Raw genomic sequence first — 72,089 nt, forward strand, 5'->3', positions numbered from 1 at the left:
GTGGTGAGTAGTACTACTGAACTGTATGTCAGTTGAATTATGTAACTTGTACTATAGTGGTGAGTAGTACTACTGAACTGTATGTCAGTTGAATTATGTAACTTGTACTATAGTGGTGAGTAGTACTACTGAACTGTGTGTCGTGCCCTGGTAAACCCACGTCGTATTCTAGTGATTCCCATAGACAGTAAGAGTAAGATTATATGTTTGTATGATTCTTTTCATTACATGATTTCGCAATTATCGCAACATTGGTACTTTATGGTAATACCATAGGAAATGCTAGTTGAACATATTTCAGTTGTAAAACAGGATCGAGATTTCGTTCATGTTGCAGATTGTGCCATTCCTAAAGAGAAATGTTTGTTTGTTTGTTTGTTGTTTACCGTCGCACTCACCAATATTCCAGCCATGACGTCAGCCTGTTAATAATACGTTGCTTGGGACCAGTTTAAGAGCGGAATCTCCGACGCGACTATGTTTTTTCCATCTACACGTTTAAACGGGTACTAATTTGTTTGAGGTTCCCAATTTCAACAGGTGCCTTCTAATATTTTCTTGTAAAGAATAAAGAAAGTTTTCTAGTTTTTATTTGGTTTTAACGTTGTTGTAAGATACAAAGCCTTCCAATGTAGACTCAATTAGTAATTTCAGGTGTTATGTATTGCTGACCTGTTCATTTACCAGCGCTCAAGTGTGTGACAAGATTGTGGTTAAACCAAACCTTTGCTGTAATGAATGTTATGGTATTGCATATCTATTGGGGACTTAGGAGATCACAGAGATCCACGAACTTCAGCGTTGTCAGTGCAAACCTGTTCTGTACATCATCTCTGTTGTGTATATGTTGTATATGTCTTCAGCAACCCATGCTTGCCGTAAAAGGCGACTATGCTTGCCGTAAAAGGCGACTATGCTTGTCGTAAGAGGCGACTATCGGGATTGGGTGGTCAGGATCGCTGACTTGTCGTGTGATGTTCTTTGAAATCTTCGTAGAAAGAACATGATCGATTGTATATTGTATCTTGAAGTTGTGAAATGTAGACACCAAGTGAAAGTTGACTATTGGAAAGTTGTAGTCATCCGTCTTGTCACACAGTCATCCCTCTTGTCATACAGCCATCACTCTTGCCACACAGTCATCCCTCTTGCCACACAGTCATCCCTCGTGTCATACAGTCATCCGTCTTGTCATACAGTCATCCCTCTTGTCATACAGTCATCCCTCTTGCCACACAGTCATCCCTCTTGTCATACAGTCATCCGTCTTGTCACACAGTCATCCCTCTTGTCATACAGTCATCCCTCTTGTCATACAGTCATCCCTCTTGTCATACAGCCATCCCTCTTGTCACCGAGTCATCCCTCATGTCACACAGTCATCCGTCTTGCCATACAGTCATCCCTCATGTCATACAGTCATCCATCTTGTCATACAGCCATCCCTCTTGCCATACAGTCATGCCTCTTGGCGTACAGCCATCCCTCTTGTCATACAGTCATCCCTCGTGACATACAGGCATGCCTCTTGTCATACAGTCATCCCTCGTGTCATACAGTCATCCCTCTTGTCATACAGTCATCCCTCTTGTCATACAGCCATCCCTCTTGTCACCGAGTCATCCCTCATGTCACACAGTCATCCGTCTTGCCATACAGTCATCCCTCATGTCATACAGTCATCCATCTTGTCATACAGCCATCCCTCTTGCCATACAGTCATGCCTCTTGGCGTACAGCCATCCCTCTTGTCATACAGTCATCCCTCGTGTCATACAGTCATCCATCTTGTCATACAGTCATCCCTCTTGTCATACAGTCATCCCTCTTGTCATACAGTCATCCCTCTTGTCACACAGTCATCCCTCCTGTCATACAGTCATCCCTCTTGTCACACAGCCATCCCTCTTGTCATACAGTCATCCCTCGTGACATAAAGGCATGCCTCTTGTCATACAGTCATCCGTATTGGCATACAGTCATCCCTCTTGTCATACAGCCATCACTCTTGCCACACAGTCATCCCTCTTGCCACACAGTCATCCCTCGTGTCATACAGTCATCCGTCTTGTCATACAGTCATCCCTCTTGTCATACAGTCATCCCTCTTGTCACACAGTCATCCCTCGTGTCATACAGTCATCCGTCTTGTCACACAGTCATCCCTCTTGTCATACAGTCATCCCTCTTGTCATACAGTCATCCCTCTTGTCATACAGCCATCCCTCTTGTCACCGAGTCATCCCTCATGTCACACAGTCATCCGTCTTGCCATACAGTCATCCCTCATGTCATACAGTCATCCATCTTGTCATACAGCCATCCCTCTTGCCATACAGTCATGCCTCTTGGCGTACAGCCATCCCTCTTATCATACAGTCATCCCTCGTGACATACAGGCATGCCTCTTGTCATACAGTCATCCGTATTGGCATACAGTCATCCCTCTTGTCATACAGTCATCCCTCTTGTCACACAGACATCGCTCCTGTCATACAGTCATCCCTCTTGTCACACAGCCATCCCTCTTGTCATACAGTCATCCCTCGTGACATACAGGCATGCCTCTTGTCATACAGTCATCCGTATTGGCATACAGTCATCCCTCTTGTCATACAGTCATCCCTCTTGTCACACAGTCATCCCTCCTGTCATACAGTCATCCCTCCTGTCATACAGTCATCCCTCTTGTCATACAGTCATCCCTCTTGTCATACAGTCATCCCTCCTGTCATACAGCCATCCCTCTTGTCATACAGTCATCCCTCTTGTCACACAGTCATCCGTCTTGCCATACAGTCATCCCTCTTGTCATACAGTCATCCCTCTTGTCATACAGTCATCCCTCTTGTCATACAGGCATCCCTCCTGTCATACAGTCATCCCTCTTGCCATACAGTCATCCCTCTTGTCATACAGCCATCCCTCTTGCCATACAGTCATCCCTCTTGTCATACAGCCATCCCTCTTGCCATACAGTCATCCCTCTTGTCATACAGCCATCCCTCTTGCCATACAGGCATCCCTCCTGTCATACAACCATCCCTCTTGTCATACAGTCATCCCTCTTGTCATACAGGCATCCCTCCTGTCATACAGGCATCCCTCCTGCCATACAGCCATCCCTCCTGTCATACAGCCATCCCTCTTGTCATACAGACATCCCTCCTGTCATACAGCCATCCCTCTTGCCATACAGTCATCCCTCTTGTCATACAGCCATCCCTCTTGTCATACAGCCATCCCTCTTGTCATACAGCCATCCCTCGTGTCATACAGCCATCCCTCTTGTCATACAGCCATCCCTCTTGTCATACAGGCATCCCTCCTGTCATACAGCCATCCCTCTTGCCATACAGTCATCCCTCTTGTCATACAGCCATCCCTCTTGTCATACAGCCATCCCTCTTGTCATACAGCCATCCCTCTTGCCATACAGCCATCCCTCTTGTCATACAGCCATCCCTCTTGTCATACAGCCATCCCTCTTGTCATACAGCCATCCCTCTTGTCATACAGTCATCCCTCTTGTCATACAGGCATCCCTCTTGTCATACAGGCATCCCTCCTGTCATACAGGCATCCCTCTTGTCATACAGCCATCCCTCTTGTCATACAGGCATCCCTCCTGTCATACAGCTATCCCTCTTGTCATACAGTCATCCCTCTTGTCATACAGCCATCCCTCTTGTCATACAGCCATCCCTCTTGTCGTACAGCCATCCCTCTTGTCATACAGCCATCCCTCTTGTCATACAGCCATCCCTCTTGTCATACAGCCATCCCTCTTGCCATACAGCCATCCCTCTTGCCATACAGCCATCCCTCTTGTCATACAGCCATCCCTCTTGTCATACAACCATCCCTCTTGCAATACAGTCATCCCTCTTGTCATACAGCCATCCCTCTTGCCATACAGCCATCCCTCTTGCCATACAGCCATCCCTCTTGTCATACAACCATCCCTCTTGCCATACAGCCATCCCTCTTGTCATACAGCCATCCCTCTTGTCATACAGCCATCCCTCTTGTCATACAGCCATCCCTCCTGTCATACAGCCATCCCTCCTGTCATACAGCCATCCCTCTTGTCATACAGCATCCCTCCTGTCATACAGCCATCCCTCTTGTCATACAGTCATCCCTCTTGTCATACAGTCATCCCTCTTGTCATACAGGCATCCCTCTTGTCATACAGTCATCCCTCTTGTCATACAGCCATCCCTCTTGCCATACAGGCATCCCTCCTGTCATACAGCCATCCCTCTTGTCATACAGTCATCCCTCTTGTCATACAGGCATCCCTCCTGTCATACAGCCATCCCTCTTGTCATACAGCCATCCCTCTTGTCATACAACCATCCCTCCTGTCATACAGCCATCCCTCTTGCCATACAGTCATCCCTCTTGTCATACAGTCATCCCTCTTGTCACACAGTCATCCCTCTTGCCATACAGTCATCCCTCTTGTCATACAGCCATCCCTCTTGCCATACAGGCATCCCTCTTGTAATACAGTCATCCCTCTTGTCATACAGTCATCCCTCTTGCCATACAGTCATCCCTCTTGTCATACAGTCATCCCTCCTGTCATACAGCCATCACTCTTGCCATACAGGCATCCCTCCTGTCATACAGCCATCCCTCTTGCCATACAGTCATCCCTCTTGTCATACAGTCATCCCTCTTGTCACACAGTCATTCCTCTTGTCATACAGTCATCCCTCTTGCCATACAGTCATCCCTCTTGCCATACAGTCATCCCTCTTGTCATACAGTCATCCCTCTTGCCATACAGTCATCCCTCTTGCCATACAGTCATCCCTCTTGCCATACAGTCATCCCTCTTGTCATACAGCCATCCCTCTTGTCATACAGTCATCCCTCTTGCCATACAGTCATGCCTCTTGCCATACAGTCATCCCTCTTGTCATACAGCCAACCCTCTTGTCATACAGCCATCCCTCTTGCCATACAGCCATCCCTCTTGTCATACAGGCATCCCTCCTGTCATACAGGCATCCCTCCTGTCATACAGCCATCCCTCTTGTCATACAGCCGTCCCTCTTGTCATACAGGCATCCCTCCTGTCATACAGCCATCCCTCTTGCCATACAGTCATCCCTCTTGTCATACAGTCATCCCTCTTGTCACAAAGTCATCCCTCTTGCCATACAGTCATCCCTCTGTCATACAACCATCCCTCTTGTCATACAGGCATCCCTCCTGTCATACAGCCATCCCTCTTGCCATACAGTCATCCCTCTTGTCATACAGTCATCCCTCCTGTTATAGAGCCATCCCTCTTGCCATACAGCCATCCCTCTTGTCATACAGTCATCCCTCTTGTCATACAGTCATCCCTCTTGCCATACAGCCATCCCTCTTGCCATACAGTCATCCCTCTTGTCATACAGTCATCCCTCTTGCCATACAGTCATCCCTCTTGCCATACAGTCATCCCTCTTGCCATACAGTCATCCCTCTTGTGATACAGCCATCCCTCTTGTCATACAGTCATCCCTCTTGCCATACAGTCATCCCTCTTGCCATACAGTCATCCCTCTTGTCATACAGCCATCCCTCCTGTCATACAGCCATCCCTCTTGCCATACAGCCATCCCTCTTGTCATACAGGCATCCCCCCTGTCATACAGCCATCCCTCTTGCCATTCGGTCATCCCTCTTGTCATACAGTCATCCCTCTTGTCATACAGTCATCCGTCTTGCCATACAGTCATCCCTCTTGCCATACAGTCATCCCTCTTGTCATACAGCCATCCCTCTTGTCATACAGCCATCCCTCTTGCCATACAGCCATCCCTCTTGTCATACAGTCATCCCTCTTGTCACAAAATCTTGATGGGAGTTTCTTTTTGTCTAGTGATGAATGGATCTAAATGTGCAACACATGAGACGATTCACTGGTCGCCTTTATTTCCAGTTCAGGTGGGTAAACCAGTGGAAGGGAATTGTCTATTATATGTATCTATATATATTGTATGTATAGACGATATCAGATCAGCGATACGTTTGAAGCTTACATTAAACGTCTTGGCCTAATTCCCTTGTTTCGATTTTGCCAAACCGAACAGTAATTGTGATTCATATACAATGTACATAAAGAAACAGACCAGTAAGGAGGGGAGGACAATGAGAGCCCATTCTGTGCCTACTTCTGAATGTCTTACCAGATGTCGCAGATTGTTAAACTTCGGATGAGGTTTGCTTTCATTTTTGACGAAATCTCTGAACCTCTGAAGATGGATATGTAACTATATACACTCTTCAGAAAAAGAAACGCACAGGTAGATTTTAGTAAATTTATTGTACCTCATAAAGTCGATATATTTAACTCAGTATCATATATACAAATATGAAATTTTGGAGCTCGATAGTCACATGTTGTCGTTGTACAAAGGCATTGAAACCTGTTTATTGTCATGTAACAAAAGGCCACAAGATTGCGCTGAACTCAGTTTCTTGTATGACCCGTCCGGGAAGCTCCTCGGCTGACTGGATAAGTGTACGAATTCTGTCCTGCGGAACTCTGCGCCATTCTGCTTGTAATGCGTTGGCCAGTTGTTGGAGTGTCTGCGGCGTGTTCTGACGTTGACGTACACGTCGATAGAGTTCACCCCAGACGTGTACGATTGGGCTGAGATCTGGAGATCTCGATGGCCAGGGCAAGGCGTTGATGTTGGTCTTATGAAGGTTGTCTATTGTCACGTTGAACTATTGAAACAGCTCCCTCTGGCGGTCAGTGATTGGAAGAAGGTGAGGTTGAAGAATTTTATTCATGTAGCGATTTGCTGTTAACTTTCCCTGAACCAAAACCAAGGCAGATCTCGTGGTGTAGCACATGCCCCTCCACCCCCCGTTTGTCGAATATCAGGCCACCAACATTTTCTAATAACTCATATCGAATTTATATACCGGATTTATTGTGTAGTCAGGTTCAATTAACTACATACTACCAGTGCGTTTCTTTTTTGGAAGAGTGTATAGTGTCAACACGTTTGTGCGGATTTATAGGGAGCTTTGGATTCCAGGACGAAAGGGGAATGGGATGGTTTGAGCAGATTCCTTCCTCAATTAACATATGATATGTGGCATTATTTGATATGTCACTCAATCCAAGTTCATTTTCACAACAATATTGTTTTTTGTTTTACCTGACATTTAATATTTTCAGTCCTTGTAATGTGAGACACATGTATTTTATAAAATAGATTCAACAAAGTCAACATGCTTCTGCATGCGTTAATGAACTGTTCCACCCCATGCACGATCAGCCTGTGCTCCCAGTTGAAGCATTGCGTCCCAAAGTTGCGCATCGATCGTGCGTCGGCCGACGAATCCACTCAACACGATACGATAAATCTCCAGCCAATTTGACGCAAGAGAGAGACACTTAAGTTCCTCGAAGCTCTATCTGATTTTCACGATAACGTGTAAGACATAGAGGCAGGTGCCCCATTTAGAACGGGCGGCACGGTTTATGAGCATTCTCGAACGAAACCTCCAGTTCGTGAAAAAACCCACTTGTGATGATAGATGTCATTTGCGAGATGTGCTATCAAAGCCATGGGAGTGCTTGAACTAGTTTACTCGAATGTTTAGGATAGAAAAGTTGATTGATGGAATAAACCTCTTGCTATAAAAGCAATAAAACATAACTATGTATTTCCACTGGAAATACATTGTTGTTTGACATATTACAAATGCAAATGCCATTCAAACTATTATTTTTGTTTTTTTATGTCCTGTGTAACGGTTCCGAGTTAGGAACGGGAACCACTACTGGCCCTGTCACCTAAGGTGCCGCAATTCGGTATGCAGAGTTGCGTCCCTTGCGTGTCAGAAACTTAAGATCGTGGGTTCGAAATCCCTATAATTCAGCCCGATCATATCTAGGTCTTCTTGTGGTAAATGTCTAACACATGCGTCACTTCAGTTACCCTACACATCAAGCTGACAAGCCGTGATACAAATAAAATACTATTCAAGGAGGCCCAATCGTTGAAAGTGCACAGCGCGACGAACACCGGGAGCCGTTTTATGCCCTGTGAAATATTTTTCGTTTTGGTGATGATTTAGCCAGTCAAGTTATATCGTGTGTTTTGCCCTATTTACATCGTAATCAATTCAAATTCGATTTTGGTCATCAAATTGTAATGTAGCACGCCTTAAATTATTAAAATTTGCAGAGTTGCCAGGCTATGTTCACAAGATTTTAAACCAAACTACAACAACAAGGACAACCTTATGGCTCTTGCCTTACCTCTTTACGATCTGGGTTTGATTCCCAGAGTAAAATTGTGAAGCCCATTCTAACTTGCCCCGCCGATATACGAATGGAATTGTGCTAAACCTGGCGTATCACTCACTCACTCACTCACTAGACCGCACCATTACGATGCTTTGAGTGAATGACACAGTAACATAATGACACATAAACACTTGACAAAGGATTATACTTTGAAATGACAATACATGTACATGGGTAACCCGGTTAGTCTGTGCATATTTTCATAAAGCGATCGAAGCGATAAGATGGTCCCAACATAGACTTAGATAGTCGCACCGCTAAGTCAGCTTCGTGAAACGGGGCCCATGGGATATGAAAATTGTCGTATTCTCCGTCCATGACAGCACAGCGCCACAAAAACTAGACAGATCGGATCGACAGACACATCGATCTGATAGAAACCTGATCGCCAATCATCTGTGTTTGCCCGACCTCTACACTTGAGCATGCTCGGCATCGCGAAGATGCGAATGAACCCATGGATATGGTTTGGAGGAACCGTTATTGGGTTACGCTACGGAGTTGAACTTAAAGTATGGCAGGATATGCAGACTCTTTAATGTCTTGTTTGTTGTACAACGCCGAAAGCAGCACTATTCCAGCTATATGACTGCAGTCTGTAAATAATCGAGTCTGGACCAGACAATTCAGTAACTGACATCGTGAGCATTGATCAACGCAATTGGGATACGATGACATACATCAACAGTCAGCGAGCCTGACCAGTCGCCTCTTACGACAAGCATGGGTTGCTGAAGAACATTTCTATTATGTAAGGAATCAGTCTGATTGATCTCATCTTCTCACACTTTTCCTCCATTTTGAAATATGTTTATGTTCATTTTTTTCTCATTATGAAGGTGGTTCTAAAATTTATGTAAATTTGCAACCTTTGCTGAAAAGAGAGGGTTTGTTTGTTTGTTTGTTTGTTGTTTGACGCCGCACTCAGCAATATTCAAGCTATATGACGGCGGTCTGTAAGTAATCAAGTCTGGACCAGACAATCCAGTGATTGACATCATGAGCATCGATCCACGCAATTGGGAAAGATGACATGCATCAACCAAGTCAGCGATCCTGACCACCCTATCCCGTTAGTCGCCTCTTGCGAAAGCATAGTCACCTTTTACGGCAAGCATGGGTTGCTGAAGACCTGTTCTACACCGGATCTTCACGGGCTGAAAAGGGAAGGTTGAAATTCCGCGTGGTCTCGTGCTGTGACGCGTCTATTATGCATGCCTGAATCAAATTATCGTGATTACGAACCTTGGTGTGCCAGCCTGGGTTTCATCCACGCGGTAAATGTCTAAAACCTGCATCACTGTGGACGGACGTCACGCATTCAGCAGGCACGCCGTGATACAGCTTAAATACTACTCAGAGACTCATAGTTCACGTCTTTCATTTGATTTGATAAATTCAGATTTCACGAAAAGGATCTCAGTTACCACCTTGCCGACATTAAAGACATGCTACATATTCAAAGGATTTCACCTAGTTTTATGCTACCGATAAATACAGTTATTTCCCCTATGATTGGCATCGTGTGGACATTTGTTTGTTTTATCTGTTCTACCAGCGAAATATCACATTCATTGAACCAAATGCTAATTTTACCAGACACGTCAATGTAAAACTAAAATAAGTCCCCATTTACGTTATTGTTCGTTTCACGAATGATAGACTGTATCTTGCTCCCCGTCAGAAGGCTCACATCAAGCAGGGCGAGCTGTCCTTCTTCCTCCGGGGCCTAAATTGAGTGAGAACTGATTCTGGCAAAGAAATCACCTGCTTACCAAAATTGAGAAGATAACCCGTGATGGAATGTGACAAGCTGATTATAATCATATGGTGTATTTGGAGAAGGCTACGATGGCCATCGATCATTACCACAAAGAGCCTTTTGACAATCAGGAATTTTACCGACTGACCCAGATAGGTTGGCATGAAGTGAAGATCTTGCAATTATCGGAAGCTTTAGGAGGAATTCCTGTATCTCCATGTTTGACAGAGCTGTACCAATTTATACTTTATCTCTTTCAGATGCTGATTGTGTAATGCATTCCTTTGTTTTCCTCTGCTAATCGTTGACATATCGTTATTTGGGTAATTTGAAACCACAGTGTTGAGCTTTATATAAAGATTGGATGTTTTTAAATATATCGGCATTTCTTCCTTCATCACGACATACTTTTTACTTAATTGAAATAACTTTACCTTACGAATTTCCTTTAATTGATTTAAACATACTAGGGGCGAATTATGCATATTACGATTGTAAATATACTGAGAAAAATAAGTTACGGACCATAAATATTTTGGGGGATATTATTTTATCGTCAACACTGATTTTCTATAAAGTTGTACGGTATATAAATATATTTCGTGATTCTTAACATTATTTTTAGTATATATAAGTTGTATTTCAAGAATACTTTTATCAAATCAGATGCGTTCACGTATCATTGAGACCTTCTTCATTGATCACTGTGATCAAGCGTCAGCTTACATTCAAAATCAAACATCTAAGCAATGTTATTATTGAGTAAGTAACTAAAGATACAACACGCTAACACATTTCAGCCGAAATTCATGTAGGTATAAAATCATTCCTAATGACAGACTCGTGTATTAAATTTCTATTTTCATGAATAGGCAACTATCATGTTTATACATTCGCCGGGAGGAAACGAGTGGACACGAGGTCACGCAATCTCGTTACATGTTAACGAGATCTCATTAGGCGCCATTGTAGCGAGAGGAAAGCTAATCAGTCGAAGACGGCTCGAGTTTGGCCCACAGCTTATTTGGAAATAGTAGAGTCCCTTGTCAGCTGGAAGGGAATATGTCTCATGGCGTAAAAAGTCCTTGGATGAATGAGCGAGTGAATGTTGTTTAACGCTGCAGCGATATCACAACGGCAAGTAAGTAATCTAGTATTAAAGTACAGACCTTGAGTCCTTCATGTCCAATAGTGTTACACAATTTCCCCTTCTGTTGGCCCAATTCACGCTGTTTTTGGCATGTGTCTGTGAGTTATTTTGTTTGACTGTCGGGATGGTTTGGGAAACAAACTTACAGATGCCGAAGTGGAGTAACGCAGGTATCAGACGTTTGATGAAACCCACGAGCGCGGGTATGGTACTGAAAAACCTAGAAACACACACGTGGCGAACCGGGATTCGAACTTCATATGGAAGCAACTCTGCACAACTAATTGCGGCGCCTTAGACGACTGGGTGAGCCGTGTCCCCGATATACCAGAAGTAATGGCCTGATTCAACCAAGTCTCCACTTGGACGAGAGTGGTAAACTTGTCCCTATAGTTACCATTCTCTACATACCGTTCCAATTTTTAACTTTTCTATTTGAAAACGTAGAAGTGTGTCATTGTTTCAACCTTTGAACTCGATAGTTCAACCTTTTTATGTGACAGGAAATATAAAATATCCCCAATAATATATATGCGCGGCTGTAAGTTTATGCATGCGGAACTTCCCGATAATATTCATTTTCGAGATGCAGAAGTCAGATGTTTCTCTGAACGCTTCGCTCACTCCGTACGGAGAATTTAGAACCTTCCACGCTGATTAGCCGATAAGAAAGTTCACGTGACGCGACCTCCTATGACGGTGCCCTCAGATCTTCACGTAGAGACGTATCGCATTGGCGTAAAATATCAGATTGTAATGACATCGATTAATTATAAACCACGTAAGAGCTGGTGTAGAGTATCTGTGTGGTAAAAAGACATTTACGGACCTAGAAAGAAAAACACTGGACGACTACATTACAATTGATGTCGTTGTGAGGTTCCAAATGATACCCACATGCAATAATAGAAACCCCATATACACTCGCAAAACTCAAGGAACATGTGTTTACGAGTTATAAACCATCGATTGCACAGACTTAGGGCATGACGTATGTTCAACCGCGGCCTTGGGAATAGAGTCGTTAAGTGGAGCACGGAAGTAGACGTGTCATTACCCAGCATGCATCATGAAGATAAAAGACCAAAGAGCCATGCCTGTTTGTTAGACTAATCACTGTTGACAGTATTAAATGCACCAGGGGTGTCAGATTTCTTCGCTGATCAAGGTCGGGATATGACAAAAGGTTCCGTACTGAACATGACTGTCAACTCGTCTGTTCAATACTCGGTGCTATTAGCAATTGCAATTAGACTAAATGGATCACGACAAGCTTTTGAATAGGCAGCTTGTTGTTAGGTTTCTTTTCGGTAGTGTGAAAACACTCATTCGTGTGATGTTCGGTACAAAACAACATCTAATGACAGTGATCTGATTTTTAAGATTTTATTAGGATTTCAACTAATATTTGTTATTGAAGTAAAGTAAAACTGGAAAACACTAATTTGCACATAATAATATTAGTTTTATGAAGATTTTAGCAATATACAAACCTTTTCCGTATGGCACATAGGCTGAAAAGACCACATGAATGAAACATGTTCTATTATAAATGTTCTAAAATAACTGACCGACTCCGTGGTCTAGTGGATAGAGAGTCTGACCGGGGAGCTGAGGGTCGGTGGATCGAGTCCAGAAGATGTTAAACAATGGTACTTGTTGTTGCCCGGGCCGCATTAATGGGATAAGACAAGGACTGGTCAGTATTGTGTGTCCAAGTGGGGTATCCATGTTGAAATTCGACATGGTATGGCCTTTACGGAACTATAAAACTGGAAAACAAGCACGGAGTAGTACACACGCACGCACGCACGCACGCACGCACGCACGCACGCACGCGCGGTTATCACCCCAAAGTCTTCTAATATCTATTTTAAACGTGATACGGCACGCATTTGATCAATATGCTAAGCATGTTTACCGAAGGCACTACGAGTGATGAACGGCTGAACATGACAGGTTATCAATATCGCAGATACCAAGTTAATCACGTGTTTGACTGAACAAAGGCGACACGTACAGGTGCAAAAAACACACATTCGTCCTCTGCAACGGTGGTCGTTTTTCAACAATACGAACACAGTTGGCGTGTTTTTCATAAGAATGAGTTTGTACATGGGTTGGGGTGGTGGCATGCTGCAGATGCGGGTGGTTGTGAATGTCCATCTAATTAAAGGAATGACCGGTTCCATCATACTGGCATTCCCAGCATGTTTCAATTGGTCATTCCAAACTCAGTGTGTATGTCTCAGTGTTTATTACGTATACCAAACCTTGTAACTCTTTTGTACCCTAAATTATACACTTCAAACATGTTGTTTCACTTTCAGACAGACACTAATTAGAATAGCTCTACCTTTCCACTAGTCTGTCTACCAGACCCAAGGGAATAAATTAAAAAAAGTCCCGCTGAAGTCCATTTGGATTTTATGTGTTTATTTTGTAGATTGTGGATACATTTTCAAATAAGATTTATTTATTTCCGGGACTATACTTTGGTTGAGACCTTTACCTGGCGCGGGCAGCTGACAGCGGAACATGGTCAAATCCTGGGGCCTGCTACTTGGGATCAATTGATCTCAGTGCGGTTTTTGAACTGTTTATGAACCGGTCAGCTATGATGGTGACATGTCCAACACCGAAGCTGATTATGCAGAGGGGGTCATCTACAGGCCGCACTGAACAAGTGACAATGAAATACAGCAAACGTTGCCGTGTAAACAGACGTCTGGTTGGTTTAATACTCCCCGGTCAGGTCCCAAGTCCCAAGTCCCAAGTCCCAAGCTAATTAGCACTGTAATGTTGTTTTATAGTGTTATTACCATAACGTGTCTTTCGGCTAAAAAGAAGAGATTTCAAGGTTCTCGACGACGTCTGTAGATTCTGCGATAGACGATTTTTCGCTTTATCTTGAATTCACAGAAATTATTAATCCCGCAAGATTCTCTCAGAATCACTTGTCAGTCTCAATCCTCCTCGGAAGTCATTCCCGAACTTCATCACAACCTCCACTTCCCCATTCACCTCTGCCTCCACCTCCACCTCCACATCCACATCCACATTCACCTCCACCTCCATCTCCACATTCATCTCCACCTCAGCATTCATCTCCACCTCCAAATCCACCTCCACATTCATCTCCACCTCCAAATCCATCTCCACATTCATCTCCACCTCCACATTCATCTCCACATTCATCTCTACCTCCACCTCCACCTCCACATTCACCTCTACCTCAACCCCAAACTCCACCTCCACCTCCACCTCCACATCCACATTCATCTCCTACTCCACATTCTTCTCCACATTCATCTCTACCTCCACCTCCACATTCACCTCCACCTCAAACCTCCACCTCCACTTCCACCTACTCATTCATCTCCACCTCCACATTCATCTCCACCACCACCTCCACATTCACCTCCACCTCCACATTCATCTCCAACTCCAAATTCATCTCTACCACCACCTCCACATTCATCTCCACCACAACCTCCACCTCCACATTCACCTTTACCTCCACCTCCACCTTCACCTCCACCTCCACATTCACACCCACCTCGACATCCAAATTCACTCACCTCGACATTAATTTCCACCTCCACATTCATCTCCACTTCGGCCTCCACCTCCACATTCACGTCCACCTCCACATTCACCTCAACCTCCACCTCCACATTCATCTCCACCTCAGCATTAATCTCCACCTCCACATTCACCTCCACCTCCACCTCCACATTCACCTCCGCCTCCACCTCCACATTCACGTCCACCTCCACCTCCACATTCATCTCCACCTCCACATTCACATTCAGCTTCACCTCTACCTCAACCTCAACCTCCACCTCCAGCTTAACCTCCACCTCCACCTCCACCTCCACATTCATCTCCTCTTTCACCTCCACATTTATCTCCACCTCCACCTCCAAATTCATCTCCACCTCCACCTCCACATTCATCTCCACCTCAGCATTAATCTCCACCTCCACATTCACCTCCACCTCCACCTCCACATTCACCTCCGCCTCCACCTCCACATTCACGTCCACCTCCACCTCCACATTCATCTCCACATCCACATTCACATTCAGCTTCACCTCTACCTCAACCTCAACCTCCACCTCCACCTTAACCTCCACCTCCACCTCCACATCCACATTCATCTCCACCTCCACATTCATCTCCACCTCCACATTCATCTCCACCTCCACATTCATCTCCACATTCATCTCTACCTCCACCTCCACCTCCACATTCACCTCCACCTCCACCTCCACCTCCACCTACACATTCATCTCCACCTCAAACCTCCACCTCCACCTCCACCTCAACATTCACCTCCACCTACACATTCATCTCCACCTCCACATTCATCTCTACCACCACCTCCACATTCATCTCCACCACAACCTCCACCTCCACATCCACATTCACCTCTACCTCCACCTCCACCTCCACCTTCACCTCCACATCCACCTCCACATTAATCTCCACCTCCTCATTCACCTCCACCTCAGCCTCCACATTCATCTCCACCTCCACATTAATCTCCACCTCCACATTCACCTCCACCCCCACCTCCACATTCACCTCCACCTCCACAATCACCTCCGCCTCCACCTCCGCATTCACGTCCACCTCCACCTCCACATTCATCTCCACCTCCACATTCACATTCAGCTTCACCTCCACCTCCACCTCCACATCCACATTCATCTCCACCACCACCTCCACATTCACCTCCACCTCCACATTCATCTCCACCTCCACATTCATCTCCAACTTCACATTCATCTCCACATTCATCTCTACCTCCACCTCCACATTCACCTCCACCTCAAACCTCCACCTCCACCTACACATTCATCTCCACCTCCACATTCATCTCCACCACTACCTCCATATTCACCTCCACTTCCACATTCAATTCTACCTCCACATTCATCTCCAACTCCACATTCATCTCTACCACCATCTCCACATTCATCTCCACCACAACCTCCACCTCCACATTCATCTCTACCTCCACCTCCACATTCACAGCCACCTCCACCTCCACCTACACATTCATCACCACCTCCACATTCATCTCCACCACCACCTCAACATTCACCTCCACCTACACATTCATCTCCACCTCCACATTCATCTCGACCTCCACATTCATCTCTACCACCACCTCCACATTCATCTCCACCACAACCTCCACCTCCACCTCCACATTCACCTCTACCTCCACCTCCACCTCCACCTTCACCTCCACATCCACCTCCACATTCACGTCCACCTCCTCATTCACCTCAAGCTCCACCTCCACATTCATCTCCACCTCCACATTAATCTCCACCTCCACATTCACCTCCACCTCCACCTCCACATTCACCTCCACCTCCACAATCACCTCCGCCTCCACCTCCACATTCACGTCCACCTCCACCTCCACATTCATCTCCACCTCCACATTCACATTCAGCTTCACCTCCACCTCCACCTCCACATCCACATTCATCTCCACCACCACCTCCACATTCACCTCCACCTCCACATTCATCTCCACCTTCACATTCATCTCCACCTCCATATTCATCTCCACATTCATCTCTACCTCCACCTCCACATTCACCTCCACCTCAAACCTCCACCTCCACCTACACATTCATCTCCACCTCCACATTCATCTCCACCACTACCTCCACATTCACCTCCACCTCCACATTCATCTCCACCTCCACATTCCATCTCCAACTCCACATTCATCTCTACCACCATCTCCACATTCATCTCCACCACAACCTCCACCTCCACATTCACCTCTATCTCCACCTCCACCTTCACCTCCACCTCCACATTCACACCCACCTCGACATCCAAATTCACCTCCACCTCCACATTAATCTCCACTTCGGCCTCAACGTTCATCTCTACCTCGACCTTAACATTCATCTCCACCTCCACCTCCACATTCACGTCCACCTCCACATTCACCTCCACCTCCACCTCCATATTCATCTCCACCTCAACATTAATCTCCACCTCCACATTCGTCTCCACCTCCACCTCCACCTCCACATTCACCTCCACCCCCACATTAATCTCCACCTCCACATTCATCTCCACTTCGGCCTCAACATTCATCTCCGACTCGACCTTAACATTCATCTCCACCTCCACCTCCACCCCCACCTCCATCTTCATCTCCACCTCCACATTCATCTCCACCTCCACCTCCACATTTACGTTCACCTCGACATTCACATTCATCTCCACCTCAACATTAATCTCCACCTGCACATTCACCTCCACATCCACATTCATCTCCACCTCCACATTTAAAAATTCAGCTTCACCTCCACCTCCACATTCACACCGACCTCGACATCCAAATTCACCCCCACCTCCACATTAATCTCCACCTCCACATTCATCTCCACTTCGGTCTCAACATTCATCTCTACCTCGACCTTAACATTCATCTCCACCTGCGCCTCCACATTCACGTCCACCGCCACATTCACCTCCGCATCCACCTCCACATTCATCTCCACCTCAACATTAATCTCCACCTCCACATTCACCTCCACCTCCACCTCCACATTCACCTCCACCCCCACATTAATCTCCAACTCCACATTTATCTCCACTTCGGCCTCAACATTCATCTCCGACTCGACCTTAACATTCATCTCCACCTCCACCTCCACCTCCACCTCCACCTCCACCTTCATCTCCACCTCCACATTCACCTTCACTTCCACCTCCACCTTCATTTCCACCTACACATTCATCTCCACCTCCACCTCCACTTTCACATTCACCTCCACTTTCACATTCATCTCCACCTCAACATTAATCTCCACCTCCACCTCCACATTCACCTCCACCTCCACCTCAACATTCAACTCCACCTCCACATTCATCTCCAACTCCACCTCCGGATTCATCTCCACCTCCACCTCCACCTCCACATTCATCTCCACCTTCACCTCCACATTCACGTTCACCTCCACATTCACATTCATGTCCAACTCAACATTAATCTCCACCTGCACATTCACCTCCACCTCCACATTCAACTCCACCTCCACATTCATCTCCGCATCCACATCCACATTCATCTCCACCTCCACATTTAAATTCAGCTTCACCTCCACCTCCACATTCACACCGACCTCGACATCCAAATTCACCTCCACCTCCACATTAATCTCCACCTCCACATTCATCTCCACTTCGGTCTCAACATTCATCTCTACTTCGACCTTAACATTCATCTCCACCTGCACCTCCACATTCACGTCCACCGCCACATTCACCTCCGCCTCCACCTCCACATTCATCTCCACCTCAACATCAATCTCCGCCTCCACATTCACCTCCACCTCCACCTCCACCTCCACATTCACCTCCACCTCCACATTAATCTCCAACTCCACATTCATCTCCACTTCGGCCTCAACATTCATCTCCGACTCGACCTTAACATTCATCTCCACCTCCACCTCCACCTCCATCTCCACCTTCACTTCCACCTCCACCTTCATCTCCACCTACACATTCATCTCCACCTCCACCTCCACTTTCACATTCACTTCCACATTCACATTCATCTCCACCTCAACATTAATCTCCACCTCCACCTCCACATTCACCTCCACCTCCACCTCAACATTCAACTCCACCTCCACATTCATCTCCAACTCCACCTCCGGATTCATCTCCACCTCCATCCCACCTCCACATTCATCTCGACCTCCACCTTCACCTCCACCTCCACCTTCATCTCCACCTCCACCTCAACCTTCATCTCCACCTCCACCTCCACATTCATCTCCACCTCCACATTCATCTAAAACCTCCACCTCCACCTCCACATTCATCTCCACCTCCACCTCCACCTCCACCTCCACCTCCACCTCCACCTCCACCTTCATGTCCACCTCTACATTAATCACAACCTCCACATTCACCTCCACCCCACCTCCACATTCAACTCCACCTCCACATTCATCTCCAACTCCACCTTCACCGTCATCTCCACCTCCACCTCCACCTTCATCTCCACCTCCACCTCCACCTCCACCTTCATCTCCACCTCCACCTCCACCTTCATCTTCACCCCCACCTCCACATTCATCTCTCCCTCCACCTCCACATTCACATCCACCTCGACATCCAAATTCACCTCCACCTCCACATTAATCTCCACCTCCACATTCATCTCCACTTCGGCCTCAACATTCATCTCCGACTCGACCTTAACATTCATCTCCACCTCCACCTCCACGTTCACACCCACCTCGACATCCAAATTCACCTCCACCTCCACATTAATCTCCACCTCCACATTCATCTCCACTTCGGCCTCAACATTCATCTCCGACTCGACCTTAACATTCATCTCCACCTCCACCTCCACCTCCACCTCCACCTCCACCTCCATCTCCACCTCCACCTTCATCTCCACCTCCACATTCACCTCCACCTTCATCTCCACCTCCACCTCCACCTCCACCTCCACCTCCACCTCCACCTCCATCTCCATCTCCACCTTCGTCTCCACCTCAACATTCACCTCCACTTCGGCCTCAACATTCATCTCCGACTCGACCTTAACATTCATCTCCACCTCCACCTCCACCTCCACCTCCACCTCCATCTCCACCTCCACATTCATCTCCACCTCCACCTCCACCTCCACCTCCACCTCCATCTCCATGTCCACCTTCTTCTCCACCTCAACATTCACCTCCACCTCCACATTCATCTCCTCCTCCACATTCATCTCCACCTCCACCTCCACATTTATCTCCACCTCCACCTCCACATTCACCTCCACATTCATCTCCACCACAACCTCCACCTCCACATTCATCTCCACCTCCACCTCCACATTCATCTCCACCTCCACCTCCACATTCACCTCCACATTCATCTCCACCACAACCTCCACCTCTACATTCACCTGTTCCTCCACCTACACCTCCTACTCCACATCCACCTCCACCTCCACCTCCACCTCCACATCCATCTCCACCTCCACATCCATCTCCACCTCCACATTCATCTCCCCCTCCACCTCCACATTCATCTCCACCACAACCTCCACCTCCACATTCACCTCTTCCTCCACCTCCACATTCATCTCCCCCTCCACATTCACCTCTTCCTCCACCTCCACATTCATCTCCACATCCACCTCCACCTCCACATCCATCTCCACATCCACCTCCACCTCCACATCCATCTCCACCTCCACATCCACATTTACCTCCACATTCATCTCCCCCTCCACCTCCACATTCATCTCCACCTCCACATCCATCTCCACCTCCACATAAATCTCCACCTCCACATTCATCTCCCCCTCCACCTCCACCTCCACCTCCACCTCCATCTCCACCTCCACATTCATCTCCACCTCCACCTCCACCTCCACCTCCATCTCCATGTCCACCTTCTTCTCCACCTCAACATTCACCTCCACCTCCACATTCATCTCCTCCTCCACATTCATCTCCACCTCCACCTCCACATTTATCTCCACCTCCACCTCCACATTCACCTCCACATTCATCTCCACCACAACCTCCACCTCCACATTCATCTCCACCTCCACCTCCACATTCATCTCCACCTCCACCTCCACATTCATCTCCACCACAACCTCCACCTCTACATTCACCTGTTCCTCCACCTCCACATTCATCTACACCTCCTACTCCACATCCACCTCCACCTCCACCTCCACCTCCACATCCATCTCCACCTCCACATCCATCTCCACCTCCACATTCATCTCCCCCTCCACCTCCACATTCATCTCCACCACAACCTCCACCTCCACATTCACCTCTTCCTCCACCTCCACATTCATCTCCCCCTCCACATTCACCTCTTCCTCCACCTCCACATTCATCTCCACATCCACCTCCACCTCCACATCCATCTCCACATCCACCTCCACCTCCACATCCATCTCCACCTCCACATCCACATTTACCTCCACATTCATCTCCCCCTCCACCTCCACATTCATCTCCACCTCCACATCCATCTCCACCTCCACATAAATCTCCACCTCCACATTCATCTCCCCCTCCACCTCCACATTCATCTCCACCTCCGTCTCCACATTCATCTCCACCTCCACCTCCACAACCACCTCAACCTCCACCTCCACATCCACATCCACATCCACATCCAAATCCACCTCCACCTCCTCATTCACCTCCACCTCCACATTCATCTCAGCCTCCACATTCACCTCCACCTTCACATTCATCTCCACCTCCACATTCACCTCCTACTCCATCTCCACATTCATCTCCACATCCACATTCATCTCGACCTCCACCTCCAACTCCACCTCCACATTCATCTCAACCTCCACCTCCACATTCATCTCAGCCTCCACATTCACCTCCACCTCCACATTCATCTCCACCTCCACATTCACCTCCACCTCCACCTCCACATTCATCTCAGCCTCCACATTCACCTCCACCTCCACATTCATCTCCATCTCCACATTCACCTCCACCTCCACCTCCACATTCATCTCCACCTCCACATTCATCTCCACCTCCACATTCATCTCCACCTCCACCTCCACATTCATCTCCACCTCCACATTCATCTCCACCTCTAACTCCACATTCATCTCCACCTCCACATTCATCTCCACCTCCACATTCACCTCCACCTCCACCTCCACATTCATCTCCACCTCCACATTCATCTCCACCTCTAACTCCAACTCCACATTCACCTCAACCTGCACCTCCACATTCATCTCCACATTCATCTCCACCCCCACCTCCACCTCCTCATTCACCTCCACATCCACATTCATCTCTACATCCACATTCACCTCCACATCCACATTCATCTCCACCTCCCGCTCCACATTCACAACCACCTCCACATTCACCTCCACCTCCACCTCTACATTCACCTCCACATTCATCTTAACCTCCACATCCACATTCATCTCGACCTCCACATCCACCTCAACCTGCATATTCATCTCCACCTCCACCTCCACATTCACCTCCACCTCCACCTCCACCTCCACCTCCACATTCATCTCCTCCTCCACCTCCACATTTATCACCACCTCCACCTCCAAATTCATCTCCACCTCCACATTAACTTCCACCTCCACATTCATCTCCGCATCCACCTCCACCTCCACCTCCACCTCCACATTCATCTCCTCCTTCACCTCCACATTTATCTCCACCTCCACCTCCACCTCCACATTCACCTCCACCTCCACATTCATCTCCACATCCACATTAATCTCCACATCCACATCCACTTTCATCTTCACATCCACCTCCATATTCATCTCCACATCAACATTCATCTACACCTCCGCATCCACATCCACAAGGTCTCCACATAGGAGGTGGGGAGAAGGGTAGAAAGGAGGCTTTTCGTAATCCCCTCCCCCACCACCTCCGACAAGTGTGTTAGCAGGACCCGCGCCTAACGAAGTCCTATAATACTAGCCCTGCTGCCAGGAGATACGAACGAGGACAGATCTAGCTCCGGTGCTTGATGTAATCAATGGTACTTCCCTGACCTGCTCTGCTATATGTAGGCGACACCAGATTATTGTCACTGAAGACTTACAAAACTGAGCATTATTCATCTCTACAGACGACGAATATTTGTAGAACCGTGAAACTTTGATTGAAAAAAATCGCGATCTCGTCTCCAAGCCATCGGCGACTCTCGCCTAACCGACATATGATGATCAGGTCATAGCAGACATTCAGGATCACTGAGGTGATGCCTGCTTCTCTCTACTGTTCTTTAAACAGTTGTTTCTCTTGGTCGTGTTAGGATCTGATGGTGGTGGGAATCTGAGCTCAGATTTGGTCAGTGAGCCCCATGACCGTGTACATGAGGTTCACCAAGTGGTGTACGTCGACGACCTGCGTCGTGGTGAGCTTCCTCTCACAGAATAATCCGTAATAACTATCTTTACCGTTATTTGCGGATGAAGATAATTGGTAAAATTGGCAGGGGCTTCCTTGGGCCATTGGTGATAAAATGTAGTTCCTGTAAAAGATTTTAAACAACAATGACTTGATTGAGATGTCGTTTTTTAGCCCCGTAGCTCTTGCAAAATTAACCGTATTATTTTGCATATACTTTAACATATGGGTCGAGGTGATACAATCGACTGGTACTCTTAGGCGATAATATAGATCGCCATACTTTGAATGGTCATATTTTTGGTTTATTAACATTGCACCAGGGGGCTTATGACGTCACGCGGTATTAGACGCTTTTGAAGAGGACAGTGAAACAACACTTTAACTCATAGAATTCATTGCAATTAATTCGCTTTGCCTACGGCTTGTTCATCTGACGTGAATGATTTAAGAACTGAACAAATCTTCTTCCAATGAAAAATATTAATATCTCGTTCTCTCCTAAATTGTTAATTTTCTTCTCTAAATAGAACATATATTCTGTAAGACGTTGAAGAAAATACATCAAAAGAAATGAGTTCGTTCTGTCTGATGTAGCCCAGCGTCCTCCACAATCAAACAACAAGCTCTGGACAGTGTTCTAGATTGTTGTTTGTGTTTGTTTGTTTGTTGTTTTACGCTGCACTCAGCAATATTCCAGCTATATGACGGCGGTCTAAATAATCGAGTCTGAACCACATAATCCAGTGATTGACATCATGAGCGACGATTGAGATGCGATAACATTCTTCAACCAAGTCAGCGAGCATGAACACCCGATCCCGTTAGCCGTCTCCTACGACGGGTTGCATGGGTTGCTGAAGACCTTCTCTACCAGGGTCTTCACGGTTATTTTCAACCCATAGGGGAAGGTGTGTACAGTGATAGAAGAATATACTGCAAACATAAGACACTAAATTACACCTACTGTAAATTAGAGAAGCCGTTTTCCACCCCACAGCGGCACTTTGGAGTCGATTTGGCATCACGATGTGGATATAACGGTTAAATGATACAAATTACAGATATTGGCAAAACATGCACCTCTCCGTTATCAAATATACGCTTCAATGCTGATTCTTGGATCTACGTGCGGCATATGCCCCTAATGCTCATGACTGAACTAATACTCACGCGGATCGTGGGGTTCAAATGTTAAATTTAGCGCGGTTAAATCTACGGGTAACCTCGCTCTACATTGAAAACTCAGTATGTTTATCTCCATTCTACCATGACTCAATAAAACACGAACTCTTTGGTGTTAGCAAATATATTGAGGGAAGTGGCCTGGGTTGAGTCCAGTGTTTTGAGTGGGTTGGCGATGTGAATTACGGATTGACGGACCCCAGCCTGCAAACACAATATGGCGCTGCATATGCTGAGGATGTTTGTTAACACAGTAATACTTCACTCAACATAAGACATATTAAACACTTTATACCTGAATACATCCCTTCTATTGTGGTAGCTAAATTACTGATGTTTGTGTGGACACGATGCTACCTTCAACACCGCTATAACTACTGGGGACCTGACAGTTCGGTCTATTATTGAAACAATCCATGGTCCGGGCGTTTCCGCGAGTACTCAGTTAAAGGTGAATCTGACAAGAGCACGTGCCTTCTGACATTGAATTCCGATACCCTAATTTGGGGAGGAGACATGTCCTCGAACGTAATTGCCTTTATAACCAAATACGAAATGCCATTTAATTGTAGTTGATATTTCATACATCAAAACAAATACCTGAGCATTTTTGAAGGGCAAAACCTATGTTGTGTGTAGTGCATGTGCATTTATATAACATATTTACGTCAAATATAGATACAGCGAAACTATCGACTTGATTCGAGAAAAGGGGAGTGTAGATATAGCACCATAGTGCTCATATGTATTCTGTCGAGGTACCCTGGTTAATGAAGTTGACGAGGTGACGATGTATAACGCTGACTACTTGTGTCATGTAGTCATGCCATGACTACTGGTGTCATGCAGTCATGCCATGACAATCTTCCTACGGCTTACGGAATCACGTCAGTGGTGATGAATGACAGCGAGAGTCACTGTGGCAGGGGTAGAACGCCATTCATTCATAAATCAAACAAGCTGTGCAAGAAACGCTTATTTCGGAAATCAGAATTCCTCTTTGGCGCGAAGTCTCTTGGAAGGAATCTTGAGGGCAGCATAAGTTTTTCTTCTTCGACTTGGAGTCTATCTCAAGCCACCAAACAGACTGCTCTTGTATACTGTCGTATACCATGTCTTCACAACGTCTTCACCGCCCAGGCCCACGTTGCCAGACGTGCAGGACAATTGCTAAGCTTTCCCTGTATTAACAAGGATCCGACTCTATTTGAGGATGGACATGAAGACTGCCGGATACGTCTATACACCACGTCATAGCCATTGTTTTCGTGCATCAGTGTCACATAATGTTGTACTAGAACATGATGGCTATGCATTGTACATACATGTGTATATATTCATCGGCTGGCGTCTTTTATCTCCTCTGTATTGGAATGTGAATGCGGATCAGTCAGTCAGAGGGTCGATATTTTCTCATATGATTGTTACACAATCCCGCTCCAAGATTGAAAAAAAACGATTGGTGACAATGATAGCTTAAGTTGATTTTTCATATTTGACATCATTCTCTTCACGGGTGACGTCATGTCTATATCAACTATGTTTCAGTATATATTGAAAGTGAGTACTTCGGAAAATGTAAGAGAAGTGTTTTAATACTAGTTACGCGTAAACATCTTTGTTGAGAAACAGAAATTATTCCATAAAACCATAATTTTAACCTCTGGGTGTAAAACTGTGTTTTCAAACAGAATTTCTTTCTCCTTCATAAAAAGAATTGCGTGTTTGTTTGTTTTTAAACATAGACACCCGGCAGCCCTCTCTCATCTCTCTGTTAGACACATAATGAAGCCGGAGCATTCTATTTGAGGACAATGCAGAAAACACAATTGAAGTGTGTGTGTGTGTGTGTGTGTGTGTGTGTGTGTGTGTGTGTGTGTGTGTGTGTGTGTGTGTGTGTGTGTGTGTGTGTGTGTGTGTGTGTGTGTGTGTGTGTGTCCCGTACACAATTCTACTACTAATTATGTACAATGTGGACTTCGGTTCGAATGTTCTTCTCCCAGCTGATGGGGTTAATGTGAAAGATATACAGATAGATTACATGTAACGTGACATTTGTCGGCAAGGTGATATACCAGCGTTCTGATGATGTTTAGAATTTTAGTTTGCTCTATAATGACGTGAATGATGATTATATCTGTAACTAATTTTTGTCATTTAATTAATTAACAGTGGGAATATCAAACAAACTTCCAATAATATGCTCTTTAGTAGGGTCGAAATTATAGAACTTGACTGTTATACGTGATAAAGTGAAAGCTTCAAAGTACGGAAACCCTTCCTCCCTGCGATTACTGCTCGAACCTCAAAATATATTATAAAAGTGACATTACTCAGGACAGAAATCTCATAACAACACTCGGTAACTTATTTCGAATGGTTTCCCCTGGTCCGGTAATCAAATAACACCCCTCAAAGTACAAGGCATTGGATTCCAGGAGTGAATTCGTATATTGTAATATTACATGATACCTGTACCTTGCCTACAAATCGGCTAAACTAACAGACACCTCTATTGATTGGTTTAAAGAAACTCTCCAAGGTCCCTGTGTTGTCAGTTCTAATTCAGTCCCTGTTAGATATCGGTATAAGCATCCCCCCAGTTCATGTCAACATTGTGGGGCGCACCTTGATAAAGTTCCCCACGTGAGGCTTAAGATTTATCCAGATGCGCCTCTGACGAATCACAGACACACCACTTTCAATAATGACTCTCCAACCAGACGTATGTCAAAACAGGAAGTTGTCGTTCCCTGGGTCATTAAAGCCCCTTATGATCATAAACGACTAATAACATGCGTGTCAGTAATGGTCACTCATTATTCGAACACTCTCAAACCTCTCATGAACACCGTATCTTGGCTCTGATACCATACAAGTGTTTTTCTAATGCAATTATACCGGCAGCTGTCAAATCCAAGATGGCGACCGGAAGAAGCAAGTCACGCTTGTTCTTTGAAGAGCTGTCAAGTTGACCATTCTACGCGTTGCGCTTATTCAATTGGTTGTTCATTTCACCCAGTCGCCTGTGATCTTATCCGAAGGCGACAAAATTCGATGGCAGGAGATTACATACTATCATTGAATCTACTCCCGGTTAGAGAAAACTTTACTACGTATTTCCTAAGATTCGAAACAGTTATCTTGCAGGAAGCATGACCGTTTACACTTCAACCCCTTTAATCTAGACTATACCGTTCCCAGTACAACTGTCAAGATTATTAAGTATCCATTCAAAGTTAACGAAACATTGTTCATTGTATATATGCGGGTGTTTGTATTTTACTAGTTGGTTCCAATTCAAGATTGATCATCATCCTTCGAAAGCACTCACATAACAACCTAGCAGTTCAACAGATGCAGCCGAAGACATTATTCCTCTGTTACCAATTTTTTACAAGGAAGGAAAACTCTATTAAACCAAAGCAAATTAAACCATCTACACAAATCTGGCCTGCTTTCGTTGTTTCCGGATCTTCCCGCCAAAAGAAATTATAGGATCGGTGGTAGAATAAAAATTAAAATTGAAACTTCAAAAATATTTTAAAATGATTTCAAAACATATGATGAAAACTTAAAAAAATATTTCATAGGTTTCTCTAACAAATATATATTTAGGTTACAGACTCGGTTAGAAAAAAATATTGATTTTAATATTTTGATTATATTTCACATTTGTGATGTTTTTTTGGTCGCGGTATTTCTAAACCTTGTTTTTAAATTATCCTCGTCAGCTGTCGTTCAAAGAACGATGTCAGTGGCGCATTACGGAACATAGCGTATTGCGTATACATACAGTCATGCTTGTTTAACCTCAACAATAGCAGCATCCATTTGGAGAAGATGTTTATGGTGTTCCCTCAATTATGTATCCGACTTCTAAGGGATCTCTATTTAACCTTGCTGCCAGGGAACATACGTCTTCAGAGGCCCCCTCCGCTGCCCCACTGGCTATGAAGACGATCCATCTTCTCAGGGCAGTACCTCCGCATCCAAGATTTTGACTGTACCAAGATGGGATTCCTCCGACTAAATACCTTGGTTGTTTGTTGTGTTATACCCCGGGCCTCTCCGCAACCTTTTGGTTTCATTACAAGCAGATATGCAACATTTACTCTCTTGGCAGGTGTGGACAGATTTGTAGAAGCTGTTGTAGACTCACTGGGGGTACACGCGGGATGTGTCAGGAAGTGAGAAGAACTCGAGGATTCAGATGTACAGCTTTGAGTGTTGCCTTCGTGTGATGATGATGATGATGATAATAATAATAATAACATCATCAACAACAACAACAACAACAACAATAATCATCATCATCATCATCATCATCATCATAATAATAATAATAATAATAATCATCATCATCATCATCATCATAATTATAATAATAACAACAACAACAACAACATTGGGAGAGTACCCGGTTTTGCTATCAGGAATACAGCCCTTCTGACCATCTGGGTAATGCAGAAGGCTATAGTGTTGGGGAGTCTTCACATTCTCCGAAAAGTTCTAGGTGGGTTCGACGATTGATTGATTAGTTAGTTGACACAATATCCATTGATTAAATGATTGTTTGGTTCCACAGCTCGTAACCAAGATTTAGGTTTTTTAAGCATCGTGTTTTTTCCTTGGATTTCCAGGGAATACATGGTCACCACTGTGTTGTCGCAGCCCCGGTGACGTGGATTGTTTATTGCCTATGCTATCAACCACTGGTTGACTGGGCTTCGATATGAGTTAGTATTTACAATACATTAATCGATATATATGGACTAATGCTTACGAAGGTATTAAAAACATTGTCTTTCGTTTGATTATTACCGTTTATACCTACCCCGTCATTCATTTTGAAAAGGAATAGTATATTCAATGTTTGCAGAGCACCACAGCAAAAGACAATGTTTATATTAGTGTATTGTTTATTCACACGACACACATTGAATTCAGCAATATAGTTCTGTTTATTGCTTGCTTGTTGTTTTAAACCGCGGATGCTGAATCAATCAACAGGGAAAGAGAACGTGTTCCAATGAAAAAATGAAAACATTTCTGACTTGATGGACAGACCGACAAAACTCAAATCACCTAATGGGGAAAATAACATATTTTTTTATTTAAAAACATACACATCATATGAAAAATAATTGATTCGTTGCATGTCCACTGTAATATATTGCCCTTGTTGATTTGTCGACGGTTAATAATGTTTTATTAACCAATGGGCTGCACAAACACTCTTCCCAGTTGTCAGTGATTAAAACTAACGGTTCGCAGATCTCTTTGATTTGACGTAATTTGAAACCAGCACCAGTTGGCTAGATATGATGCATCGAGTTGACTGACGTTACTTGATCGCGTGGACTGTTATTAACGTTTACTAATCACATCCCTGGCTCCACGTCATCAGTCATGTCAGTCAATAATGTGTGCTGATGATACCGCCTCACAGACATACTTGAATGTAATATATTGGACAAATTGAACAAACGATGACTTGGTTGATGCATGTCATCGTTTCTCAATTTTGTAGATCCATGCTCATGATGTCAATCACTGGATTGTATGGTCCAGGCGACTGTGGCGTAAAACAGCAATCAAACAAATCCTAATCTCCGACCTATTTTCGGAACATCCAACCAGCATCAAACACATGTATGTTGCAGTTTTAATCATTGAATTAATCGAGCGAGGGAACCTATCGTTTATTTTCAATTCTAGTTAACAGAAACGTCACAAATATCTCAGATTTATCAGTCTATCGCATTGTGATTAGGATTCCAATTATATGCAAAAATGACAACAGAATTCTTTCAATTTACACACATTCAAATTGAAAGAACGTCAACAGAAAAATGGCGACTGCTCTGTCTTCTTATTTGTGAAACCCTAACATGATTAGATCCTGGTGCTTCAATTAGCAGCGAAGCTCAAATGTAATCATGCCATTTCGCCATTATAGTGACTTTGGTTGACCTACAAATCAGCAGACTGAAAAACGTAACTACCTGCACAGAATGCTAATGTTGGTTGGGGTTCAAGGACTGCTTCCAAAACAATTGTTAGCTCCTAGCGCAGTAGAAAGGTTGAGAGCACCACTTGACGGCCGGGAGAGTCTCCGAGCTTTGACATGTGCCTAGGGGAATAGGTTATCAAATAAACATGTTTAGGAGAACACGGATGTCAGCGTGGCACTTTGTGGAAATACGATCACAAATGAAACGAATATTATGATACAGGCATAATGTAGTATATGGTTCTGTTTATTCTTTGAATATATGATTGATGAAAGGTGGATTTCCTATCAGTATTCATTGCCCATTGTTTAAGTCCTAACATACCAGAAATCATGATGATTGGGGTTATATGTTGGTAAATTAGTTCATGTCTTCAGTGATGTTTTATAACATGAAATATCAACTACACTGCCGGACAAAAGAAAATGTACACCCATGTTTGATTATGGCCAAAAATGAAACCAACAAGAAATAGTTATTCGAAGGGGATTTTGATATTTATTTTGATAAATCAAAGTTATGTTTTGGATCTGACGTTTCGATTGTTTCGGCGACTGTTTTCGGCATTGTAACATTTTGATAACGTGTGCAATGGTTTGGTCTGATCAAATTTTCAAGTGTATACTTTCGTTTGTCCGGCAGTTTAGGGTGAGTGAGTGAGTGAGTGACAATGGTGAGACCCCACGGGCTAGGTTGGTGCTGAGAAACCCAGAATGTATAAATGGGAAGAATCCGGGATTTGAACCCGCTACCAGCAGATCCAGACATTGCTGAGCGACTATGTGATGACTTAAGCTACTTGTCCACCCGTCCACCCTGTTTGAGACAACACAGATGTAAAGCTACACGATACATAGATATATCTATAGTCCGTTGTTGGGAGTACAGTGGGGTTTTGGAAACCCTTTAAAAGTTTACCTTTAGAAGCATATATGAGTTTAACATCTGCGAGACCACACCCCATGTTTGAGTGATTATGTCTGTCCACACAGCCATCTGTCTTGATATTCTATCTCCAAGTCCAGGTTTATCTAAACTCAAGGCCAAAGAATAACCAGTCTCGATTATCCGACGAAACAAATTCCATTTGGCAGAAAAGGCAAAATAGCGGTGAAAATGATATGAGTGGATCATTGAACATGTGTGATGACACCAGATGTTTGTTCGCGATAGTGTAACCTTGTCGTTGCCAAACATTTTCCTTCCCTTTCATTTGTTGTTTTCATAACCTCGTAATACATGGAAATATAGAACCTGGAATACAGATGTGCCTTGTACAGCTTCCTGGCTTCATTGTGATCACCATTTTGCCATGGTTATTCCTCTGTGATGATAAGGGTGGACATAGATCCCAAATATATCTTTGTTGTCAAGAGATTTTGTGTCACGCCAGCTAGTTATATCACGGCGTGTCAGACTTACGTGGCAGAGAACCCCAGACGATTACAACTTGGATGAAACACACGAGCACAGGTCTAACCAAGTCCCTGTGCGTCGAACCAGCGGATCCTGACGAGTCTAAGATATACAACTGTGCACCGCGAATTCCGATGCCTAATATCTGGCCACATAACGGTAAATAATAGCACAAGGCAGTCAAGTTTGTCTTCAACGTGTGTTAATCACGTCCACCGATAGCTCTTTAAGGGCAAGAGCTCATCTGATCCCACTATAATGTGTCTATTTTGACGCTGAAAGGTTTGAGCATTAACAACAGCAAATGGATGTATAATAACATAAGACGCGAGCATCTTCATCTCAAGATATTTATGAAAGTCTGATGCCATTCAAAATGTGAGGCAATACACGCACAGACCGTTATCGCATATGCTTTGTCTGTGTCTGACAGTACAGCCCGTGCAGTGTCGCCGAGTGGTATTGGTAATGCACTCTTCTAGTGGCTACTGCGCTTGTTGACTGGGTTATGTATTAACTTCGTGTTGTGTGGCAAATGTTTAATTTTGACATTTACAACGAAACCTCATTAATCAGGAACTCGATCATCCGAAACCCCACTTTCCGCGGGCTATGTCTTCCTTCGTTCATATGCAGACATATTAGTCCTGACGTGCAATAATCCGGACGGCTGTTAATCTGGATAATTTACCTGCGAACAGCACTGTCTGGTTTACCTGGGATGTATGCTACATGCAAATGTTATCTCCGTGAGTTGTTATAGTACACATGTAGCACTACGTACTATCTAAACGACCTCCTTTCAGTGTTCATGTAACTATAATTATTATCTTAAAGATGATTAATTAAAAAAAAGAATTTAAATTAAATTATGACCATAAGATACTTTACACTATATTTTTTCATTAAATTATGTGCAAATTATATTTCACGAATGTTTATGAGAGTTAAAAAGAGTTTCTTAGTATTTCACTACTGCATACTAGTCTAAACTTCATGTGTATGCCTGAACTCATTTGCTGTTTTCCGGAGATGTTAGTTTTGTTCCACAACGGTAATTGTAGTCTGGATGCTTATATACTTGTATGACAACGACCTATTTACATTGCCACGTCTTCAATCTCGCTGTTACATTAACAAAAACCGACATAAGGTTATATCTTTGGAAGGATATGTCGCCGTCAACAGCCTCCCGTTTTCAAACACTTTCCTCAAACTATTTCCACTGTCAAGCGTCACCATGATGTGTCATATCTTTGTTCGAGGTAAATGAAGCATCTGAATTACTTTCTAAGAACGGACATGTTGTAGTGAAATCTCTTTAATGTTTAAAATCAAACTCATGTTTTAGGGGTAATGTATATCTTCAACGTTGCTCTTAAAGCATTTTATGTTTTTATATGATTTACATCGTCTCCGAACGGAAACGAAATAAAACGATTTTAGCAGAACCATTTTAGTCCGAAACCAGACGATGACTGGTGTGAACATCATCCTCGTATATACCCCATTTCTCCGGAAGACATGAATTTCGGGTATTGGTGTAGGTAACGTACACATATACAAAGGGAGAGTACACAATGTTTGCCTTGGAAGTCCGGACAAATATACTGCACTGTTCAGATCAACATGGTTGATTATATATATACAAGGGCCGTGACACCATACTTTTAGTTAATCTACAATATTATTTAATCCGGACAATTTAACAAGGAATGGTGCCGTCAGGATTAAAAAGATTTCACTGTTGGTTTCAGGGCTCGGGAGGACATTGAACGAGCAATGACGTAGTGCCAAGCGTAATTTCAAAACCCAATTATTCCGCAGAACATGGAATTACGACCAGGATGTTGAACTCATTTTCCAGCGTCCCTGCCAACTCCCCCGCTAAACCGAGTCTTAAGAGCTATGCTTGTAATCATGAAAACATCACGAACATCCCCTCGGCGCCACTCGATGCATAAAGAATGCATTATATAGGAGAATGTGTTTCATTTGTACAATCCGCCATTTCCTACAGAGAGTGTGACAAAAGGTGCACCTCCCGAGTGTGCCGCCATCACTGTGCCTTTATGAAAAAGTAACAAGTGTAGATGTTTTCCCGTGGTAATGAGGATGTATTGCGCGTAGGCCAGAGGTCTGTGATCTGTGCTAGGGGGTATTTGCACGTCGTGGGGCCATTGAGATAAGTGTGAATTCTACGCAGGTTTTTGTTTGATATGAGACCGGTTTTTTTCGTGAAGATTAGAACATCAAAGGTGGTCTATTTGTTGCAGATAACATGTTCTATAACCTGGTGCTGATCTATCAGAACAGGAACCTCTTCGACATGCGCCAATTTTAACGACAAGACACCGTAGCAGCATTGTTATAAAACAAAACAGTTTACATTGTAGCATTGTGAGATAACAAAACATTTTACAGTGTACCAACATTGTGATATAACAAAACAGTTTACACTGTAGAATTGTGATAACAAAACATTTTACACTGTACCAGCATTGTGATATAACAAAAACTTAACATTGTAGCATTATGAGATAACAAAACATTTTACAGTGTACCAGCACTGTGATATAACAAAATAGTTAACATTGCAGCATTGTGATATAACAAAAACTTAACATTGTAGCATTGTGAGATAACAAAACATTTTACAGTGTACCAGCACTGTGATAAAACAAAATAGTTAACATTGCAGCATTGTGATATAACAAAGTATTGTACACTGTACCAGCATTGTGATATAACAAAACATTTTACAGTGTACTAGCATTTGGATAAAACAAAACAGTTTGCACTGTAGCGTTGTGATATAACAAAACATTTTAGCGTATACCAGCATTGTGATATAACAAAACAGTTAACATTGCAGCATTGTGATATAACAAAACATTGTACACTGTACTAGCATTGTGATATAACAAAACATTTTACAGTGTACTAGCATTTGGATAAAACAAAACAGTTTGCACTGTAGCGTTGTGAGATAACAAAACATTTTACACTGTAGCATTGTGATATAACAAAACATTTTACAGTGTACTAGCATTGGGATAAAACAAAACAGTTTGCACTGTAGCGTTGTGAGATAACAAAACATTTTACACTGTAGCTTTGTGATATAACAAAACATTTTACAGTGTATCATCATTGTGATTAAACAAGTGTCAACACTATAAACTTTGATTGCAGAGTTGCGCCCGTTGTCTACTATTCCTGATCTTTCCATACTTGTGCTCGTGGGTATTTCCAAACCAATATAAGGCCTGCATCACTTCCGGGGTTCATCCTACACGCCGTCATATAACTGAAATACTGTTAAATATGACGTTACACCCGACTCACTGTTGCTGATGGAGGAAAAGGTGTCTTATCCCCAGGCATTAAATTCCGCCTTTTCCCTTTTCATAAATGGCCTATCAACTTGTGCTTTATTTGCGGACTGCATCTCACCGAGGAGGCTCTTCTTGGTTTGTGGGGAGAAAGATCTGGCATGCAGAGTGCCTGGTTGCAAGGACGTGTGTTTCATATCAATAGCCTCATGCCCTCAATCTACTCAATAAATTGTAAAAATCAATATCCCTCATTTTTTCATCCCGATCAAATTAGTTTTGGAGACTCCTTTAGAGCGTAAGATCCCGTTTGCCTAACATGATTTAGATATTTACATAATAATCTTGTAAAATATCTGACTTCGCCACGTGCTTGCCATAAAGAAGTATACGCAGGTTTGTTTTCATTGAAGGGTGTTAGTTTACCTTTCCTTGAAATAATAACAGCATATCTCAGTGTTTACATAATGAATGATATTGTCATCTCAAATTATGTTTAATCTGCCTTAGACATGTAGTTAATGCAACAGTGTAAGGTAATAGCGTCAGCAGTGGCATCGGCAATGGCAGACGTTGCAATGTTTGTCGTCGTTGGAACACAAAGGAAGTTCACGAGTACTTCAAGCATGCAACCCCATGTTAAACAGATTATATCATCCTCGCTTAGTCAGTGTATTATCTCTTTTAGGATAAATACCCTGGATCCTGTCTCTACTACAGGGGGTTTGGAAAGTGACGCCATCATCTTAACCTCTCCGCTCAGTATCTCCCCACATATATTGTATCGAGTGGTTTTTGTAAACCCACACATCTCACCTCATTGTAAACGTTTGTCAATGGGGTAATCAGGAAGCAGACATTTAATCGATATATGGAGATTAAAAGAAGTTCGTTTGTTGGTGTCTTTAACGATATTATAACCAAAATATAACTGTGCTGGCGCTTAATCAGCTCTTAAGAACACGTCTACATAGTTGCATTTTGTAAAATATAATTTGATTTAAAACTTTGAAATATGATTTTTTTTTGAGTGCACAATACACTGAGACACCTTGCCTTTGAAAATCAATAGAGTCGACTTTTCAAACATTTCAAACATTGTAGGGGGCATGATGTTTTAAATTCATTTCTTTCCCCAGACTCCATCTACCAATATACTTTAACACAAAATTACCCAGCCAGGGATCACTTTTTTACAAACAGTTGCAGGAATGAGTGATGGTTATATTTTCAATCATGTGAAAAACACACTCGGTATACTTTCTTTTGACCATCAGTTTAGATTCGCGAGACTAGGATTACAAAAAGCCAACGACATGTTGCGAATAATCTGATTACCAGTGAATGTGTGGTGCAAGTATCGAACCTTTGACGATGGACTTTCACCACGCACTCACGAGGAACAGATAATACATCTTTCAGAAAATCGAATGAAACGGGTTAAATGATAACAAATATAAACATTGATGTCAACCTATTGATTTGATGACTTAAAATTGTATGATCGTGTCTCTTTATATTAGTTCAGCTTACAAATCGCTTTGAGAATCGCTAAGATGTACCTTTGTATGTATGGAAGGTTATTTCACGCGGTCGCGTTTGCAGTATGGTTAATATGTTGAGATATGCACGTAGCTCCGGTTCACAATGTCAATTAAGAATTGACATTCACTTTGTGTAAGTTCATTGGAGTATGAACCTTCATAGAGTGAGGGCCAAACTGTATGAACGTCGGAGCTTGGTTAATATGTTGAGATTTTGCACGTAGCTCTGGTTCACAATGTCAATTAAGAACTGACATTCACTTTGTGTGAGTTCATTGGTGTATGAACCTTTATAAAGTGAGGGTCAAACTGTATGAACGTCGGAGCTTGCGTTCACAATGTCAATTCTTAGAAATTTTTGTATCACTATTTTGTACCTCAAAGGATCTAGACCTTTCCGCATTATTTAGAACTTATGACTTCATGTTTACACTGACAGCCATACAACAACCAGCTGTATCGCGGAATAAAATAGTTCCTCAAAACGAGAGGTGACATGAACATATGTATGCTCCACATGCTCTACAGGAACAACTTTTGTAGTTTCTTTATGACATATGTATTCAAAATATATCCTCATAAGAAATGTCGGATAAGAACTACCTCAGTAAGTCAGTCACAATGACAGCGTGTCGCAAATATATTTACATCAAGTACTACAAGACGTCAAAATGGCCGACACGATAAACGTGTCGGGAGAGATTTTGGAAGTTGTTCATGAACCTGTGGCGGTTACATGTTTTAGTCATCATTGATCAACTGGTCGATCATTGAAAGGTGATTAAAGATGTGTTAATTTGACATGACGTAAATTCATAGATTGCTGTAGACTGTCACTGTCAGCCAAGACATGGATCGAGTCGATACTTCGATAGTGTGGATGTGCATTTCTTCGTTTTGTTCACTAAGGTTCGGTCGTAGCGAGGATATTCGTAAACGATCATGCAGTCGAACTCTCTGACGTTGCTCAATGTATACTGAAACGCTGAGTTTAAGATAAAAGGGTCGTGCTGGGGAATCCCATGGTGTTCCCAAGGAATATAGAAGTAGTCCGTCAGTGTTTACGTCATTACAAGAACACGGTCACGTGAAAAACGTATGAACGTCAAATTGTGTCGTTCATACACTTACGAACGTCAATTTCGCGGTAATGTGACTGATCTCTCGTCCAAAAGCCGTATATCGTGTAAACTTCAAATTAAAAAAATATATACCTTTGAAAAGCAATACAGATCGCGTTTGGTGAATCTCGTTCCATAGAACAGTATAATGTCACACTTTCACCCTGAACTTTCACCGACACCAACGTCGATACTTCCACCGACACCAACGTCATCACTTCCACTGACACCAACGTCACCACTTCCACCGACACCAACGTCATCACTTCCACCGACACCAACGTCATCACTTCCACCGACACTAACGTCACCACTTCAACCGACACCAACGTCATCACTTCCACCGACACCAACGTCACCACTTCCTTCAACACCAACGTCATCACTTCCACCGACACCAACGTTACCCCTTCCTTCAACACCAACGTCACCACTTCCACCGACACCAACGTCACCACTTCCACCGACACCAACGTCACCACTTCCACCGACACCAACGTTACCACTTCCTTCAACACCAACGTCACCACTTCCACCGACACCAACGTCATCACTTACACCGACACCAACGTTACCACTTCCTTCAACACCAACGTCATCACTTCCACCCTGAACTTCCACCGACACCAACGTCACTACTTCCACCGACATCAACGTCATCACTTCCACCGACACCAACGTTACCACTTCCTTCAACACCATCGTCACCACTTCCACCGACACCAACGTCATCACTTATACCCTTTCCACCACTACTTCAGCCTTTCAACCACTATCACCAATTCCATAATCTCTCTCTCTCTCTCTCTCTCTCTCTCTCTCTCTCTCTCTCTCTCTCTCGCTCTCTCTCTCTTTCTCTCTGTGTGTAGTTTTATACGGGGAGATTGTACTTAAAATATCCCTTTTATCCACGTTCAGATACCTGATACGTTAAGAAACTGTTTCTAAAGACCTACTATCCGACAACATCTTCTAGTGGGCGGCAAGTAAAGAAACCAGACCAGCATTTTAACATACCAGTCTGCATAATGTCAATCAATATCATTCTGTACTTCTGAACTTCAATACGGTTTTGCCAAGTAAGCCAATTCATAAACCATACGTCAATGACCAAGATTACTGTCAAGGTTCTGCCAGAACTTTACCTTCATCAAAGGTGTGGTGATTGTGTCAAACAGTGGGCGACCTGTGGTAATTATGCCCATCTTACCATGGCATGATCACCGCTAACTGAGCTAAAGGGATACCGTAATGAAGACACTGATGTGGTGGTGTTATTTTCTTTAAACATCATGGTGGCCGCTGGGTGGGGCGCTGCTTGAACCCCTGTCCCAAGATTGCGCGGGGAATGGTAGATGGGAACTATTCCTGACTAGCCTACAGGTAATAGGGCAGGTGTTTAGAAACATTACAAATGCGTTCTCTCAAACGGATGTGGTCTTGATATCGTAAGATACACCGTGGACGTGTTTTGTTCGGCTATTTTTATACATGGTATGGATCTGTCTAACTTAGATAGATGATGTGTGGGCTATTTGTGATGGTGCTTCTCGATGATAAATGATTTAAGAGTATTCGTGACAAATCACGAACATTCTTTCTGATACCAATGTAACAAAGGTTCTTCTAACTCGGTTGCCATGTCGTATGTCGTTATATTTTATGACGTTATGACAGAGTATATTAAGACGCCTGTAACGTACTAAGAGTATTTTTTTTCAAAAATCCATTTTGATGCAATTTGAGGTTTGAAGACTATGAGAACCTTTACAGTTCTATCTCGAACCGCGTAATGGTACAATGATGAAAACAAACATTCCTGTCATCACAGGTGGGTAAGGTCATATACTATTTGTACGAGAGGATACAAATCTAGATTCCAGACCATGAAGCCTAGATACCAGACCATGAAGCCTAGATACCAGACCATGAAACCCAGACCATGAAGCCTAGACCATAAAGCCTAGATACCAGACCGAGAAGCCAAGATACCAGACTATGAGTCCCGAGACCTTTGAGCCGAGATACCAGACCATGAAGCCTAGATACCAGACAATGAAACCTAGATACCAGACCATGAAGCCTATACACCAGACCATGAAGCCTAGATACCAGACTATGAAGCCTAGATACCAGACAATGAAGCCTATACACCAGACCATGAAGCCTAGATACCAGACTATGAAGCCTAGATACCAGACAATGAAGCCTACATAATAAACTATGAAGCCTAGACACCAGACCTTGGAACCTAGATACCACACCATTGAACCTAGATACCAGACGATGAAGCTTAGATACCAGACCTTGGAGCATCGATACCACACCATGGAGCCTAGATACCACACCATGGAGCCTAGATACCACACCATGGAGCCTAGATACCACACCATGGAGCCTAGATACCACACGAATGAACCTGGGGCTTAAACATTTAGAAAAGAGCAGAAATAAACTTCGAAAGGGCTATTTGCTAGTACAGCAATGACAATGATAATCATACCCATGCCAATACGAAATCGACAACTTAATACTGTGTTTTGTTACTATTCGTACAACTAATGTACAACGCTTGTTAAACACTGACTTAATGCCAGTACAGTGAAAACAGGCTGCACATCCAAATGTTTCAAAGCCAATCACCTTCTCCCAGTCAGACTAAACAAACACCATTGTTAGAATGAACTTTTTCTTTGATGGTTGTGCCATCACTTCCCCCATCCATCAAGCTACTAAATCTCTACCGGTCGTGTCTAGTCGCGTGTTATCACTTCCCAAACTGCTCCTCGCTATTGAATGGAAAAAGGCCTACAGTCGCCTACATGCTAAAACAACGACGCTCTTTTCGCAACAGCCCCAGGTAATAAAATGTCAAACAGTCCTACAACGGGAACAGAGACAACACAATGATAGCTTTGATCTTTTTCTTCTCTGGAGGACATATGGAAAACCATTCTAGCAGAGGCATCGTAATGGTTTACTGGTTGTACGTGCTTCCACTTTAACGTCATACGTTTACCGTTAACCCTTAGTTGAATGTAACATTTGCTATTCCATCCAGTCGAATCTCGTCAATTGCGTGTGTATCATTTATGACGATGTAACTTTATTACCAAGGATAAATTCTTATCTGTGCAAGGTGAACGGTTAATGTACAGTACAAAGCCTGTAAACGCGTATCCTCAAACATAATTTATCGTATAAGACTGTGTATAAGTTTATGATACCGAGATATCGTTATATCGGCGCTCAGCTTGTCTGGAACAACAGACAACTCGATGTATATTCTGGTTCCCAGGACTTCGAACTAAAGGTTTCCACTTGTCTCATTATGGTAGTGGCGCGGTAGGCCAAGTCGCCTAAGGCGCCGCGATTCGCTCTGCAGAGCTACTTCCCTTGGGCACGCCAGAAACCTTTGATTGTGGGTTCGAATTCCGGTTTGCCCCGATTATGATTTTCGGTTTGTCAGCACCATGCCCGTGCCCATGTTTTTTACCAAAGTGGTAAACGTCCCAGACCTGCATGACTTCAAAATCGAGCTATAAAATCACTGACATTGACAATTAAGTTGTGAACATGTTACAGGTTAACATGAAACTTAGAATGAATAAATATAATGTGAAATATCATATTGAACCATTGATTACGTAGAGACACACGGTAATGATGTAGTTTTATACAAGTCGTTACTTTACGTCTTGCCACCCACACGGGTCGCTGTGAACGATACACTTCCACATATCTATCAAAGTCTCAAACTGGCAAGCTCACACTAGTTAAAAATGCCTTAAGCATTAGCATTTCATATATCCAAGTACTTATGACCATGCGTATGTAAAAATCAGTTCCTCGTTGAAAGATGTTAAATCTGCTTGTTACACAAGGGCAAATAGTTCATTACGGCTCGCTCGAATCTATGGCTCTTTCGATTCATGATTAGGAAGAAAAGGGAACTTTAAGAACCCCACATGCCATCAAATGTTTGTTATGGTAAGAAGGTTGGTAGGCTACCAAACATAAACTACATCGGAAGCAATGGCATCCTTCTTAGCTACATCAGCCAAGTTGTCACACGGGAGGAACATTTATTTGCTGATTGTGTTACCCTGGGTCTAGATTATGTCGCATTACAGACATTAATGGCTTTTGGCCGTTCCCACATTCTCACTAATCTCGGAGTGTAGACGTTTGATCCGTTGTCCAAGAAAATAACTTCCTTTCTGGGGTCATCGACGAATTTTTCATGTGAAATCGATGGAAATCAGTCTCACAAACCATGTCATTCTCCAAGCTGTCCTTCGTTTCATATATATATATATATATACCAGACTATGAAGCCTATATACATATATGTAAAAGGTTAAGCGTGATGTCCCTCCAAATGGTAGGAGGTCCTGGGTCACATCATATTATATAAGGAAAGAGATAAGGCAATTGAAAGGTAGTCAAATGACTGTTGGCGTAGAGGAGACACATGGCATTAGATAATCGATGTTAGTTTCTGTTTTTGAATATGACTTTGTCACTTTTTAAGGAAAACATTCGTTTTGTCATAAAATTGAAATAAACTGTCTTGTTTGATGGTGGCTAAAAACATATACGAAATGGTCATTCGATAGTGATGTATTTGATACAGATATCCCAGTTGTGTTTTGGACCTAAATTTCCAATGTTTCGGCGACTGTCTTCAGCATTGTGGTAATTTTGGAATTGTTTGGTCAAATCCAATTTTCAAATATATACTTTCTTTTGCCCGGCATAATTAGTTAGGATATGTTTGAGGACAATGACTTGTATATATGGAACTGTATATTGAAAGATTCCGTGTTGAATGTGGGGTTACTAAAATTGATTGTAGACATGTAAAGTTGTTTTTTTTCCAATGTAGACAAGAGTTTTTTTCTGTATTGGAATCGTTGTAGCTCCGTATACCTCTGGATATGATATAACGAAAGTGTATTTTACTGATATTTATGCAAGTTATTGTCACCAAACTGTTTATTAAATTCGTGTTAGATATAGAGATGTAAGTTGCATTAAATATTCATTTAGACATTAGGCACATTCTGGTTCAAATAGTGATGTAGGCAAAGCATCCAGAGCTATATGCACAGCTGTATTTGCCGAAAGCAAATTGGTAAAAGGAGAATTCGGTTTGTAAAGGACTATAACGTAAAAGGAATTCGTTTTGTACAAGTTCATTAATCGACAGCAAATAGGGTATCATATTTCATGGCTTTTGGTAAACCGTTAAAACAGCCTAAAACTTTTGGCGATGATATTTTTGGACAGTGTGTGTGATTGAGCGAGAAATGCATGTATTGTCAGTTTGTTCTAAGTGTTTGGGTTTTTTCTTTTAGTTTCACATGAAATGAGTTGTATACATGGAGACTATTTATGAAAAATGGCAGGTATATTTTTAAAGACGTCTTGATTTCCAGCAATGACAAGATATTTCGCCACCATAATAAAAGGGAGACGTACGTTACAGTGAGTACTGAAATTATGATGAATACATGGCTTCTTGAATGCTTCACAAACCTTGGCATATATCTCTACAGCCATGCATATGCATGTTTTGTTTCAAGAGCATCTCTCTCAAATCTTTCAAATCAGTGACTTTTTCGCATACATCAGACTTGTGAGGCACTTTCCACCAATTGAGACGTGAGTGAGTGGATATTGTTTTTACATCGCTTTTAGCAATATTCCAGCAATATCACGGCGGGGCACACCAGAAATTCCCATGTCGGGAATCGAACCCGGGTCTAAGGCGTGACGAGCGAACGCTTTAACCACTAGGCTACCCGATGGCCCCTAATTGAGACGATCTCTTATACGAAGGTCCTGGTGTTATAAATCTACTGAAGAGAACAATGTAGTCCAAACGATTTTATTTACTGTGTTCCAACGTTTGCCAACGTTATAATTACACTGAGGCCTAGATGCGGCTGGAGTTGCTCCGTTGCTGATGCTCCGTATCACTATTTTCCTGTAAACTTTTTCACGCTTTTCCAAATTAAAGGGTATCACAATGCATTTGCCAAAATGAAATTTCATATCGAAAGTTTTAAAGAGCAACATTCACTTAGAAAATATAAATGATTCATTATGAAAGAGGTATTGTCCCGATTGTTAATCCTTTTTTTCAGGTCGCAGTCATCAAAATAATTTGCATTAAGTGCCTCGAAGGACATTCACTGAACTGATGACCATTCATCACTACAGTCCCGCTCACTTCATTGCAATAAGACCTCTTCATCTATCCGGGCATAACGTGTGTAGCACCCATCCGACTGGAATATGTGTCCACAATGCCAGTTTTCTTCCGTCACACCGTGTTAGATTTCTACGTAGCAGCAGCTCCAGCGCATTCTCAAACGAAGATATATTCTTAGCCGGAAGTAAGAATCTGAATTTGCAATGCAGACCTCGTTCTCTCTTTGAAGGCTCCTTGGATTAACATTCATCACATTGGCGAGATCTTCATGAGATCTCTGCGAGAACCTATGGGCCAAGGATGAATATAGCAGAGTCATCTACATCTGTCGGGTTTCTTGTTCCATTAACGGAGGTATTTGGCATTAATAGCTTGCATTGGAAAGGTCATCGACACTTGTTGGCGTGTCTCGGGCGTGATTATTGTACAGCTTTGTCTTAAATCAGCCGTTGGATTCCGGCCATGGCAATGCTGTGACAAGCTCTGGGACAGGGACATTACTTGTTGTTAAGTTGAATGATGACAATTTGAAGCTTGGAATTGAAACTGATTCAGAAAATTTGAATTTGATGCAGAATGGCAGAATAGTAAAACTATACTAGAAGATAAAAACATTGATACAGTGTTATCAAATACACGGTGTCAGGGTAAATGACGTCACATCATGTATCTACATGAATGCCCGGGAAGAGAATAGGTCTTCAGCAGCCCATGTTTGCCTGTAATAACAGGCGTATGCTTGTCATGAGAGGCGACTGACGGGATCGGGTGGTCAGGCTTGCTGACTTGGTTGTGGCATGTCATCGTATCCCAGTTGCGTCGATCAATGCTCATGATGCTCACTGTTACACTACACTACACTAAACTGCATTACACTACTCTACACATCACTGTTACACTACACTACAGGACACATCACTGTTACACTGCACTACACTACACTACACTACACAACACTATTACAATGCACTACACTACACAACACTAACATAACACTACACTACACTACACAACACTACCCACTACTCTACTCTACACTACACTACCCTACACTACACTACACTTAACAGCAATTCACCACACCACACTACACTACACTACACTATACTACACAACACTACACTACACTACAATACACTACATTACACTACATTACACTACACTACACTACACAACACTAACATAACAATACACTACACTACCCACTACACTACACTACACTACACTAAACAGCACTTCACCACACCACACTACACTACACTACACTACACTACACTACAATACCCACTACACTACACACTACACACTACACACTACACTACACTACACTGTTACATTACACTACACAGCACTGCTACACTGCACTGCACTGCACTACACTACACTACACTACAATACACTACATTACACTACATTACACTACATTACACTACACAACACTAACATAACACTACACTACACTACACTACACTACACTACACTACCCACTACACTACACTACACTACACTAAACAGCACTTCACCACACCACACTACACTACACTACACTACAGTACAATACCCACTACACTACACACTACACACTACACTACACTACATTGTTACATTACACTACACAGCACTGCTACACTGCACTGCACTACACTGCACTACACTGCACTACACTACACTACACTACACTACACTACACTACACTACACTGCGCTGCCCGGCACGGCACGGCGTGGCACAACATTACACCACCATGTGATAGATACACGCTACTACACTATTAAAAAGCTAAACTTCATTACTACCTTTCACAAAACTACACTCCACAATCCTGCACTGTACCACACAATACTACATTGCTCCGCTCCGCACCGCACCCCTCTCCGCCACACCGTACCGCACCGCACCATACAACTCCACACGGCATCCAAACGCAACGCAACCCACTATACAAGACTACAGCACACAGCAAGACACTACACCGTACTCTAACTTACAGTCCCGCCCCGCCCCGCCCCGCCCCGCCCCGCCCCGCCCCGCCCCGCCCCGCCCCACACCTCATCTCACAACAGAGCACAACAAAGCAGCACAACACCACACCGCATCGCACCGCACATTTCCACATAACACCATACCCTACCGCAACACACCTCAACACACCACAACGTACCTTCCACACAGCAACGCACAGCACCTCGATCATCGCAATTCAAAATAATACGATCATAGTACTACTGAAATAAACTATGTCATACTTTACCATGTCACTATAGGATTTAGGAGATTCCAGACACTACAGTTCCTCATTTTCTTTCATTTTGGTATACCAACACACGCACATCTCGGTAGCTGACGCGTGGCTCATGGAACATTTTGACTGCAATTCTGTCCGGGTGTTTGGCGCTCCTGATATGTCGCATTATATTCTCTCATCCTGTCTAATTATGAACATAAATGACAATAAATGAATAGGTCTTCAGCAACCCATGTTTGGCGTAAGAGGCAACTAACGGGATCAGGTGATCTGGCTCGCATGTCATCGTATCCAATTGCGTAGATCGATGCTCAGGATGTCAATCACTGACTTGTCTGGTCCAGATTCGATTATTTACAGACCTCAGTTATATAGCTGGAATATTGCTAAGTGCGGTGTTATACAACAAACAAACAAACAAACAAACAAACATTTGTCACTAGTTTTGATGTCCCCTCTGCTGTTCCAGGTACAATCATCTCGGCCTTCTCTGTGTTATGTGGAGCAAAGACGAGGATAGACAAGCCAATAAAAGCATTCGGATTAAACATCTTGTCAGCACTTCTACAAATGGCATCTTTCATCATCATAGTCGGCTGGGTGTGGAGCATTATCTGGGGGATGAACTTCGTCCAGATCGCAAGTATGTCAGACATCCCGGCTTCATGTTCCTCTTGGCGGCAACAGATATATACATATTTACCTCATTTAATAGCAGTAACACTTAACTTTACGTTCAAATTAGAACATGATAACTAGATATATTCATCTTCAAAGTTTTATTGGGGGTTTAGTGGTTATAACATTGGGTCGTTGAGCCGAAGCCCGGGTTCGAATCCCAAACATATCCACCCTCAACGCCCGACCCCCATGCCTCCACATTGCTGGGATACTGCTGAAGGCGGCGTGACACATCCATCATTACTCGCGTACTCTTGTGATTGTGAGGGGCAGTGGGGCATTTTTGGGGTCCGTGATATTGCTGGAGAACTGCCAAAAGCGGCGTAAAACCGTGGGTATTCGGGGACAGACTAGGTCCCCACACCCGATACTCATAATTGGCGGCCATAATGGGGGTCGGGACCTGGGGTGAAGCGGGCGAGATCGCTGATCATGACATCAGTTTCTGGGTGCCTGTCCCTTACTTGATTATGTCTCAGGTCGCTTGGTAGACATGTGCCACAAAACAACACTCAGCAGCTAGTAAACAGGCGTCACGCCTGTCTTGTTACCGTGATAGCAAACATACTGATCGACAACCCTCTGTGCCCTGGAGATCAATAATGTATTTTGTTGTTGTTTGTGGTTGAGGGTATGTGTTAATATTCATTTCTGTGGTTATGTCTAATCTGTGACTAGTTAGAATGCATTTTGAAATATTATAGTAAATTTAGACATAGCGTGGAAACACGTAATACGTGCGTAGATATGAACAACCGTTTCCCATATTTTGTTTCATATAATGTACATGTCGTTCAGTAAATAGACGTTTTTTGTTATTGCTGTTCCATGTGTGCAGACAAACACCGTAGTGTATCCTTTTACTGTTAAACATCGTTAACCAGAACTCCTCGACAAAAGTGTTGTTTCAACTTGACCTTTATGGGCAGGATTATTTTGCTCATACCCAAGTCAATTTTCCAATCATCTTGATTTTGCTTTCTTTGCTCAGAAGATGAATCTAAGGAGAAGGATGGAAGAGAAACCACAATGGTTTAAAGGAACCTGTAATTTGTAGCAGAAAGATGTAGGTGTATGTCCCTTTAAGACCAAGCATGTCCTGACTAACGAACTCTTTAGCGATCTATTACCGACCCACGCGGGCTCCCAGCTGGGGAGACGATGCATACTTCCTCTTCATCTTCTGGTGACAAAACAACACGTGTGGCTTGACAAGATTGGCATTCGTTTTATCTTACAGTTTTCTTTAGCACATAGGGCTTATTTGTGTTCCCGTTATACCTTAGCAAGGTAGGAGAAATCGATTTAATGATTCGGCATATTCTGACGTAACGTGAGTGCGTGAGTGAGTTTAACGTCACATCGGCAATATGTCCGCCATATCGTGACGAACCTGACGTAGAGAAGCCCCCGCTTCACATATGCCAACATTACTTTGCCCTGCTGTGTTATTTTTGCCGACATTATTTCTGGTCTCCAGAGAATTACTCTTGCTGTGAAAAAAACATGTTGTGCTTTAAAGTGTAGTCAGGTAGTGTAATGATTCAGTTAGTGAGTGAGTGATTCGGGTTTAACGCCGCTTTGTACAGTATTTTAGTTATATCGAGGCGTGTCAGCTTCATTTATGGGGAAAGCCCGAAGTGATGCAGATATGCTACTACTTTGATGAAACCCACGAGCGCGGATGTGGTGCTGACAAACCAAGAAACAGGACCAGCGAATTCCGGCACCTCAGTCAACAGGGCCACTCTTTTGTGCCCCGTCTAATCGTTAAAACGTTGGCTCATCAAGTTCTTGTTCAGTGTCGTCACACAGCTGGAAGCACTTGGAATGAATAATAATATATATATAAATAATATATTTTAACTATTTTTACTCCGACTGAGTTGAGCTTGCATAGGCAGTTTTCATCTGTGTACATCTCCTGATTTCGGCATGGAGATTTTGGAAGTTGATGTATTCATGTCCCACGACTTGAAGTTTTATTTTAGTCTCATGCACTATTCTTTGTAATTTTGAGTGTGTGGTTTTACGCCGCGTTTCGAAATCGCCACGCAATATCATGGCGGGAGACACCAGAGATGGGCTTCGAACATATTCCAATGTCGGAAATCGAATCCTACCTTCCTCAAGGCTTCGGGACCGAGGTTAACCTCCATGTTCATTACATACAACACGACGGACATTTAGCATTCCCGAAAAGATTCTAAATCTTTGACATATACTGCAATACATTTTTAACTAATAGTGTTCGTGAAACTCGGCACGTAATGCCTGTCAGGTATATAACTATCAACTCGATCTTCGGGTTAGTGTGATGACAGTGTAGTAACAAGGTGGTATTTATCGTCAGTTAACGTAAACTTTCTCCCATTCGTCAGCCTCATAAATACCCGAGAACATCAGGTCTTTCAAGCCAATGAACAGCATTCAGTCACTTTGTAGTGGCAGTTGAGCCGCTTACATGTACCATACTCCTTCTTCCACGATATGTTATGATAACAACACTGTAGGTCACTTTCTGTCATGTGGTTAGTAGTAGTAGTAGTAGTGGTAGTAGTAGTAGTGGTAGTAGTAGTGGTGGTAGTAGTGGTGGTAGTAGTAGTAGTTGTTGTTGTAGTAATAGTAGTAGTAGTGGTAGTGGTAGTAGTAGTTGTAGTAATAGTAGTGGTAGTAGTAGTAGTAGTAGTAGTAGTAGTAGTAGTAGTAGTAGTAGTAGTTGTTGTAGCTCAATGGATTTTGGTAAGTTCCAATTGCATTCTCACACCCTGGGAAGTAAACAGCCCACGCTGCCCTTTAGACACCGGAAGATTTGCTTCCGCATTACCCTCTAATCCTATCGGGTACAGTTTCGCTGTTGGTGAACAGAGGAAAGTTTCGAACCAATTCACTTGTCCAGCTCACCATCCACCTACACTCCGTCATCAACATTGCTGTGAACTGAGAGTCTAGCACAAGATCACGTGTTACCTGGCGGGCCACCAGCTGTGACTTTAACCATGATAGGAGCGTGGTTTCCAATCCTAGAATCGCCGCTATTTCGGACTGGTCTCGGTACGTTTGTCTCTACCATAGACACGTGCTCGTGGATTTCACCAATCCAGTGGATTTCATAATGATGTCAACCAAGGTCACACGCCCACTCACTCATTCTGTCTGCTTCCCCATGTGGGAGATTTAATATCCCCACAGCTCTATTTTCAACTAACAATTGCATGTATGTTTGATCCGGAATGCTGAGTACTTCCGAACTGTATTTTAGCTTTCCTCTGCGAATTTCTCAACCGGTTTTCTTAGTGTGTTGTGGTGTGAAGTGTGACTAATAGAATGTATAGTTTAAAATATATTTTTTTCTGTGTCGAAAAAGAACTTATGTGCCCTCTAGAATATCAAATCCGCCAGTGTGTTAGGGAATTATCATTTTCCTTTAGCATGTTTGCTTTGATACATGTACTCGATCTGAGCTGTCTTTTATTTGATTTCGTAGTAGATGGGTTTTTTCAATTTTTATTCTGTTCACAAGCTTTACATCCATATATGTTTAAATCAGTTTCTCATAGTGTCATTGATTTTCAATACTTCCGTTTCCAGTGGCATCGGGCGAATCCCAAAGGATACCTTACTATGTCAGAAGGCAAAGCAGTGTAGAGTGATCTGCCCTTTGTGACCTTTCTTCACATGCACTGACCTATCGTCGGTGGCACGCGAGTGCCATCTTGTTATGCCGAGACGTCAAGAAAAGCCAACCAGAGTTTGAGAAAGAGGGAAATAACTTAGATTACACTCAGGAATGCGTGGATACAGGCCCCTCTGTTACACTCGGTTGCTGAAGGATTTAATTATCGTCTGCAGAAGCGTCTGTCGCTGGCGTGTGTGGTGTCCTTTGTTGAGTGTATCGAGTCACGTGATCAGCAACTCGGCAGAACTCGGGTGTTTCCGATATTTTGCGAAATGTATGTCAATATTATTTTGTACATTTTCAAACGCCGTGACATTCATTTTAATCATGTTCTGTGTGAATCTCCGCCAGAGTGGTTTATATTCATATGTAATGTTGTCATGTTAGCTGGACGATAACATTTATTGTTTTATTACGAGACATTCGTCACCACTCGCCTCTTTCCGTAACCTGCAAGAAGACTCGTCCCCCTATCGATGAATGTTACGTGCGAAAATACGACAAACCAATCAGAAAGCGCGTATGATTTCAAGTTCTTCGTCAAAGAATCCCTCAGAAATAATTTTGATTTTACATATGTCTTGCATCTAAAAATATACCCAAGGCACAGTTAAACGTGTTCAATCATACTGTATAATTCCGCCTGTCCAGATGTGCTTTGAATTGCATCTGAAATATATATAATATATTGGGAAATATATGTGAACCATAACGGACGAGTTGACACAATTATTTTAGGTATGCCCGTTTGCGCTAAGACGGAACCCGGTCGCAAAAATGGCCATGAGAGGGGCACGAGTCGCTTTTCGCCTTGTCCCGGAATAACACGAGTTGGTCACGAATGATTACGAGATCGTACTGAAACGCCATTCATATTAGTATTGTATGATCATAGATGATATTATTCTTCACACGATTGATTGTAAATTTGGTGCAATATTCATCTCTAAAATATTTCATTGAGCAAAAGAACGGTTTGATTTAATTTAATCTCACTTTCTTAGTCTGATCAGCATCCGATTAGCATTGCAAGGATACACGTTTGCTAAGATCATTTATTCCTCACAAAAAGGTTAATAAGGAAAGGACCCCCTACTACCCGTCGTAATATTGCAGAATAATTGCTAAAACCCACATAAAAGCCCACCTCATTTCGGCTCACACGTTTTGATGAATCATTTTTTCGGTTAAACAGTGTGTCTTGTATAGATAAGTAATAATTGAGTTACACAAACGAACGACTTCAAATGCGTAATAGTTGATATTGAAAATAAAACCGAAAACAAAGATAATAATAGGTATCTCAGACATCTGTTTCCATACTACTGAAAATGAAACTAAAGTGACAATATTTGTCCCTGTTCTGGAGCACTGCCATGAAATACATGTAGGAGTCAGACCCATAGCAGGCTTCACATCCGTAGCTTGTCTCATCCCTGACAAAATGTATGCTCGAATTATCATATGACGTAATGTTGGTGCAATGTCATCAGGGACATGTATTCATGTCTTTCGTTCTGTGCCCCTTCATCTGAGCCTTTGGACACCCTTTACTATTGCTGGGGTCATTTCAGGGTTAGGAAGATCAGGATTCAAACTTCTTCATTATTCAATGCGTTACATAATGTAATAATATGCTACTCAAAATAAGTTAAAGAACTCACAAAATTGGACGGCTGCGTGTTGCAATGCCCACCAACCATGACAGATTAACGATAGTGTTTAAAAAAAGGATGTTCTTTAACTTCTTTTGATTTGTTAATTTCATCAAACTGGAAATATGCCACAATCTTGAGTCCTTCCTTGTATCTGGGTCTAACATATTTATTTTTTGTGTTGTTATTCAAGTACGTAATTATTCGCATCAAAGCTATTCGATAGTTGTAGTCGTCGTACTTGATCAAAACTGGCAGCGTTTGACGTTGTCGCCTGTTCATAATGAAGGTTAAGATGAGGTATTTCATTGGCAATCTTGGTTGGTTCGAATCTTTGGTCTGCGGGCGCTGTTCGTCGGTTTCATCAGTGTGGACGTACACAGTTTGCGTCACTATCTCCTTCTCTCCCACATTAAAGAGAAAGTGTTCTCGTTGGTCTGGCACCCTTTTCCAGTCTAGGTATTGACGAGTCCAGTGCCATGTGTGATTATAGCCTTGAGGTAATCATTAACTAGCTATCAGAACTATATACATAAATAATATATCAGACAACAGAAGTGGTGTTTCAACAACTTGAATCCAACCTGCTAGGGCTGCCAATTGCACATGGACCTAGTGCCCTCAACATAAATAACTCATCCATTCATTGTTGTATACAACAGAAATCGATATCTTTAACCTCCAGGCACTTGACGTGGGTTAGATGTGCAATACGGCGACAAGAGTTGTTTCCCTTTTCTAAAAAAAACAATTTTTCAAACGTAGAATTTGCTTATTCGATTTTGCTGGTTCGTTTTATTGATAAACCATTTTGAAGTTTTGTTATTGACCTTTATTGGATCTATTTATAGAAAATTGGAAAGTATTTGTTGAGATACCGGTATTGAAGGTAAATATGTATTTCCTAGCATAGGTTAAATTTACAGTCTTCAAAGCAATAAATGCCATATAAAGTCAATTAGAATCATTCGTTTCAGAAGAAACATTTGGAAACAATCAATTTGCGGTGGCCTTTCCGAGTTAGCCTGATTCGTGTCAGGTGATTGTGAAGTTTGTCCTCTGTGAAATAGTGATGTCTGCACTACGAAACAACCGTTTATCATGTGTAACGTTATGATAGATATTCATTTTGGAGAATATGGTAGTTTTCATATAACTCTCATCTGATTTCCAAACAGTATTTTCTGTATCTCTATTGATCCTAGTCCTTCATCAGTCATGACATTGCCCTTTTTATGCGTTTTAAAACTGTTTGTATATTTTGAATTTATTTCATAACTGTCCATTGCATTTTGTATATTCCTTGTTTATTTGATGTCTGTATACATATTTGCGTGACGGTCCACGGGGCCTAATCATGTAGAATGTATTATGTAAATTAAAATAGTGATTCGATACATGCTGGTCTTGATGTAACAAAGCACTGGAATCTTATTACACCGAACTATTTAAAACACAAATATCCTATAATCCAAGCTCGGAACACTAAACAAGCATTACGACTTAATACCATCAATGTTAGTGACTGGGCTGGTGACATTTTCCGCTGTGCTGATGTATGGGTTTGTTTGACAAGTTTAACTTAATGATACACTCGTAATGGTTTTACTTGATAGGTTAAACTTAATGGTACACTCGTAATGGTTTTACTTGATAGGTTAAACTTAATGGTACACTCGTAATGGTTTTACTTGATAAGTTAAACTTAATGGTACACTCGTAATGGTTTTACTTGATAGGTTACACTTAATGGTACACTCGTAATGGTTTTACTTGATAGGTTAAACTTAATGGTACACTCGTAATGGGTTTACTTGATAAGTTAAACTTAATGGTACACTCGTAATGGTTTTACTTTATAGGTTAAACTTAATGGTACACTCGTTATGGTTTTACTTGATAGGTTAAACTTAATGGTACACTCGTAATGGGTTTACTTGATAAGTTACACTTAATGGTACACTCGTAATGGTTTTACTTGATAGGTTAAACTTAATGGTACACTCGTAATGGTTTTACTTGATAAGTTAAACTTAATGGTACACTCGTAATGGTTTTACTTGATAGGTTAAACTTAATGATACACTCGTAATGGTTTTAATTGATAGGTTAAACTTAATGGTACACTCGTAATGGTTTTACTTGATAGGTTACACTTAATGGTACACTCGTAATGGTTTTACTTGATAGGTTAAACTTAATAGTACACTCGTTATGGTTTTACTTGATAAGTTAAACTTAATGGTACACTCGTAATGGTTTTACTTGATAGGTTACACTTAATGGTACACTCGTAATGGTTTTACTTGATAGGTTAAACTTAATGGTACACTCGTAATGGTTTTACTTGATAAGTTAAACTTAATGGTACACTCGTAATGGTTTTACTTGATAGGTTACACTTAATGGTACACTCGTAATGGTTTTACTTGATAGGTTAAACTTAATGGTACACTCGTAATGGGTTTACTTGATAAGTTAAACTTAATGGTACACTCGTAATGGTTTTACTTTATAGGTTAAACTTAATGGTACACTCGTTATGGTTTTACTTGATAGGTTAAACTTAATGGTACACTCGTAATGGGTTTACTTGATAAGTTACACTTAATGGTACACTCGTAATGGTTTTACTTGATAGGTTAAACTTAATGGTACACTCGTAATGGTTTTACTTGATAAGTTAAACTTAATGGTACACTCTTAATGGTTTTACTTGATAGGTTAAACTTAATGATACACTCGTAATGGTTTTAATTGATAGGTTAAACTTAATGGTACACTCGTAATGGTTTTACTTGATAGGTTACACTTAATGGTACACTCGTAATGGTTTTACTTGATAGGTTAAACTTAATAGTACACTCGTTATGGTTTTACTTGATAAGTTAAACTTAATGGTACACTCGTAATGGTTTTACTTGATAGGTTACACTTAATGGTACACTCGTAATGGTTTTACTTGATAGGTTAAACTTAATGGTACACTCGTAAAGGGGTTTACTTGATAAGTTAAACTTAATGGTACACTCGTAATGGTTTTACTTGATAGGTTACACTTAATGGTACACTCGTAATGGTTTTACTTGATAGGTTAGACGTAATGGTACACCCGTTATGGTTTTACTTCATAAGTTAAACTTAATGGTTCACTCGTAATGGTTTTACTTGATAGGTTACACTAAATGGTACACTCGAAATGATTTTACTTGATAGGTTACACTTAATGGTACACTCGTAATGGGTTTACTTGATAAGTTACACTTAATGGTACACTCGTAATGGTTTTACTTGATAGGTTACACTTAATGGTACACTCGTAATTGTTTCACTTGATAGGTTAAACTTAATAGTACACTCGTATTGGTTTTACTTGATAGGTTAAACTTAATGGTACACTCGAAATGGTTTTACGTTTGTAATGTTCTTGTTGGGTAAATGAAACGCAATGGTAATTTGTAATGTTTGCTTGCTGAGATAAAGTCAATGAGAATTTGCAATGTTTTCTCTTGTGAAGTGAAATAATATTTTGTAATGGGATTGCTTGATATGTTACAAATAATAGTAAGTTTGTGATGGTCATGTGTGATAACTAACACCCGATGGTATGTTTGTGATGGTCTTGTTTGATATGTTACACATAATGGTATGTTAGTAAGTTGATGAAATGTTATTTATGGTCAAATGTGATATTTTGGAGTTTGGTGTATTTGTTTGATGGTATTGAAATAGCTGAAGTTTTAATTCGTGAACTCAACAACAAATCAATAAATATCAAATATTACAATAATTATATTTTGCATGTATGGGTTCTGTATTGTGAATGTCATCATTTATTTAATTATTTATCGACCATCAACTTTGTATTTGGCATTACATCTACAACTGTCACACAAATGTCGTGTAAAATGTCTTTTGGTCTTGACGTTGACGATTTTTTATGTTTATGTCAGATTCGTATTTTACATATAACGTGATTGTGACGAGCGGCGGAGTATTTCAGAAAATAAAAGCTTCAAATCTTTATTTAGTTGTCAATACCTTTGGTATATTCATATTCCAATATCTATAACAAGACCCCAGACAAATTGGAGATAGATTCAATAATCTACACTCACGTTATATCTACATTTATGACACCAGATGCTCCTGATTCATGTACCTACACTCACTTAATGCCTAACGTGATAACACCAGGTGTTCCTGATTCATGTACCTACACTCACATAATGTCTAACGTCATAACACCAAGTGTTCCTGATTCATGTACCTACACTCACATAATGCCTAACGTGATAACACCAAGTGTTCCTGATTCATGTACCTACACTCACCGAATGCCTAACGTGATAACACCAGGTGTTCCTGATTCATGTACCTACACTCACATAATGCCTAACGTGATAACACCAAGTGTTCCTGATTCATGTACCTACACTCACCGAATGCCTATTGTGATAACACCAAGTGTTCCTGATTCATGTACCTACACTCACATAATGCCTAATGTGATAACACCAGGTGTTCCTGATTCATGTACCTACACTCACTTAATGCATAATGTGATAACACCAGGTGCTCCTGATTCATGTACCTACACTCACATAATGCCTAATGTGATAACACCAGGTGTTCCTGATTCATATACCTACACTCACACAATGTCTAACGTGATAACACCAGATGTTCCTGATTTATGTACCTACATTCACCGAATGTCTAACGTGATAACACCAAGTGTTCCTGATTCATGTACCTACACTCACCGAATGCCTAACGTGATAACACCAAGTGTTCCTGATTCATGTACCTACACTCACATAATGCCTAAATTGATAACACCAGGTGTTCCTGATTCATGTACCTACACTCACATAATGCCTAACGTGATAACACCAGGTGTTCCTGATTCATGTACCTACACTCATATAATGCATAATGTGATAACACCAGGTGTTCCTGATTCATGTACCTACACTCACATAATCCCTTATGTGATAACACCAGGTGTTCCTGATTTATGTACCTACACTCACATAATGCCTAATGTGATAACACCCGGTGTTCCTGATTTATGCACCTACACTCACAAACTTCCTAATGTGATAACACCAAGTGTTCCTGATTCATGTACCTACACTCACATAATGCCTAATGTGATAACACCAAGTGTTCCTGATTCATATACCTCCACTCACATAATGCCTAACGTGATAACACCAAGTGTTCCTGATTCATGTACCTACACTCACCGATGCCTAATGTGATAACACCAGGTGTTCCTGATTCATGTACCTACACTCACATAATGTCTAACGTCATAACACCAAGTGTTCCTGATTCGTGTACCTACACTCACCGAATGTCTAACGTGATAACACCAGGTGTTCCTGATTCATGTACCTACACTCACCGAATGCCTAAATTGATAACACCAGGTGTTCCTGATTCATGTACCTACACTCACATAATGCCTAATGTGATAACACCAGGTGTTCCTGATTCATGTACCTACACTCACATAATGCATAATGTGATAACACCAAGTGTTCCTGATTCATGTACCTACACTCACATAATCCCTAATGTGATAACACCAAGTGTTCCTGATTTATGTACCTACACTCACATAATGCCTAATGTGATAACGCCAGGTGTTCCTGATTCATGTACCTACACTCACATAATGCCTAATGTGATAACACCAGGTGTTCCTGATTTATGTACCTACACTCACATACTACCTAATGTGATAACACCAAGTGTTCCTGATTCATGTACCTACACTCACATAATGCCTTACGTGATAACACCAAGTGTTCCTGATTTATGTACCTACACTCACATAATGCCTAATGTGATAACGCCAGGTGTTCCTGATTCATGTACCTACACTCACATAATGCCTAATGTGATAACACCAGGTGTTCCTGATTTATGTACCTACACTCACATACTACCTAATGTGATAACACCAAGTGTTCCTGATTCATGTACCTACACTCACATAATGCCTTACGTCATAACACCAAGTGTTCCTGATTCGTGTACCTACACTCACCGAATGCCTAATGTGATAACACCAGGTGTTCCTGATTCAAGAACCTACACTCACGTAATACCTATAGTGATAACACCAGGGATGGGTGATTCAAGAATCTTCACTCACGTAATGCCTAACGTGATAACACCAGGGATCGGTGATTCAAGATCCTACACTCACGTATTGCCTACATGATAACGCCAGGTGCTCCTGATTCAATAACCTACACTCACGTAATGCCTAATGTGATAACACTAGGGATTGGTGATTCAAGAACATGCACTCACGTAATGCCTACAGTGTGACATAGTAGTCCTACCCCTGACCTTTACCTCTAAGGCAGCAGAGATTCGTCGCTTCATATGCGTGCTCGGATCCAATGATCGTGGAATAAAATCCAAGGTTTGGCTCGATTACAAGCTCTGGTTTGTGGTGGAACGTCTCAGGCTTGCTTTCTTCTCTTGGGGTCTTTCCGTCCACACTAAGCCGACAAGCACGAATGCAACTGATATGCTATTCAAAGCGCTGTTAAAAACACAATTCACTGTCAGGTTAAGCTTTAGACGTCTGACAATTGTGAGTTTACAAAAAAAAAATCAGTCTTTTGCTTTCTTGAGCGATTGTATGGTATATCATCAGTGCCAAAACAGCATTCACCCGTGCAATTGCACAAGACACGAAATACCAATTGGATTTGCATAATGTATGGTTTGTGAGCGAAGCGTATCCGTTGCATGTACACTCCCTTTCGTGACAGAGCCCCCGTGATTTCACAAAAGAATATCATCCCGGCTCGGTCGTTATCCAACGGTTGATGCACCAGGGAGGATAACTCCTGAAGGATTGTCGAATCCACGCTGCCCTTTCCACTCCTTATTGTAACCATGGCTGTACGAAGAGTTTTAAAATATGCATTGTCTCGCAGTTAGGAGTGAGTCACAACAGGGTATCACGTGAAAGGGCTTCAGGCATCCCATGTGTCGCATCGAACACAGGGACTTGCTTTGAGTGGCGAATGAAGGCTTTAACGATAAGGATAGGCGGGGTCTCTTGGACTCCCTGAACATTTTGTTTGTTTTTGTTTGTTTGTTACAGCAATATTCCAGTTATGGGACGGCGGTCTGTAAATAATCGACTCTGGACAATCACGTGATTGACATAATGAGCACTGATCTGCGCGATTGGGATACGATGACATTAATTAAGTCAGAGGGCCTGACCACCCGATCCCAATAGTCGCCTCTTACGACAAGCATGAGCTGTTGAATACCTATTCTAGCCCGGATCTTCACAGGTGTTCAGTGAATGTGGTCGCCCTGCCTTCCACGCTCTGCACGGAACGAATGCACGGAACGAAGCATGAGTTGTTGAATATCTATTCTAACCCGATGCCATTTATGAAAATGAGTAAATGAACTTGATCTTTCAATTGTCAAGACAGAAAATCATATACAGCAAAAACATGTATGAATTATGTGTGAAAGGAAATTGAGAATTGTTTTTCTAGATTCTACTAGAATGAAATAATTAGAAGAAAATTATGGAAGATGGATCTTTACTACAGACAGACAAGAATGGAAGGAAAATCATTCATAAAACTTATCTGATGGCAACAAAACTGTGACCCTTGTTCTGGAGTATAGGATAAATTCTTCTAAAGCACAATTAGTGAGGAAATCGTAAATGGCTTCATTTACATTTGTTGTCTATATAACATTGCCGAACTCTGTTAACTACCACTGCCTCCGCCTGTCTACCTTAAGCTTATACCACCCGTACATCACAGGCTTCGCCACTCCACTGTCACTACACGCCAATCTACTCAACTGTATAAGCACCACCTCATACCTGTATGTATGCTTGTCTGCCATACTCTGTACATCTGCATCACTTGCTTGATAACGGTGATAGAACCTAAACTGAAACGTTGCCCCTAAGAAGGTATTTTCTTTATAATAATTGATGTGTGCAGTGTAATCTTTGTGAATGATGAGAAATATTTGGGAGTTATTTTCGTTAAGGTGGTCTCCCTATGAGCGGTGGTCTGTTGTGAGCGAAGCAATGGTGTACCATATTTCTCTCTATTTACAAGCATCATCTTATAGCACGGCGTATCTAGTTGTTTGAATTCCTTACAATTTTGTTTGTTTGTTTGTTTGTTTTTTAACATGTTAAACCAATATTCTAACAGTGATGCGATTGTGAATGTTATGATCGAAATATGGACAAGTACTTACAGAATAAAGGTAACTTTTATCTCGCTTTATTAACGAAGTGAACTAGTGAAACTAGTGGAATATCCGCCCCAATATGGATTCCTCTCAGAGTTGGTTGAATTATGACCTGTGGAACAGAGATCAACCGAATGTGTGTGATGTTCGCATCCTCCGTTTGCCAGCAACATGTAGTTTTAATGATTGTTTATAAATACCACATTGTGATGAATCACCTTCGGATAGCCTGGCACGGGGATGTTGAACCCATTTAATTAATATTCATGTAACCTAATGGATTCAGGGGACACGGCCGGCTCTTCGTCGGGAGTTGCGTCCGTTAAGAGTGTCAGCATCCCGTGGGTTCGAATCCACTATCAGCCCTGATTATGATCCTTGGTTTGTCCGCACCATAGCAATAAGGTTGTACACGTTTAATATCTTGATAAAATCCATGAACACAGTCATGGTGCTTCAAGACAAGACAGGGCATTCTTGCCCTGTTGGTTGTCCGGTGGTATTCGAGTTGCATCCCACAGGCATCTCAGCATAATATGATCGAAGGTTCGAATCCTATATTCACCCTGATTATGAGTTTTGGTTTTTCTGCTCAATGTACCCCTGCTCGTGGGATTCACCAAAGAGTAGGACCTGCCTATTTTCCGGCTTTCCTCCTATATAAAGGCGACACGCCGCCATACAACTGTAATTACTGCTGAGAGCGTCATTATACTTCTACTAGGCCAGTACCACTCTTTGGTGTTGGTGGTATGTTTAGCCCAAAGAACAAAACACTCGTCTTTTATAGAACATGGGAAAGGTTTATTTTCAAAACATGTAATTTTCAGTAGCAATAGATTTCCCCGTGGATGACACGAGATACAGTGCCCCGAACACACTTGCTAGGCATCGCTTGATAACGGGATTATAATGCTTCAATGTTAAATTCATTTGTTTTTATTACTTGTGTCATTTTTTTAATTTTTTTATAAAGTTAAAAGTTTTGCTCCAGTTCCTACAGATGTGACACTTCATCCCCCGCAACAATGAGGATGCAGATAGATATCTAACAGTATCAACATACATGTCCTACATTCAGTCACATAGTATTTACTTCACAGTTGATGTGAATGTATATTGAAAATATAGATTTATGAACAAATTGGATAAATGGATCAATACATACACCTGTGTATCGTTTGAATGACGTCAATACCAGTGGCGAAAATGACAGTCCTATCAAATATACTACAAATACATGTTATCGACCAACGTGTTTCTAATAGAATTATAATCCGCGTCTTTTTCATTCTGCCACAAATAGTATCCTAAACACGTATGACAGTTCTGAAAAATACGTCTGTCCTTTGGAGGTACGTGTAAGTTCATGAAGGCGTTCTCGCTGTTGACATTTCCAATGAAGGATGTTAAAAATATGATCGAGTCCTTTCAAATATTCATGTAAGACTTAAATGGAATCCCCCGTGGGGTTTCCCGGTCAGAACTGATCCCCATTCACCCTTGCTTGTCGCCAGACCCGAGGAATGAGGATCGGGTCATCAGGCACCGTGACTTGGCTGATTAAGTTTAATCTTACCCCCTAAAGTGTGGCTCGTTACTCACGCTTCAGTCATCGGCTGAGTGGCCCAGACAATATTATTTACAGACCGTCGTGTTGGAGCTGGTACATTGCTGACTTCTGCGTTAAACAACATTCACTCACTCACTCTAAATGGGGCACATACGGTCGACACTTTTGTCCCAACGGTCATAATCAAACCAACTATCACTGGATCCTGGCACAACCGATGGACATAACGTGTGCCATATATTAAACATTAAACTACTACTGCCAATCCCATGGAATAATATGCCAACACCAACGAATGCGGGTGTTCGTTCTTCTTAGGGCCGCGAGAGACACGGTCGTCAAAGACGACGTTTGCTGTACAGAATTGCGTCCCTTAGGCAACACAGAGCCCTACGATCGTTTTGTTCGAATCCCAGATTTACCGTAAATACTCGTCCTTAAACGCGACCAATCGTAATCTTGACGGAATCCTACCGCGATCATCACATCGCAATTGTTTCTCGGTCTGTTCGCAATTAATGTAAAATACACTGACTCAACATGTATTTCTTTATCAGCAACATGGCTGCATGTTTTAAAATGGGACGTTACACTACCAATATATTTTGCTGGCAATACAACTCTTTTGTAACAACAAATATTCTGTTATGAATAGAAAATAAACAAATACAATCTACAGAACATCCCATCTTACGTACATTACTGTACACACCTTCTGAAATATGTCAGTATAAAAACACGTATAACAATCGACTTCATATCCTTGACATATATTAATGTAAAACACAGATGGAGTTTTGTTTGAAATGGGTCAGTGCATCGTTTGGCAGTTCTGTTTCCATAGTGATTAGATGGAATGGACTAGATCTCAAAACCGCAGTCGTATTTCAGCCGTTGTATTCTTCCTAGGAACATGGTAAGCTCCAAGCTTACATTCACACTTGTAATACAGCTTCGCGCATGGACACCAATTGTGTAGTCTGTTTCTTTATGCAAATAAATTATATTTCTTCTCGGAATTGCAAATGCAAAACAAGGTAATGTCGCCGAGAACTTTGGGTATATCGAAGATCTGTTATATTCAATAATGGTGAACTGGTCAATTCCCTTCCATTGAGCCAGAAATAAAAGAAACCAGTGACACCGCCTCATTTGTTCCATATTGATATCTGTGTATTTAGATTTAAAGTGCCAAAAAATATCAAAAAGACTGAATGACAAGAGGGACGACGTCCAATAGTCTTCATGCCGAGCATTTCATATTTCAAAATGATTGGCTCCAAACCTCGATATTTACTACAGCTTTCGTTGTTATAATGTTTAGACTCTACAAGATACATTCTTAAAACAGTGTTGCCCTCATTAGTTCAACATACAATCACGTAAACGATGGTTTGAGCTATTCATCTTTTACAATTTGATTACAAAAGCCGAATTACGAGAGAGAGTTGGACCTTTTGATTTGTCATTGTCCTTCAAGAAGATTTTGAAAGCTGGAATAGATGAGGGATGTTGATCTTCCGAGTTTTCCTCTCCTAATGATAAAGATAGAAAGCTTTTATGTCTTTGGATCCTACTGTGACCTTGTACCAGTCTTCCTGGTTAAATTGCAATGTTCAACTTACATCTGAGATTTGCAATGACGTTGTTATCAGGTATTCCCTACGTCCACGTGTTTCACGCTGGTCTAACAATGGGGGGCAAACCGTTATCGTATGGGAAAACTGATGACTCAGTCGTGTGTACTTTGAATCAGTAAGTTCTATCACACACCACTAGTTACCGTATATACATCAATACATGGTACACTTGCCCCAAAGAAAGCTTCGTTTATAGGTAGCTAATTAAGCGACTTACTGCGCACTTTATTTTGGAAGCGTTTGTGGCCCACATACATTAACATTAACGGCAATACAATACATTTGCGTAAATATCACGAAAACGAGCTTTAGATACAATTACGAACATCTTTTTGTTTACAGAGAAAACAACCTTATTTCATCGCAAGGAATACCAGAAATTGATAAATATTATGGTCATTTGACAAGGTCTCATCCCAAACAAAAGCTTTCTGCATATATGCGATGATGGCGATAATTATGCAAATATAAGACGGAAGGCAACTAAGGGAGATAACTCTTATGCACTACCCATTCTGACTAGACTACACTTATTGCCGGTGTTATGATAAAGCTGACAACAAACGTATAACACACATAAACTCCATACCAAAGACAGGAACATATGTGACATATAATTATGCTGCGCCGAGGGCCGACTGAGGATACACTGATGAAAAACATGGTTGGAGTACACGGTTACATTGAAACATCCAATGGCGCCTAATAACATTTAAGAACCTGACATTATACCACCCAGGATGTAGTGTGCTGCTTGACATACCACTGTTATAACATCTGATACCATGCACTTAAATACTGACGTAGTTCATGAAAGATCATGGTAAACTGATCTCAACTGCATCCTTCTCCACTGATGACAGCTAGTAATCAGTTGATTTCTTCCACTGCAGATGTATTAAAATATGTAGTCGGAATAATATGCTTTGATCAAATTCACACATACATGTCGTTTTCACAGTCTACAAGAATTATAATTGATGCATGTTTTGCATCTGTTAACATCTGTAATGGTCACTTTGTGGTCACAAAATGCTTTGATCCCATACCTATAGTAAGCGCAATGTAGTTTTGATACATATGTTTAGAATTCAAAAGTTTACACAATGCATTAATATATATTAGTTATATTAATACGGATTATGTGAATATCTGCTTAGTATGTTAATGTCATGAACTATCATGTTTACTATATACTAACGGTGTTAGTTAATAACGTTATGCTATAAAGAAACGCTAGCGTTGTTATCATACCTATGGAGAAAACATTAATTTTCACAAACTGCTGGCCAAAAGTTAGTGTCAGTGTCAGTGAGTATGGTTTGTCGCCGCTTTTAGCAATATTCCAGCAATATCACGGCGGGGGACACCAGAAATGGGCTTCACACATTGTACCAATGTCGGGAATCGAATCCGGGTCTTCGGCGTGACGAGCGAACGCTTTAACCACTAGGCTGCCCGACCGCTCCGGGCAAAAGTAAGTATACACCCATGTTTGAACAAGAAACAAACAAACAAGAAATGGTTATTCAATGTTGATGTATTTGACACGGATATGATAGATGTGCTTTTGACCTTAAGTTTGCAGTGTTTCGGGACGTTTTGATAACGTTTGTATTTGAGGCCAAATCGAAATATGTTCTTTTCCCGGCTGTTTACATACCCAAACCTGTCATGACAAGGTGAATGAATGATGGCATTCTGATAATATACAAGTGACACATTGATAAGAATATCGTCATAATATTATTTGTATCACGTGAGTATAAGATTTATCTGCAATTATGACATGTTCAGATGGTTTTATTGCTACCATTACCATACAGGGGTAGGTAGAAGCACTGTTCACATTTATATACACCGGGGGTCCGAGGTCCTCGTTTAATAAGTGCCATAAACATTAATCAGAGATTCTAAGAATATTCACAGTCGCATCTCTGTCCTAGGACAAAGAATCAAAATAAAATGGAAGCGACGAATTATATTACGAACATTAACAAATTATTGTAAGTTACAGTGACATCATCGCGAAAGAGGTGAGAATGTCATTTACTACCGGCAGAGAGCGAAGGTCAAGGTACAGTTGGCTCATCAGAAGCGTGGTAGTCAAGGAAATAGTTACTTCAATATTGACCAAGCCAAAGATGTGATCATAATATTTAGTTCAAGCAATTCCAATGGTCGATTAATACTTTCTTCTCAACGCATTGCATATTTCTTATTTTGTTAGTGAAATTATTAAATATATTTGTCATTTTTAATAAAGAACAGTCATCTTGGTCATAAATGCAAATGTTCCATCTTGTTTCGTGTTCTTACCGTTTATTAATTCTGTGGGTACTTTGATCAGCGAACCCAAACATCTTACTTTAAATGACTTCAGCTTGTCCCTAACATTCCCCATCTGGATCTATTCCTTTAACGAAAAAATATATCATCATACAAACATAGGCATATTTCAAAATAAAACAATATCTGGAAAAAAAAGAGACCAAAACTCTCTGGTAATGTTGTGAGTGAAAGGCCATGTATAACTATGTATAAAAAATCGTGAGCAGAGAGGTACCACAATGGAGAGTGTCTTTGTTCCACCTGCGTATTCCTCGTCACGACTTTCCAGCTGGATCTTCTGAATCCGAGATGGATTCAACACTTTCAACTGTCTCTGTCCTTTGAACAGCAGCAGCACGTGTGGGTCTTGGGACAATGTCGTGTATGACAATAGCCTCCAGTTTTTCATTGGTCAACGTAAAAGGAGACAACTGATTTTCAGACATCTGCCTTTGAAGAATTTTTTGATGCCTTGTTCGGGCGTTCATTAAAGGTCGCGAGGGGGAGATTTTCTCCACGGAATGGTTCAAGAGAGGGGGTTGTTGAAGTGTAATCATTGGCTGCGGATGGCTGGCTGCACTTGGGCTTAAATACATATCGTCTCCATGTTTTACGGTTCCATTGCTACTGGGTGTTAGGGTGTCGCGGCTTGTGGATGCTTCTTGATAGTTTCTTTCGTGCTTGGGAGATATTTTTATTGTATGTGTGTGTTGCACTTCTTTTGATTTACCATATTCTTCTGAAAAATAAAAATAGATGTTAATTTCAATGCAAACATGTCCGTTTCATGTATTGTTTTACATACTTTATTCGTAAATGGTCTTGTGTTAACATAAATTGAATTAGCACTGATAAATCAGTGGAATGGCTCAATTATTAAATATTCGACAAAACCTATTACAAATTATATACTGGACAAAAGAAAATACACACATGAAAATTAGATGACACCCAAAACTTACAAACGTTATCCAAACGTAACAAGGCTGAAAACAGTCCCCGAAACAATGCAACAAAGGGTCCAAAACCTGTCATACATCACCGTTAATAACCATGTGTCTTTGTTTTCCACACGATCAAACATGGGTGTATATTTTATTTTGCCCGGCACTTTATTTTCTGAAAACTACATATGTTAATGTCAAAGTTATATACTTGTTCTTTATCAGAAATTAATTTACTTGATATTGCGTTGCTGTTGAATCAACACTGATGAATGAGTGTACTTTATTATGCATATTAGTTAAATCGAATAATGCTTAATCTGTTAAGTAAATTGTATTCAATAAAAATGAATTAATCATATATGTAGAATCTAACTGATTAAAATAATTATGAACTGTAGGTGCCTCTGATGTATATGCCACTGGTGCATGTTCTATCATATTTCTTGCAATGCAACAATGCCAAACGTACACAAATTATACAAACTGAATTACTTGTCAATTGCTATAATTCGATGGGTTTACATCACGCACACAAACACACACACGTGCATGCAAGATTGAACGCGACATTGAACTCCTTTTCATCTCACCACCTAAAATGATATCACTGAAGAACACTTCAAGCTCATTGAAACTCTATATCCAATACTAAGTTTGGTTGAAGTTTGATTTTGCATTAACTAAAACATTTCTTGAAAGATGTTATTTCTGGTTGTCCAGACAAATAAAGATAAGACAAGATATGACTGTTTGATATATGATATATGACCCTCATGGCCGCAATATTGTAAACAGTGATAAATTTAACAGGTGCTTCTTGTAGGGAGAATATGCTAAACGTACTGTTTGCCTCTTGTAATTAGCGCCAGGTGTGAAACTGAGTCATTGTATGATTGCCACCAGGTGCTTATTGTCTGATATATTAATCTACATAAAGTTTTGGTTAACAAATAAACCCATTGGAGTGTGAGTGCAAAATAGTTACAAGTTATCCCTCTCAATGGTTTCTCGTCATGAAAATCTGCAAAATTGTTAATGCGGAATAAAATAATATGCGTTCATTCTATTTAATCTCTGTGTCGCTACTAAAAGGTATGGAGATGTGCAGTCTTTTTAATAACCACACTATCATGATCACCGAATTATTCCTTTTCGAAAATAAATCTGATACAATCAAACTAAATAATAATTAAAATATTATGTTTAAATGTCAATTAACAGAATCAGGGAATGTGAGATAATCAAATATTCTAAAAATCTTTTATTCATATTTCTCTATACAGGCTTAGCATATCCCCTACAACATACACTGAGAATAACTTGCATGTGTGTGAGTGAGTAACTATTGTGTTTCACCTAAAAAGGCAATATTCCAGTTATAGTTGATGTCCACCTGCTGTGACAGAGAGACCGGTGACTGAGGACATAATATATGACACACGCCATCAGGTCAAGATGACAAGCCATCACAAATGTCCGACCATCCGATCCAGTGTATTCGCCTCATACGATCATCACAGTAGGGTGTTTGGGATGTCATATGTATATAGGCACCATGGCTTAATAGTGCATGCATCATACAATACTATATTCATTGTTTAGGAAAGTTTTTTTGTCGATTCCAAAACATAGCGATATACATCATTTCCTCCAAAAACATTATCACAAACTCTAGAAATTAGATTTTAAACTTGGCCAGTTGTTAAACTCCATAACAATTGGTTCAAACAAAAGTACAAATGCATAGTTAATAAAACTTAAAGCCAGTCATAATTAACCGTTAGATATTATGTATATAACCAGTCTATATCCGTGTTACATACACACATATTGTAAAATCCTCGACCAAACAAAGTTATACTAAGCCTATTTGACAACAGGCCTGAACAAGGTCAAACTACCCTATCAACAGGTACAGTACCTGACAAACTGCTTCACAATGACGCCATGACAATCGCATCTAGGCGAGACAGACTGTACCGTACTCTACTTGGGGAATTGACTGAATGTTGCATCACAACACCTCTCGAACACACAGATTGTACTGTTCTCTACTTAGGGACTTCACTGAATGCTGCATCACAACACCCCTCGAACACACAGATTGTACCGTACTATACTTGGGGAATTGACTGAATGTTGCATCACAACACCTCTCGAACACACAGATTGTACTGTTCTCTACTTAGGGACTTCACTGAATGCTGCATCACAACACCCCTCGAACACACAGATTGTACCGTACTATACTTGGGGAATTGACTGAATGTTCCATCACAACACATCTCGAACACACAGATTGTACTGTTCTCTACTTGGGGAATTGACTGAATGCTGCATCACAACACCCCTCGAACACACAGAATGTACTGTTCTCTACTTGGGGATTTGACTGAATGCTGCATCACAACACCCCTCGAACACACAGATTGTACCGTTCTCTACTTGGGGAATTGATTGAATGCTGCATCACAACACATCTCGAACACACAGATTGTACTGTTCTCTCCTTGGGGAATTGACTGAATGTTGCATCACAACACCTCTCGAACACACAGATTGTACTGTTCTCTACTTGGGGAATTGACTGAATACTGCATCACAACACCCCTCGAACACACAGATTGTACTGTTCTCTACTTGGGGAATTGACTGAATGTTGCATCACAACACCTCTCGAACATACAGATTGTACTGTTCTCTACTTGGGGAATTGACTGAATGCTGCATCACAACACATCTCGAACACACAGATTGTACTGTTCTCTACTTGGGGAATTGACTGAATGCTGCATCACAACACATCTCGAACATACAGATTGTACTGTACTGTACTTGGGGAATTGACTGAATGCTGCATCACAACACCCCTCGAACACACAGATTGCACTGTTCTCTACTTGGGGAATTGACTGAATGTTGCATCACAACATCGCTCGAACACACAGATTGTACTTTACTTTACTTGGGGAATTGACTGAATGCTGCATCACAACACCCCTCGAACACACAGATTGTACTGTTCTCTACTTGGGGAATTGACTGAATGCTGCATCACAACACCCCTCGAACACACAGATTGTACTGTTCTCTACTTGGGGAATTGACTGAATGCTGCATCACAACACATCTCGAACATACAGATTGTACTGTACTATACTTGGGGAATTGATTGAATGTTGCATCACAACACCCCTCGAAAACACAGATTGTACTGTTCTCTACTTGGGGAATTGACTGAATGTTGCATCACAACATCGCTCGAACACACAGATTGTACTTTACTTTACTTGGGGAATTGACTGAATGCTGCATCACAACACCCCTCGAACACACAGATTGTACTGTTCTCTACTTGGGGAATTGACTGAATGCTGCATCACAACACCCCTCGAACACACAGATTGTACTGTTCTCTACTTGGGGAATTGACTGAATGCTGCATCACAACACATCTCGAACATACAGATTGTACTGTACTATACTTGGGGAATTGATTGAATGTTGCATCACAACACCCCTCGAAAACACAGATTGTACTGTTCTCTACTTAGGGAAATGACTGAATGTTGCATCACAACACCTCTCGAACACTCAGATTATGCTGTTCTCTACTTCGGGAATTGACTGAATGTTGCATCACAACACATCTCGAACACACAGATTGTACTGTTCTCTATTTCGGGAATTGACTGAATGCTGCATCCGGCATCCCTCGAACACACAGATTGTACTGTTCTCTACTTCGGGAATTGACTGAATGCTGCATCAAAACACCCCTCGAACACACAGATTGTACTGTTCTCTACTTGGGGAATTGACTGAATGCTGCATCCCAACACCCCTCGAACACACAGATTGTACTGTTCTCTACTTGGGGAATTGACTGAATGTTGCATCACAACACCTCTCGAACACACAGATTGAACTGTTCTCTACTGGGGGAATTGGCTGAATGCTGCATCACAACACACCTCGAACACACAGATTGTACTGTTCTCTACTTGGGGAATTGACTGAATGCTGCATCACAACACCCCTCGAACATACAGATTGTACTGTTCTCTACTTGGATAATTGACTGAATGCTGCATCAAAACACCCCTCGAACACACAGATTGTACTGTTCTCTACTTGGGGAATTGACTGAATGGTGCATCACAACACCTCTCGAACACACAGATTGTAATGTACTTTACTTGGGGAATTGACTGAATGCTGCATCAAAACACATCTCGAACACACAGATTGTACTGTTCTCTACTTGGGGAATTGACTGAATGCTGCATATAACAATTCTCGAACATACAGATTGTACTGTTCTCTACTTGGGGAATTGACTGAATGCTGCATCACAACACCCCTCGAAAGCACAGATTGTACTGTTCTCTACTCGGGGAATTGACTGAATGTTGCATCACAACACCTCTCGAACACACAGATTATACTGTTCTCTACTTGGGGAATTGACCAAATGTTGCATGACAACACATCGGAAACACACAGATTGTACTGTTCTCTACTTGGGGAATTGACTGAATGTTGCATCACAACACATCTCGAACACACAGATTGTACTGTTCTCTACTTGGGGAATTGACTGAATGTTGCATCACAACACCTCTCGAACACACAGATTGTACTGTTCTCTACTTGGGGAATTGACTGAATGCTGCATCACAACACCCCTCGAACACACAGATTGTACTGTTCTCTACTTGGGGAATTGACTGAATGCTGCATCACAACACCCCTCGAACATACAGATTGTACTGTTCTCTACTTGGATAATTGACTGAATGCTGCATCAAAACACCCCTCGAACACACAGATTGTACTGTTCTCTACTTGGGGAATTGACTGAATGGTGCATCACAACACCTCTCGAACACACAGATTGTAATGTACTTTACTTGGGGAATTGACTGAATGCTGCATCAAAACACATCTCGAACACACAGATTGTACTGTTCTCTACTTGGGGAATTGACTGAATGCTGCATATAACAATTCTCGAACATACAGATTGTACTGTTC

General features: G+C 41.9%; 2 protein-coding genes and 1 pseudogene across 2 annotated transcripts in view; 1 reads left to right on the forward strand and 2 right to left on the reverse strand.

Moving 5' to 3' along the window:
- The first annotated feature begins 15,481 nt into the window (after positions 1–15,481).
- LOC125384400 lies at positions 15,482–27,349 on the forward strand (annotated as a pseudogene).
- A 10,773-nt stretch (positions 27,350–38,122) lies between these two features.
- LOC124142002 (glycine-rich cell wall structural protein 1-like) lies at positions 38,123–38,539 on the reverse strand. The gene has a single exon (XM_046510223.1). The coding sequence runs from the start codon at positions 38,537–38,539 to the stop codon at positions 38,123–38,125; it is 417 nt and encodes a 138-aa protein (XP_046366179.1).
- A 26,757-nt stretch (positions 38,540–65,296) lies between these two features.
- LOC124141975 overlaps positions 65,297–72,089 on the reverse strand; it is a 68,155-nt gene continuing 61,362 nt past the window's right edge. The window contains exon 3 of the mRNA XM_046510194.2: positions 65,297–66,844. Coding sequence (XP_046366150.1) covers positions 66,381–66,844 — 464 coding nt within the window. The 3' untranslated portion in view covers positions 65,297–66,380. The remainder of the gene's footprint in view (positions 66,845–72,089) is intronic.

The sequence above is a fragment of the Haliotis rufescens genome, unplaced genomic scaffold (genome assembly GCF_023055435.1).
Source record: "Haliotis rufescens isolate VD_foot unplaced genomic scaffold, xgHalRufe1.0.p SCAF_3, whole genome shotgun sequence".
Lineage (NCBI taxonomy): Eukaryota > Metazoa > Mollusca > Gastropoda > Lepetellida > Haliotidae > Haliotis > Haliotis rufescens.

Excerpts from the sequence above, each read along its gene's own strand:
- LOC124142002 (XM_046510223.1), bottom strand. The coding sequence starts at position 38,539 with ATGACGTTGGTGTCGGTGGAAGTGGTGACGATGGTGTTGAAGGAAGTG.